We start from the raw sequence: 72,089 nt of genomic DNA, 5'->3' as shown, positions 1-72,089 counted from the left end.
AAGAGTTTAGATGAGTTAGGCGTTGGTTTTACTTAAAAATCATTTGTCAAACTCGTTTTATGAGTCTTTACGTTTTATGCGACGGTTTCTGTCAGTTTTTGGAAATCAGTCTGAAAACCCTTGATAAGTTTGGAATTTGAGAAAACCACGTTAGATATAAATTGTAGCTAAGACTCATGGGATTACAATTCAATTAGCCTTACATCAATTCGAATTTTCTGGAATTAGTTATTCATTTTATACCGAGTCTGCCATGTGCAGGAAAATCAGGAAAAGTCGTGTTTGTTCTTTAAGTTGATAATCCTATTAAATTATGATGAGTCTAGGTTATGTGAATGATTAATTGACTGAGTAGGTGGTAATTATACATAATTATGTTATATAGGTGATGGATATGTGAAGGATCATAATTGATTGCTTGTGTGTGCATGGATTGCGAAAAGGTAGGGAAATACACTTGACTTATTATCGTTGATGTTGAATTGTGTTGACTTGTTTGTGTTTCATATGACCAAACTGTGAATGTTGACTTGATTCGTGGTTGTTGATTTACGTTATGATTCATATGCTGGAAGGTGATTGACTGAATTGATCGTATTGAGTATGTTATCACAACATTTGGTAACCGGCATGATTTTATGATTGATCAGTTCAATGATATATATATTGTGTTGCATTAATTTCTTTTGAGCATTCATATGCATTGGAGATGGAGGATGTTGTGGTGATGTGGTGCGGTGAAGATAATGTTGTGATAAGGCCCAGGCGGGTTCTGCAGGACTTGCCCTGGTGTCCTCAGCTGCGAGCTGGCAGATCGGCTACGGTCGATATATAGTCTACCGGGGATCAGTATGGCTGGGTGTTCCGGGTTATGAGATATGAGTTGAGATGGAGATGGAGGTGACGGAGGAGCATGCATATCATATTTTGTTGTTTCATTGTATTCCCTACTCAACCTCGTGGTTGACCCTGTGTATTCGTGAACACCTGTGACGATCCAAATATTGGGGAGCAGTCTTGACAGGTTTATGAGACAGGATGGGAGCTTGATGGGCGTGAGACACTGGATCAGAAGACTTAGTAGCTAGATCATCATTTAGAAGACTTTCACTTTTATTTATGTTAGTTCTTGGTAATCTGATGTAAAAGAGGTTGTGTAATAATTAAGTTAAAGTAATTATATAATTTACCTTGGAGTTTAATTTGTTATTCACTACCTCGGGAAACCGAGATGGTAACAGTCCGGTTAATTAGGGAATGTCTTGCTAGAGGCTCCTTCATAAATCGGGGTGTTACAAAGTGGTATCAGAGAAAACGATCCTCAGGCCTAAACCAATGAACCCAATGAACGTAGGATGTGTCTAAATAAAATGAACCCCTGGGAATAAACTGTTAGGAGCTCACATTGCGGTTAAGAAGGCGCCCTTAATGCGTGCTCTTTTGCCCTCTCAGTTTTGAAGCAGGTAACCCGAGAGAAATCGAGTGAATGGGGTAGTTAGAAGGAAAACCTTGGATGTAATCGAGTGGGTGTACACCTTAAGAACCATATATTATAACCATGCTGCAGGACAACGTTACAGTAAGTATTCTGTATGAATGATCGCGTGGTCATATGATGTTGTGGAGATGAGAAATAAAATTTTCGTGTTCAGGTTGATAATCAATGAAGTGTTGGATTGTGGTAATCGCGAGCGTGAAAATAATTGCGAATTGATTGTAACACCCCGATTTATAAAGGAGCCTTTAGCAAGACATTCCCTAATAAACCGGACTGTTACCATCTCGGTTTCCCGAGATAGTGAATAACAAATTAAACTCCAAGGCAAAATATATAATTACTTTAACTTAATTATTACAAAACCTCTTTTACATCAAATTACAAGGAACTAACATAAATGAAAGTGAAAGTCTTCTAAATGATGATCTAGCTACTAAGTCTTCGATCCAGTGTCTCACGCCCATCAAACTCCCACCTATCTCATAAACCCGTCAAGCCCGCTCCCAATATTTGGATCGTCACAGGTGTTCATGAATACACAGGGTCAACCACGAGGTTGAGTAGGGAATACAATGAAACAACAAAATATGATATGCATGCTCCTCCGTCACCTCCATCTCCATCTCAACTCATATCTCATAACCCGGAACACCCAGCCATACCGATCCCCGGTAGACTATATATCGACCGTAGCCGATCTGCCAGCTCGCAGCTGAGGACACCAGGGCAAGTCCTGCAGAACCCGCCTAGGCCTTATCACAACATCATCTTCACCACACCACATCACCACAACATCCTCCATCTCCAATGCATATGAATGCTCAAAAGAAATTAATGCAACACAATATATATATCTTTGAACTGATCAATCATAAAATCATGCCGGTTACCAAATGTTGTGATAACATACTCAATACGATCAATTCAGTCAATCACCTTCCAAAGATATGAATCATAACGTAAATCAACAGCCACGAAGCAAGTCAACGTTCACGCTTTGGTCATACGAAACACAAACAAGTCAACACAATTCAACATCAACGATAATAAGTCATGTGTATTTCCCTACCTTTTCGCAATCCAAGCACACACAAGCAATCACTTATGATCCTTCACTTATCCATCACCTACATAACATAATTATGTATAATTACCATCTACTCAGTCAATTAATCATGCACATAACCTAGACTCATCATAACTTAATAGGAATATCAATTTAAAGAACAAACACGACTTTTCCTGATTTTCCTGCTCATGGCAGACTCGGTATAAAATGAATAACTAATTCCAGAAAATTAGAATTGATGCAAGGCCAATTGAATTGGAACCCCATGAGTCTTAGCTACAATTTATATCAACGTGTTTTTCTCAAATTCCAAACTTATCAAGGGTTTTCAGATTGATTTCCAAAAACTGACAGAAACCGTCGCATTAAAAGTATTGATTCATAAAACGAGTTTGACAAATGATTCTTAAGTAAAACCAACGCCTAACTCATCTAAACTCTTTAAATTAAATATATGAAAAAGACCCAGCATCAATTCAATATCTAAATTATGTTTTAGAAGTAATCTTTCAGCCTCAACTGATTTGCAGACATTTTAGATAGACGTTAACAAATAATTTCTTCAGGAAAAACTACACGGTGAAATGCTACCAATTTTCACAGGCATAAACTAGGCTTGGAATAAACATGAGTATCTTCTTTAACTTTTTGCATCCCACGGCTTTAAGACAGGTAAAACACTCAAATAACACAGACCAACGAATCTGTAAATTGCTGTAACTAATCCATTCATTTATCTCATACAATTTATAATCAAAAACCCCCAAACCAATTCTAAGGTTACGAAAATTATCCCAATACTACTATAATTATGCTAATAATTGAATAAAGAGGTAATAGGATAGTCTACTTACGAAATAGGATGAGAATAGGTTGAGAAATCGACTGCACCTCACGCGCTCCCTTCACACACGGCTCCCTCTTCTCTCTTTTCTCTCTTTTCTCATGGTTAAAATGAATATGGTGATAGGGAGATTAGGGTTTGGTTAGATGGGTTATACATATAGGATAGGTGCTATTAAGACGATACGGGCCTAGCCTAGTTAGATTAATTAAAACCCGAGTCACATAATTACCCGAGTCACAAATACACTACACGACCCAGCTGGTAACTCGGCCTAATATAATATCATATTAAAATACCGGGTATTACAGTCTACCCTCCTTAAAAGAAACTTCGTCCCGAAGTTTACCCTCTCTACCAACCAACGCAAACGAATTATGAAACGCATATACAAAAGTATGTAAGGCACCCACCAATTTGAATATTAAATGCAGTATTACATTCCACCCTCCTTAAAATAAACTTCGTCCCCGAAGTTTAACCATAACAGAAACACATCATGTAGCACTCCAACATAACCCACACAACGCATAACCAATATAGCCAAACTGAGAAATCACACATGAAAGTATAAAGATTATACAATCCTACCCTCCTTAAACATGGTTACGTCCCCGTAACCTTCATTATTATAACAAAAGTTCTCAAACTACTGGTAACAACTGAAAGAGGATAAAAGATTCACAACTCACGTTCAAGTTAACTAATCCCTACTAAAGACAATCAATATACAAGCTCTCTCAAGGAAGCTACAGTTCTGCTGCTACAAGGACATCGCCACGGATCGGAGCAAAAGCCACGTTGAATAACTTAAGACATTTCAGTATTAATCTAAACACTCTTCATATCAATCAATACATGCAATAACATTCACAGGATCTGCTTGTCAATCTAATTTATACATTACTACTCATGTTACAAAGATGAAGATGCTTAGGTGCTCACATATGGTTCATGTCAAATAGCATATTTTCCAAGAAATATTGGTCGAATGACGAATGACGAATGCACATGTGGGTTAATATCCGTATACTACCCCTTAAATTGCAGGACTATAACGTAAAATTTACATGCAATTTATAGTCATAAAACGATAAAACAATAGAAACGATAAGTGTATAGAAATCAACCTCGGGTCCTTTTAATTGCGGCGTAAAGATCAGAAATCTAAGCAGATTTCCTCCTAATCGTTGCACCCAAGACTTGGTCCGAGATATGCCCTTGTGCTAGAACAGTGTTCTCCGATTGCCTTGCAATATAGGGAGAACTGATGTGAGTTTTGTCGAGATGAGAGATCTCAGGTTTCAGAGAAAAGCTTGATCTCCAAAACCCTAGTTTTTCTGTAAATGAAAATCGCTAGGTCAAAAGGAGAGGGAGCCTCTCCTTTTGTTGCCTCGGTCCGCGGGTCAAGAGAGGAGGGAGTGGGCTTTCCACTTTCTCCTCATTTGACTAGTGATCCGATGATCCGACCCGTCTCGCTTAAAATGTATATGACGCGGTTTATATTATAAACTGTTATCGGTTATCGGAAATTAAGGCATCAGCTAATTATACGGGTTAGCTGAAATATTAATACGTGTCCGACAAAAAAGATATTGTATAATTATTTTTAATATACATTTAATTAAATATAAATCACGTATATTTAATTTTACGAATTAACCGGTTAATTCGCCTTAGCCCATGATATTTAATCCGTATTAAATATAATATCTCAACATCACATATTTGACTAATTACTTAGTCAAATTACTCGACTAACCGGTTAGTCAATATTTGGCATCTACATGAAAGTATTTTCATACCGTCACATCTCTCGAACGTATCCTATAGGTGTGACTTTTAGGGACCAGTTGATCACCGCCATCTGTATGACAATAACGTCAAACTTATCTAGCAAGCCAACCGTTATTGATAAACGTGGATCAACTGATAATAATACCAAAGTATGCCCTTTGATCCTTTTAGAGGTTTATAAGTCCTTGCACTAACTGTTAAGGACACCAACCCCAACAAGCTCCCACTTGTCCGTACAAGTGTATGTGCAATGACGTTATCCGCACTAACTGGAGGACACAAGCTCCAACAAACTCCCACTTGTCCGAACAAGTGTAGGTGCGATAACCGATTCTCATATTCATTTAAAATCTCTCCCACTCAATGTAAAACAATTTGCCGATCTGGATCCACAAAGGTCGTATTTTACAATCGATCTGTATCTAGAGTGGTTTCCCCGACTAGAGAGTAACTTAACCGATAAAACGAATCCGTATCCGAGCATGGCCATGCATTTCGATTCTGACTCCTCGAGTGGCCCTGAGAAATATCGAGTACCTGATAAAGGCTGAATATTTCCTTCAACTCGACTCCTTCCGATCTAAGCACAGCATGAAATGACCCAGAAAAAATCTACTTGGCCCCCTGTTACGGATGACCGTGAGAAAGAAACCAAAGTCACCCAAAATCTGCCGTAGTCTCAAGAGACAATCGATAGTCAAAGAATCGACTCTTAGGATCACCATGGAAGTCCTATCCACGACCGGGCAACGAATGTTATAAAACATTTAGGACTCCACGTCGATGTCACAATTGTGTCCTACGAAATATCCGTATAAATCGCCTCTCGTGATTGGTCACAACCTTGTTGACTTATGGCTCGTTGAACCCACCATCAACCAACGTCACGAGAATAATTGCCGAGTTATCACTCATGTGGGCAATTAAGGACTAACAAGATATGATGTTTGTTCAATTCACTTTGTGGTGTTCAAAATTGTCGTACAATTCCACATGAAAAACAAAATATTTATATAAAATATCAAAACGATGATGTCGTATAGAGTACAAAGGAGAATGAATCTGATCCATAAAAGAGTACTACAACTCAGGAACACGTTTGATTCCCATGGAATTTACGTGCCCTTCATGCTTATCTTGTCGTAATGCTTTAGTGAGAGGATCTGCTATGTTATCATCTGTAGCAATCTTTTCTATCACTACTATCTTTTGCTCCACGTAATCCCGGATTAGATGAGCTTTCCGTTGTACATGTCTAGACTTGTTGCTAGACTTAGGCTCCTTAGCTTGGAAGATGGCACCACTATTGTCGCAATAGATGGTGATCGGGTCATTCGAACTAGGCACTACAGATAGTCCATGTAAGAATTGACGCATCCATATCGCTTCCTTTGTTGCTTCAGACGCGGCATAGTACTCGGACTCGGTCGTAGAATCTGCTTTATGTGATTTGTTTCGAACTCTTCCACTGATCAGCAGCGCCATTAAGAGTAAAAACGAATCCTGACTGAGATTTCGAGTCATCACGATCCGTTTGGAAGCTAGCATCTGCGTAACCAGTTGCGCATAGCGTTTGAGAGCCTCCATAAGTCAATGCCCAATCTTTAGTCCTCCGTAGGTACTTAAGAATGTTCTTGACAGCCAACCAATGTGGTTCACCTGGTTCTTTGTTGGAATCGACTTGTCATACTCAATGCATATGCCACGTCCGGACGTGTGCATATCATGGCATACATGATTGATCCTATTGCCGAAGCATAAGGAATCCGTGTCATGCGCTCTTTCTCTTCCGGTGTCTCTGGTGCCTGAGACTTGCTCAAATGCACCCCTGGGGACATGGGAAGGAACCCCTTCTTGGAGTTAGTCATGCTGAATCTCTCTAGGACTTTGTCTATGTAAGACTCCCGATCGAGAGATAACATCCGTCGTGATCTATCTCGATAGATACGGATGCCTAGAATTCTTTGTGCCTCTCCCAGATCTTTCATCTGGAAATGGTTCTTCAACCATACTTTCACCGAAGTTAAGAGAGGTATGTCATTCCCAATCAGGAGTATGTCGTCAACATACAATATTAGGAAGACAATCTTGCTCCCACTCGACTTGATATATAGACATGGTTCCTCGACCGATCGTGTAAATCCATTGTCTTTTATCACTTGGTCGAAGCGATGATTCCAACTCCTTGATGCTTGCTTAAGTCCATAAATGGAACGCTCAAGCTTGCACACTTTCTTAGGATGTACTGGATCGATGAAACCTTCGGGTTGTACCATGTACAATTCTTCCTCCAAAAAACCGTTTAAGAAGGCGGTTTTCACATCCATTTGCCAAATTTCATAGTCATGAAAAGCGGCAATCGCTAAGATAATCCGAATGGAACGCAAAGATAACTACGGGTGCAAAAATCTCATCGTAGTGCAAACCTGGCACTTGGGTGAAACCTTTTGCAACTAGTCGTGCTTTGTAGATATCTTCTTGACCTTCCACAGAATGCTTTATCTTGTAAAGCCATTTGCATTGAAGGGGACGAACCTTAGCAGGTAAGTCAACAAGATCCCACACGTTGTTCTCATACATGGAGTCCATCTCGGATTGCATGGCCTCAAGCCATAGCTTTGAGTCAGAACTGGTCATGGCACCTTTATAGGTTGCGGGTTCACTACTCGTTAAGAGTAGAACGTCATCTATGTCATGTTCCTCGACCATACCGATGTATCTGTCCGGAGGAATAGAGACTCTTCCCGACCTCCTAGGTTCCTCGAATATTCACATGCAGCCGGGATTGAAGGAATAGGTTCCTCCAATAGTTGCTCGGTATTTGGTTCTGGAATCTCCGACAAGTCGAAGGTTCTATCACTCTTTGCATTCTCGAGAAATTCCTTCTCTAAGAATGTCGCACTAGCCGCAACAAAAACGCGTTGTTCGGTTGGCGAATAGAAGTAATGACCACGTGTTCCTTTAGGATAACCTATAAAGTATGTCTTGACCGATCGCGGGCCGAGCTTATCTTCGTGTCTCCACTTGACATAAGCCTCGCAGCCCCAAACCCGTATAAAGGACAAGTTAGGGACCGTTCCCTTCCATAGTTCATATGGAGTCTTGTCAACACTTTAGACGGACTTCGGTTAAGTATTAGAGCGGTGACAAAGAGCATAACCCCATAATGAATCGGGTAAAACCGTGTGACTCATCATGGATCGAACCATATCAAGTAGTGTTCGATTTCTCCGTTCGGACACACCATTCAACTGAGGTGTTCCAGGTGGAGTTAACTGTAGGGCAATCCCACAGTCCTTCAGGTGTTGATCAAACTCGTGAGAAAGATACTCGCCACCACGATCCGAACGCAGCGTTATTATCTTTCTACCTAATAGGTTCTGCACCCTATTCTGGTATTCCTTAAATTTCTCAAAGGATTCACTTTTGTGCTTCATTAAGTAGACATAGCCATATCTACTCAAATCGTCCGTGAAAGTGATGAAATATCTATAGCCTTCTCGTGCGGTGATTGACATAGGACCACATACATCCGTGTGTATGAGCCCTAATAGGTCAGCAGCGCGCATTCCAACACCTTTGAAGGAAATCCGAGTCATCTTACCGATGAGACATGATTCACACGTGCCAAATGATTGAAAATCAAAGGCCGAGATAGCTCCATGTTTGATGAGCTGTTTTACGCGTTTCTCATTAATGTGTCCCATACGGCAGTGCCATAGATACGTTTGATCTTTGTCACCAACCTTTAACTTTTTATTCATTACGTGTAATATTTCATTGGTCTGATCTAAAACATAAATTCCATTCATGGAAACTGCCTTGCCGTAAATCATATCGTGTAATGAGAAAATGCAAGCATTGTTTTCTATTACAAATGAAAAACCAAGTTTATCAAGCGCAGAAACAGAAATAATGTTTTTAGAAAGACTGGGTACATAATAGCAATCATATAATGATAACTCAAATCCGCTAGGAAGCTGGATCACATATGTCCCTTTGGAGATGGCAAATACTCTTGCTCCATTCCCAACACGCAGTCCACCTCACCCTTTACGAGGGGTTCGATGTTTCGGAGCCCCCGCACATGATTACACAGATGAGAACCACAACCAGGATCAAGTACCCAAGTTCCGTAACTTGCGTGGTTAATCTCAATCATATGAATAAAAGTAGAAGAGAGAGAAGACATACCAACAGGTTTAACACGACCCGCCTTTAAGTCCTCATGATAAACAGGACATGTGCGTCTCCAATGCCCAGTCTTGTGGCAATGATGGCATTCCATGTTATCACTCTTGCTCTTTGTCATGCCTGATGAGTTACTCGACTCACCAGGACCACTCTTCCCTGAACCCGACTTCTTGAACTTCGCCTTACCTACTGTTAGGTTTGCCGGAGCTTTGCCCTTACCTTTCCCTTTGTTTGACACAACGAGAACATCCTGTTTCGAGCTCCCACCGCACTTCATGTCCTTCTCGGTGCATGTACGAGGAGGGAGTGCCATTCATGGGGAGTTTTCTTCAAATCATTCATATAGTAATTCGCTCTGAATTGCGAATAACCATCGTGGAGTGAATGAAGAATACGGTCGATAACAATATTCTCGCTGATGTTACGATTAAAGGTCTCCGGTTTCTCGACATTCTCAATCATGCTGAGAATGTGTGGGCTAACCGGTTGGCCCTTCTGGAGTCTCGCATCAAAGAAGCGAGTGGTATGCTCATAGGTCACGATTCTCGGTGCTTTCGAGAATTCCTTAGTGAGCGTGGTGAAAATCTTGTTTGCACCTTGGGCTATGAAGCGTTTCTGCAAATTGGGTTCCATTGCAAAAATGAGCACGTTTTTAATCGCACCCGCTTCCATGACGAAATCGTTATAAGTAGCGATCTCGTTAGCTCTAGCCGTGGGAACTGGGTGTGGCGGCATGGGCTCAAGTAGATATTTGAGCTTTCCGTCGCGGCGGCAAGATTCCGTAATGCCGCCTCCCGATCCCGCGGTTGGATCCATCATTCTTCGATCGAGTAGACGATTCATCCGATTCATGAAGATCCTAAGCCAGGACTCACGGTCCAATGTGGCACTTGGCATTGGGTTATCACTTGAACCAGCCATTTGATGTTAAGCGATTTAAAACGTGATCTACACTTTGAAAAAGAAAGAAAAACAAAACGAAATAAGCAACTCATCGAGGTGATTTAAGTCTATTTTAAAATTCATTTTAAACATGTAGACTCTCGCACTTGCATAATTGATCTCCCTCAAGAATGATACAAGTGATCCCAAGACTCAATTTCAAAAATTGATAAGCCAACTGTTTAGCTAATTCTTCCGGAAGAACTCTTGGTCGATAGATTTCCGTAAATCCTATCTATAGTCCACTATGATCACAGGATCGTACGAGTGACCATAGTGTTGAGATAAAATAGGTCAATCGGTTCCAACTTACCCGACGTAGAAGGGGTCATAGTATGCCTACCGACGAAGAAGGGACTCATTGGAGTTTGACCTATAAAGACCGTTCTCAATTTTGGTTTATACGAGGAAGATCCCATCAACAAAATTATAATTCATTTTAAGTGAACGAATAACTAGCGTCTGTCGTGAATGAATTTATTTGGATGATGGCTTAAAACGTGTGACATGAGAATGTCAATGAAAACTAACTCGTGACCTCTATATGTGTCAGTTTTCATGCAATAAATTAGGTGGTTTGGTTTTTAGGCGGAATATGATGCATATTATCGTTGCGAAAAATAAATAAATGAATGCAAAAACGTAAATAAAAAGTCCTAGTGTGGCCTATCCTAGTAAAAGAACATAATACAACTTTGGAATCCACCGTTGGACCCGAAAAGCTTGTCTTGATGTTCCATCTTGATCCAAGTAGCGGGAGTGAGCATCCGGTCTCCATCTTTGGTCTTCTCAAAAATTACAATTAAAATTACAAATATAAACCTATTTACATTCTAATTAAAACTGTAATTACAAGTGAAAAATCCAAAACGGAGATACAAGATCTCAAAATACAACCAAGACCGTGTTCCATCATTACGGTAACACGTTCTACTAAGGCCACACTAAGTTACAATCGCTTGTAAAATTAAATACGTAATAAAAAGGCATTCACGGCATTCAACAAAACGATAAATAAAAATGCATCAACTAAAACAAATTCATTCGTGACATAATTCTGTAATTATGTTAAATTTATCCAAACCACCTTTTAATGATTAAAATTCGTGTGATAAAACCGCTTCTATCATTTAATTTTAATCTATTATAATCCGTCATTTTAAAGACACTTTAAAACAACTATATGGTACGTGAGTGAACCGATTCACTATTAAGCGAGTGTACTATATCCGGATAAAGTACATATTAAAGCCAAAGGAAAATTTAAATCAAAAGAAACAAATTTTCAAAGTCATTAAAGACGAAATCCCTCGATCCAGGGACATAAGTGCTCGATCGAGGGACAGGGGAGCTCGATCGACTGAACTGCAAGTTGATCGAGAGGAATGCTAATCAGGAGGTGCTCGATCGACTAAACTGGTGGTCGATCGAGTACCTATATCAGCAACACTACTCGATCGAGTACGAGGACAACTCGATCGAGCAGCAGGGTTTAGAAAGGGGGTCGATCGAGTCAAAGCAGGGGGACTCGATCGAGAAAAGGTTTTTGACACGGTCGTCGATCGAGTACATCGGGGATTCGATCGAACAAAAACAAGCAGAAAAAACACTCGATCGATTGAAACTTTATTCGATCAAGTACAAAAATTTCTGAAAAATCCCAAACCCTCGTGAAAACTGATTTCGAGACAAAATCAATTAAAATTTTTTGATCAAAACGCATCAAAACAAATTTGATAATTGACAAAACTTGACATGTTGCTATAATCTCCGTATAAAATAACAACATGTAAAAACAACATGAAATTTGAAGCAAAACAGCCGTGTAAAACATGACACGGTTTGGTTTTCGAGACAAAACAACAACAAGAGCAACCGTGTAAACAAGACACGGTTCCCAAAGCAACCAAAAACGCAGCAAATTAAAAAAATTTCTGCCGAGTTAAAAGGATGGCTGCCGAGACAAAATTTTTAACCAAAATACATCGTTTCAACAACGTTTTATGAAAAACACATGAAAAATTCACGTGGCCTCGCTCTGATACCACTTGTGGGTTAATATCCGTATACTACCCCTTAAATTGCAGGACTATAACGTAAAATTTACATGCAATTTATAGTCATAAAACGATAAAACAATAGAAACGATAAGTGTATAGAAATCAACCTCGGGTCCTTTTAATTGCGGCGTAAAGATCGAAATCTAAGCGATTTCCTCCTAATCGTTGCACCCAAGACTTGGTCCGAGATATGCCCTTGTGCTAGAACAGTGTTCTCCGATTGCCTTGCAATATAGGGAGAACTGATGTGAGTTTTGTCGAGATGAGAGATCTCGGGTTTCGAGAGAAAAGCTTGATCTCCAAACCCTAGTTTTTCCAAATGAAAATCGCTCGGTCAAAAGGAGAGGGAGCCTCTCCTTTTGTTGCCTCGATCCGCGGTCAAGAGAGGAGGGAGTGGGCTTTCCACTTTCTCCTCATTTGACTAGTGATCCGATGATCCGACCCGTCTCGCTTAAAATGTATATGACGCGGTTTATATTATAAACTCGTTATCGGTTATCGGAAATTAAGGCATCGACTAATTATACGGGTTAGCTGAAATATTAATACGTGTCCGACAAAACAGTATTGTATAATTATTTTTAATATACATTTAATTAAATATAAATCACGTATATTTAATTTTACGAATTAACTGGTTAATTCGCCTTAGCCCATGATATTTAATCCGTATTAAATATAATATCTCAACATCACATATTTGACTAATTACTTAGTCAAATTACTCGGACTAACTGGTTAGTCAATATTTGGCATCTACATGACAGTATTTTCATACCGTCACATCTCTCGAACGTATCCTATAGGTGTGACTTTTAGGGACCAGTTGATCACCGCCATCTGTATGACAATAACGTCAAACTTATCTAGCAAGCCAACCGTTATTGATAAACGTGGATCAACTGATAATAATACCAAAGTATGCCCTTTGATCCTTTTAGAGGTTTATAAGTCCTTGCACTAACTGTTAAGGACACCAACCCCAACAGCACATTGATTGGCAAATTTTACAAGCTTATTGGTCGAGTCAGTCAAGCGAGTAAACAACGATATTGGAAAGTTAACATACAATACTATCATACATAAAATTTCATTCTTGGTGGTAAATATATTAAAACTGCACCCAATACCATGACATAAAAGATTAAATGTATTTAACTACACCAATTTTACAAATATTCCTTACATATCATGCTAATATCAACATACCATGTTAACACACAACTCACTTAAATCACCACATTACATTTCCCGTTTTGACATTCGTAACTAACCACAACCCACTAATTCACTACATGAACGAACAACATGACTAAATTAACCCACTATTTGTGACTCCGTTCTAGCTTCATTCCCCCAGACTAGCAATATCATGAAACCATACAACCAGACACTGGCTGGAAATCTCATTCCAAATTTATACTCACACGACAAAATTTAACTTCATTTTCAAAACTTTTACTTTCATACTGGACGGTGAATAACTTTCTTAACATAAATCTTATAACAGAGCCGTCCATAGAATCCATTTAACTCAAAATCAGATAAACTTAACTCAATTCCTTCAAACAATACAAGCTTAGGTGTCGACTCATATTTCGTAATTTACAGGTTCATCTTATTCATTTCAGTCCTATCTTTACTAATGAACGACTATTACCTCAACATCAGGATTTTAGTTGCACTTCTTTACTCAGTTATATTCACGGCTAACACGACTACAACATTTAATCGGAGACCTTTTAGATAGTACACATTCCCTGGTGACGTCTCATCAAAGCATACGATTCGTACCATGATGTAAAGCAAGTAACTACAAATTAACTGTGTTCAATCAAAATTTTACCTCTTTATTATAGATCTATTTATCACGGGTTGCATGGTCACACAAAAGTATAAGTACCAACTCAATCACATGTTAAATTTTAAAACGATTTATCACGTCATAAGAACTAGACAAGAGTCTAACCATATAGTCAATATAAGAAGATTATTAGTTTAGATCGGAGGCACATTATAAAATTCCCTGTTAAACTCCTTACGGAACCATCGATCATGCGTCATGAGTAATTAACTTAATAATGTAGAAGTCAAACAACTGAAATTACAATTGAGTATTAATGGTTATATGATTCACAATAACAACAAAATTACTTCCATATCACACATATGTTTAACATTTTAGCAACCATACCATTCAATTGTATCCATCAACTCAGTATAATTCATTTTCAGCAAAATAAAAGATATCGCATAAACAACTTAAACATGTACATATACCATCATATAACTTGTAAAACATTATCTATGACAAAAGATTAGCAAGGTGAACAAGTTCTCTGGTTTGCACGGTTTGAACAAATAGGCAACTCGCGGCTCAATTAAACGTAACTATAACGACTATCATTTAAACATACACATAACATGTGAATCATCAAAGGGTTATCTCATTATAATTCATAGCGACGGTTCGAGAATATATTTCAAATATCGTAACTATATCAAACTATATTTCAAATATCGTGACAATTGCAACAATCACCTTAGCATTTCATGACAATACAACTATGAACATATCCAATAAGGAGCAACAACACTATTTTATTATCATATCATAAGTTAAGGTTCAAGTGAAATAAATTAATGCAATGAAAGTAATAAATATAACTATAGGCACACAGACTCACATAAAAGACATTAGAACTCAGATGACATCCTACATGTGTGAACATTTAGACATACTCATTACTACCATCCATGTGTAAACATTTGAACATAATTATTATAAATATTCATGCGAGTATATTAGAACAATCAAGTTAACATTTAACACCACCAACTTTACCAAGATATGACAATATAGTTTTATATTTATATATATCCGACCACTATACAAATATGATGAACACACCAGAGATATTATAACATGCCAAGCATAAAATATGCAAACAACTGGACTCGTATAAAATATTTCACCCTCGATTAAGAATCAAATTAAGCTATTCAATTTCACTCATACTATCATGCCAACAATGTTATAAACTAAACTTTAATTTTTTTTATCACTAGTTAAGATACATAACCAATGAATATGTGTGATACTATCATCATATAAGGACACTATAATTTCACATTAATAAGGCTCATGAAATAATCGAACAACTGCATGAAAACTCAACATAGCATTCACATTTTAAAAGTTATGATTCACGTTGTAACTTCCAAAAAAATCACGAATAAATAACCGTTGAACGAAAAGTTGAGTTATATTACTTTTTATAACATACAGAGAGTTAATAATTCGTGAGAAAAAGAATGAGGTCCAAAGCTCAAGAATTCAATTTTTAAAGCATTTTACAACTCAGTTGGTCCAAACAAGTATGTGACAGCAATTGGTCCGAAACTTGGGTCAGTTTGCAAAACTTACCATTTAATATAGAGACATCAAGAATTTTTGTGGCTTATCAATTTGAAAACATATGCGAATCTTCTGATCGATGGAGTTGGAATTATGCAAAAATTATTAATACAATTTAAATGAGGATTTTTACAAAATCGTTATTTATTGCTCCTAATCCGTATATCCTATGAGCATGAAACCAAGGCCAAATGAACTCTAACTCACGAGGCTATCTCTCATAAAATTTTCATCGACAGGCAATAAACAGAAAAGAAATGGCAGTAAGGTCAATTAAAGAGTAAAATCAAACAAAACGAGTTTCAGCACTAGGTCATTCTTTACTATGTTACAAGCTCTTATGAACATACTATGTATACTAACCCATCCCAACATAAATCTCACACTTTGTACTTACGTAAACACCTATCCCATAGAATCCCTTCGCATCTCGATCTACTCCTTACATCTAAATCACGATTGTTATGACTAGAAACAAGCAATTCAATAGTGTTTCTGATTACTATCACAATACTATACTAGCATGGCTTCGGGATCACATAACCGCATATCACTAGACATAATAGCACTATCAACACGTCATTCACATCCATCCAGATAAATATCATCAATTCGCAATTATTTTCACGCTCACGATTACCACAATCCAACACTTCATTGATTATCAATCTGAACACGAAAATTTATTTCTCATCTCCACAACATCATATGATCACGTCATCATTCATACAAAATACTTACCGTGACGTTATCCTGCAGAATGGTTAGAATATATGGGTCTCAAGGTATACATCAACTCGATTATATCCAAGGTTTTCCTTCTAACTACCCCATTCACTCAATTTTCTCTCGGGTTACCTGGTTCAAAACTGAGAGGGCAAAAGAGCACGTATTAAGGGCGCCTTCTTAACCGCACTGTGAGCTCCTAACAGTTTATTCCCAGGGGTTCATTTTATTTAGACACATCCTACGTTCATTGGGTTCATTGGTTTAGGCCTGAGGATCGTTCGCTCTGATACCACTTTGTAACACCCCGATTTATGAAGGAGCCTTTAGCAAGACATTCCCTAATAAACCGGACTGTTACCATCTCGGTTTCCCGAGATAGTGAATAACAAATTAAACTCCAAGGCAAAATATATAATTACTTTAACTTAATTATTACAAAACCTCTTTTACATCAAATTACAAGGAACTAACATAAATGAAAGTGAAAGTCTTCTAAATGATTATCTAGCTACTAAGTCTTCTGATCCAGTGTCTCACGCCCATCAAACTCCCAGCCTATCTCATAAACCTGTCAAGCCTGCTCCCCAATGTTTGGATCGTCACAGGTGTTCATGAATACACAGGGTCAACCACGAGGTTGAGTAGGGAATACAATGAAACAACAAAATATGATATGCATGCTCCTCCGTCACCTCCATCTCCATCTCAACTCATATCTCATAACCCGAACACCCACCATACCGATCCCCGGTAGACTATATATCGACCGTAGCCGATCCGCCCACTCGTTGAGGACACCAGGGCAAGTCCTGCAGAACCCGCCTGGGCCTTATCACAACATCATCTTCACCACACCACATCACCACAACATCCTCCATCTCCAATGCATATGAATGCTCAAAAGAAATTAATGCTACACAATATATATATCTTTGAACTGGTCAATCATAAAATCATGCCGGTTACAAAATGTTGTGATAACATACTCAATACGTTCAATTCAGTCAATCACCTTCCAGTATATGAATCATAACGTAAATCAACAGCCACGAAGCAAGTCAACGTTCACAGTTTGGTCATACGAAACACAAACAAGTCAACACAATTCAACATCAACGATAATAAGTCATGTGTATTTCCCTACCTTTTCGCAATCCAAGCACACACAAGCAATCACTTATGATCCTTCACTTATCCATCACCTACATAACATAATTATGTATAATTACCATCTACTCAGTCAATTAATCATGCACATAACCTAGACTCATCATAACTTAATAGGAATATCAATTTAAAGAACAAACACGACTTTTCCTGATTTTCCTGCTCATGGCAGACTCGGTATAAAATGAATAACTAATTCCAGAAAATTCGAATTGATGCAAGGCCAATTGAATTGGAACCCCATGAGTCTTAGCTACAATTTATATCAACGTGTTTTTCTCAAATTCCAAACTTATCAAGGGTTTTCAGACTGATTTCCAAAAACTGACAGAAACCGTCGCATAAAAAGTATTGATTCATAAAACGAGTTTGACAAATGATTCTTAAGTAAAACCAACGCCTAACTCATCTAAACTCTTTAAATTAAATATATGAAAAAGACCCAGCACCAATTCAATATCTAAATTATGTTTTAGAAATAATCTTTCAGCCTCTACTGATTTGCGGACATTTTAGATAGACGTTCACAAATAATTTCTTCAGGAAAAACTACACGGTGAAATGCTACCAATTTTCACAGGCATAAACTAGGCTTGGAATAAACATGAGTCTCTTCTTTAACTTTTTGCATCCCACGGCTTTAAGACAGGTAAAACACTCAAATAACACAGACCAACGAATCTGTAAATTGCTGTAACTATTCCATTCATTTATCTCATACAATTTATAATCAAAAACCCCCAAACCAATTCTAGGGTTACGAAAATTATCCCAATACTACTATAATTATGCTAATAATTGAATAAAGAGGTAATAGGATAGTCTACTTACGAAATAGGATGAGAATAGGCTGAGAAATCGCCTCGCAATTCCTCACGCGGCTCCCTTCACACACGGCTCCCTCTTCTCTCTTTTCTCTCTTTTCTCATGGTTAAAATGAATATGGTGATAGGGAGATTAGGGTTTGGTTAGATGGGTTATACATATAGGATAGGTGCTATTAAGACGATACGGGCCTAGCCTAGTTAGATTAATTAAAACCCGAGTCACATAATTACCCGAGTCACAAATACACTACACGACCCAGCTGGTAACTCGGCCTAATATAATATCATATTAAAATACCGGGTATTACATTGATGATATTTATCTGGATGTCTGTTGAATGATGTGTTGATATTACTATTATGTCTAGTGATATGCGGTTATGTGATCCCGAAGCCATGCTAGTATAGTATTGTGATAGTAATGAGAAACACTATTGAATTGCACGTTTCTAGTCATAGCAATCGTGATTTAGATGTAAGGAGTAGATCGAGATGCGAAGGGATTCTATGGGGTAGATGTTACGAAGGTACACAGTGTGAGATTTAAGTTAGGATAGGTTAGTATCGATAGTGTGGTGTAAGAGCTTGGAACATAGTAAATGAATGACCTAGTGCTGAAACACGTTTTGTTTGATCTTACTCTCTAATTGATCTTACTGCCATTCGTTTTCTGTTTATCGCCTATGGATGAAAATTTTATGAGAGATAGCCTCGTGAGTTAGTGTTCATTTGGCGTTGGTTTCATACTTATAGGATATACGAATTAGGAGTAATAAATATTTTAGTGGGCTGTGGTCAGGAAGTTCCTGTGCAGTGATGTTTTGACCAACGATTTTGTAAAACTCCTCATTTAAATTGTATTAATAATTTTTGCATAATTACAACTCCATCGATTAGACGATTCGCATATGTTTTCAAATTGATAAGCCACGAAAATTCTTGAAGTCCCTATATTAAATGGTAAGTTTTGCAAACTGGCCCAAGTTTCGGACCAATTGCTGTCACATACTTGTTTGGACCAACTGAGTTGTAAAATTCTTTAAAAATGGAATTCTTGTGCTTTAGACCTAATTCTTTTTCCCCTGTGTTTTTAACTCTCCGTATTTTATAAAAGTAATATGAATCAAGTTTTAATCGAACGGTTATTTGTTCGTGGTCTTTGGAAGTTACAACGTGAATCATAAATTGTAAAATGTGCGTTCTATGTTGAGTTTTCATACAATTGTTTGGTTATTTCATAAGCCTTATTAATGTGACCTTATAATGTTTTTATATGATGATAGTAGCACGCATGTTCAGTAGTTATGTATCTTAACAAGTGATAAAATTAAAGTTTAGTTGAGAACATTGTTGGCATGATAGTATGAGTGAAATTGAATAGCTTAATTTGATTCTTAATCGAGGGTGAAATATTTTATACCGGTCCAGTTGTTTGCATATTTTATATATGTTTGGTATGTTGTAATATCTCTGGTGTGTTCATCAAATTTGTATAGTGGTCGGATATATATAAATATAAAACTATATTGTCATATCTTGGTAAAGTTGGTGGCGTTAAATGTTAACTTGATTGTTCTAATATACTCGCATGAATATTTATAATAATTATGTTTAAGTGTTTACACATGGATGGTAGTAATGAGTATGTCTAAATGTTCACACATGTAGGATGTCATCTGAGTTCTAATGTCATTTATGTGAGTCTGTGTGCCTATAGTTATACTTATTACTTTCATTGCATTAATTTATTTCAGTTGAACCTAAACTTATGATATGATAATAAAATAGTGTTGTTGTTCCTTATTGGATATGTTCATAGTTGTATTGTCATGAAATGCTAAGGTGATGGTTGCAATTGTCATGATATTTGTAATATAGTTTGATATAGTTACGATATAGTTACGATCTCGAACCGTCGCTATGAATTATATTTTGACGACCCTTTGATGATTCACATGTTATGCGTATGTTTAAATGATAGTCGTTATAGTTACGTTTAATTGAGCCGCGAGTTGCCTATTTGTTCAAACCGTGCAAACCAGAGAACTTGTTCACCTTGCCAATCTTTTGTCATAGATAATGTTTTACAAGTTATATGATGGTATATGTACATGTTTAAGTTGTTTATGCGATATCTTTTATTTTGCTGAAAATGAATTATATTGAGTTGATGGATACAATTGAATGGTATGGTTACTAAAATGTTAAACATATGTGTGATATGGAAGTAATTTTGTTGTTATTGTGAATCATATAACTATTAATACTCAATTGTAATTTCAGTTGTTTGACTTCCACATTATTAAGTTAATTACTCATGACGCACAGTCGATGGTTCCGTAAGGAGTTTAACTGGGAATTTTATAATGTGCCTCCGATCTAAACTAATAATCTTCTTATATTGACTATATGGTTAGACTCTTGTCTAGTTCTTCTGACGTGATAAATCGTTTTAAAATTTAACATGTAATTGAGTTGGTACTTATACTTTTGTGTGACCATGCAACCTGTGATAAAATAGATCTGTAATAAAGAGGTAAAATTTTGATTGAACACAGTTAATTTGTAGTTACTTGCTTTACATTATGGTACGAATCGTATGCTTTGATGAGACGTCACCAGGGAATGTGTACTATCTAAAAGGTCTCCGATTAAATGCTGTAGTCGTGTTAGCCGTGAATATAACTGAGTAAAGAAGTGCGACTAAAATCCTGATGTTGAGGTAATAGTCGTTCATTAGTAAAGATAGGACTGAAATGAATGAAATTTCCAGCCAGTGTCTGGTTGTATGGTTTCATGATATTTGCTAGTCTGGAGGAATGAAGCTAGAACGGAGTCACAAATAGTGGGTTAATTTAGTCATGTTGTTCATTCATGTAGTGAATTGATGGGTTGTGGTTAGTTACGAATGTCAAAACGGGAAATGTAATGTGGTGATTTAAGTGAGTTATGTGTTAACATGGTATGTTGATAATAGCATGATATGTAATGAATATTTGTAAAATTGGTGTAGTTAAATACATTTAATCTTTTATGTCATTGTGTTGGGTGCAGTTTGAATATATTTAACACCAAGAACGAAATTTTATGTATGATAGTCTTTTATGTTAACTTTCCAATATCGCTGTTTACTCGCTTGATTGACTCGACCAATAAGTTTGTAAAATTTGCCAATCAATGTGCATTCGTCATTCGTGAATAAATCCCAAACCCTTTGTTATGAGGATTAAAAATATTTCTAGGATGATAAGTACTGCGAAACTGGTTGTCTTCATTTTATTGGTGATTCTGTGTCTTGACCTAAATCAGACAGTTATGTACAGAAAGTCGAACGACCTATTAGGTTACAAATTTTCATAAATCGATTTATTAAGTTTTGACCCTAATTCTTTTCTTATGTTGATTGATTCCCTATGTTTCTAAGGTATGAGATTACAATGATTAGTGAAATGAATAATTACTAATGATTTTTACTGGTAACCTTATAAAGCATTGTTCCATTCATAATTTGATTATTCACATGAATAAATGTTACCAATATTTCTTGGAAAATATGCTATTTGACATGGACCATATGTGAGCACCTAAGCATCTTCATCTTTGTAACATGAGTAGTAATGTATAAATTAGATTTCAGATCCTGTGAATGTTATTACATGTATTGATTGATATGAAGAGTGTCTAGATTAATACTGAAATGTCTTAAGTTATTCAACGTGGCTTTTGCTCCGATCCGTGGCGATGTGCTGTAACAGCAGTAACTGTAGCTTCCTTGAGAGAGCTTGTATATTGATTGTCTTTAGTAGGTATTAGTTAACTTGAGCGTGAATTGTGAATCTTTTATCCTCTTTCAGTTGTTAGCAGTAGTTTGAGAACTTTTGTTATAATAATGAAGGTTACGGGGACGTAACCATGTTTAAGGAGGGTAGGATTGTAAAATCTTTATACCTTCATGGGTGATTTCTCAGTTTGGTTATATTGGTTATGCGTTGTGTGGGTTATGTTGGAGTGTTACATGATGTGTTTCTGTTATGGTTAAACTTCGGGGACGAAGTTTATTTCAAGGAGGGTGGAATGTAATACTGCGTTTAATATTCAATTTGGTGGGTGCAATGTAATACTGCGTTTAATATTCAATTTGGTGGGTGCCTTACATACTTTTGTATATGCGTTTCATAATTCGTTTGCGTTGGTTGGTAGAGAGGGTAAACTTCGGGATGAAGTTTCTTTTAAGGAGGGTAGACTGTAATACCCGGTATTTTAATATGATATTATATTAGGCCGAGTTACCAGCTGGGTCGTGTAGTGTATTTGTGACTCGGGTAACTATGTGACTCGGGTTTTAATTAATGTAACTAGGCTAGGCCCGTATCCTATACATATAACTCATATAACCAAACCCTAATCTCCCTATCACCATATTCACTTTAACCATGAGAAAAGAGAGAAAAGAGAGAAGAGGGAGCCGTGTGTGAAGGGAGCCGCGTAAGGCATTGCGAGGCTATTTCTCAGCCTATTCTCATCCTATCTCGTAAGTAGACTATCCTATTACCTCTTTATTCAATTATTAGCATAATTATAATAGTAGTGGAATGATTTTCGTAACCCTAGAAATTGGGTTGGGGGTTTTGATTATAAATTGTATGAGATAAATGAATAGAATAGTTACAGCAATTTACAGATTCGTTGGTCTATGTTATTTGAGTGTTTTACCTGTCTTAAATTCGTGGGATGCAAAAAGTTAAAGAAGAGACTCATGTTTATTCCAAGCCTAGTTTATGCCTGTGAAAATTGGTAGCATTTCACCGTGTAGTTTTTCCTGAAGAAATTATTTGTGAACGTCTATCTAAAAAGTCCGCGAATCAGTAGAGGCTAAAAGATTACTTCTAAAACGTAATTTAGATATTGAATTGGTGCTGGGTCTTTTTCATATATTTAATTTAAAGAGTTTAGATGAGTTAGGCGTTGGTTTTACTTAAAAATCATTTGTCAAACTCGTTTTATGAGTCTTTACTTTTTATGCGACGGTTTCTGTCAGTTTTTGGAAATCAGTCTGAAAACCCTTGATAAGTTTGGAATTTGAGAAAAACACGTTAGATATAAATTGTAGCTAAGATTCATGGGATTCCAATTCAATTGGCCTTACATCAATTCGAATTTTCTGGAATTTGTTATTCATTTTATACCGAGTCTGCCATGTGCACGAAAATCAGGAAAAGTCGTGTTTGTTCTTTAAGTTGATATTCCTATTAAATTATGATGAGTCTAGGTTATGTGAATGATTAATTGACTGAGTAGGTGGTAATTATACATAATTATGTTATGTAGGTGATGGATATGTGAAGGATCATAATTGATTGCTTGTGTGTGCATGGATTGCGAAAAGGTAGGGAAATACACTTGACTTATTATCGTTGATGTTGAATTGTGTTGACTTGTTTGTGTTTCATATGACCAAACTGTGAATGTTGACTTGATTCGTGGTTGTTGATTTACGTTATGATTCATATGCTGGAAGGTGATTGACTGAATTGATCGTATTGAGTATGTTATCACAACATTTGGTAACCGGCATGATTTTATGATTGATCAGTTCAATGATATATATATTGTGTTGCATTAATTTCTTTTGAGCATTCATATGGATTAGAGATGGAAGATGTTGTGGTGATGTGGTGTGGTGAAGATGATGTTATGATAAGGCCCAGGCGGGTTCTGCAGGACTTGCCCTGGTGTCCTCAACAAGGAAATGCGCGGATCGGCTACGGTCGATATATAGTCTACCGGGGATCGGTATGGCTGGGTGTTCCGGGTTATGAGATATGATTTGAGATGGAGATGGAGGTGACGGAGGAGCATGCATATCATATTTTGTTGTTTCATTGTATTCCCTACTCAACCTCGTGGTTGACCCTGTGTATTCGTGAACACCTGTGACGATCCAAATATTGGGGAGCAGTCTTGACAGGTTTATGAGACAGGATGGGAGCTTGATGGGCGTGAGACACTGGATCAGAAGACTTAGTAGCTAGATCATCATTTAGAAGACTTTCACTTTTATTTATGTTAGTTCTTGGTAATCTGATGTAAAAGAGGTTTTGTAATAATTAAGTTAAAGTAATTATATAATTTGCCTTGGAGTTTAATTTGTTATTCACTACCTCGGGAAACCGAGATGGTAACAGTCCGGTTTATTAGGGAATGTCTTGCTAGAGGCTCCTTCATAAATCGGGGTGTTACAGATGGCCACTTAGATAAGTATCTTATGTTGATAAGATTCTTTATCTGTTTAGTATCAACATTTGTTGAGGAGGTTATTCATTTTGATGAAAGTGGAATTACTATGATAGAGTCATAGTCATTCACTGAACCCAATGAGTTGTTGATCACCTGAAATCGATTGCTAATGTTTCCGCAATTAGAACGATCATGTATGCCAATATATGCACATGCCCTGATGAATCATATGCTTGGAGCATAATGAGTCAATGACACCTTATTTTATATCAAGGTCATTTGAAAGCCTTCAAAAACATCCATTATAATTCCCGAGAAGAACTGAGGATCCGTTCTTGTGTTTGGATGTCATACTAAGTTGTGTATTGAAGGGTTACACAAACTCTAGTTTCCACACCTATAAGGATTTATCAAAATCCTAGGCTAGTTTTATTGACTCAGGAATTAATGACTAGAAAAATGTTTTAGTATCAATCATTGCAAGTTCTATAAATGGAGTATGAGTACATTGTTTTAGTATCCTTCCACCAAGCATTTTATAACAAGTTATATGATGACAGTAGGAGCATCTTTTAAGTTAAAGAGCTCAAGTCTATGAAGAAGTCTAGACACGTACTTAGAAAAGTTCATGACATTGAATAGAAGGAAAAAGCAATTCATAAAGTTGGACTGAATGGATACATGGTATGTCCACTAACCAAGCTTTTATTGCACTTTGACAAGTGTAAAATGTACACTTTAGATTATAAGATATGAAGTAGTAATATGGTATTGACTATTCATGTGTGATAATCGCATTTATCGTTTGAGTTTCTTAAACTCATCTATTGCTTAGTTATATCCAAATAGGTTGTTAAGACAATATTGAACTCTATCAAAGTGAACTGGATTAACATAGTGATTACCCTTAGTTATTTATATGAGGGGACGTCTCTAAGTGACTAGAGTGTGAGTCGATTCATGGCAAGTTCAAATGCCATATGGTCATCAGATATGACTAGTCGATCAAATAGGCAGACTATTAGGGACACTCTGTCGGGCAGTGACAGCTTATATAGTTCTAGTAATTCGTATACCCTGGTCGTGGCGAGAGCTACTATTGTATTCTTTTGAGTTAATTCTTTGACTAGAGACTGTTCGCCCAAGTTGGCACAGTTTTTGAGTGACATTAAATTATGCTCTACGACTTTTGTAAATGAGGTCAAATGGGCATATTTTGGGTCATGATAAGCTGTGGCTAGACAAAGGGAATAGTGCGATAGGAATTGTCCACTCCCTTGTCAGGGTTATTCAAAATTTTTAGGGCTACTCGAGGAGTAGTGAACTGAAAACGCGTGGCCACGCTCGGAAGGTATGTACGGTAGATAATTCCGGTCAAACAGTTAATCTCTAAATCGAGGAAACCACTCTTGATATGATCACTTGCAAGAACAACCTGCAAGACACCTTGCATTAAGTGGGAGATTGTAATAGGACAAGAGAATTGGTGATGCACACTTGTCTCGGACAAGTGGAAGATTGTTGGAGTATGTGTCCTCAACAATAGTGCGATCACATTATTGAAACTCATGATAAGAATACGTAAAGGGGTGATTAATTTATATAAGTCAACTAATTAACATTAATCGGTAATGATTGACTGACTAGGGTTTGACATTACTGTCGTTTTATTGTGGTGATCAGTTGATCCCTTAAGGTCACACCTAAAGGACGATTCCCTTAATAGATAAATTAATTAATTGTATATTGATACAGATTAATTAATTCCTTAAAATTGAACAATTTATATATGTGAGTAAGAATATATATATATATATATATATATATATATATATATATATATATATATATATATATATATATATATATATATATATATATAGGAATGGGATCATGTGAGGATACACTATCTTTTTGAGGATTGAGGATTTCGTTACAATATCACAGGTTGTTCGAAACAATATCACACGAAAAAAATAGCTGCGCAAAAAAAAAAAAATATTATTTTTTTTTATAAATTATTTTTTTTTTTTGGACAAGTCTGATTTTTTTCGTGATATTCAATACAATATCACTGGTTGTTCGAAACAATATCACACGAAAAAAATAGCTGCGCAAAAAAAAAAGTTTTTCTTTTTTTTATAAAAAAAATTTTTTTTTGGACAAGTCTGATTTTTTTCGTGATATTCAATACAATATCACAGGTTGTTCGAAACAATATCACACGAAAAAAATAGTTGCGCAAAAAAAAAAAAAAAAAAAAATTATAAAAAAATTCTTTTTTTTGGACAAGTCTGATTTTTTTTCGTGATATTAAATACAATATCACAGGTTGTTCGAAACAATATCACACGAAAAAAATAGTTGCGCAAAAAAAAAAAAAAAAATTTTAAATTTTTTTTTTTTTTTCGACAAGTCTGATTTTTTTCGTGATATTGTATTGAAGAACCCGTGATATTGTATTGCAATCCTCAATCCTCAAATATTTAGCCGTCCTTACTGGATCCCGCCTCTATATATATATATATTATTGTAATTCGATTAAATAAGATTCGTTTTAGTAATTAAAATGTTATATTAATAAAACTTTGTCTATGAAACAATGAAATTAAGAATGATCGGTTAATTATAATTACAATATGTTGTAGATTATATTAACATGACCCATTTTATATACTTGTGATTATGAATTACTAGTCAATTGTTATATATAATTAAACTAATATATGCAATGATATTTAATTATTAAATATGCAATAATATTACTAAGAACATGTTACATGTTACACATTATATGACAAAATGACAATTAACAAAAATAAAAAGGATTCCATATTATATAAAGGCACTGGATTTTAGAGGGGTTTAGGGTTTAAATGGTTAATTGTTTTTAATTGTTAAAAACACAATGATTAACATCTAAGCCTAGACTATACCCTAGTTCATTTTGATAAGAACAATTCTAAAAGGTTTAAGGGCATGCATTGGGTCCTTAGACCACTCCCTCCCACCGGTTTTCCACTCCCCCCAATAAGAATAAGAATTGTTCTTATTCTTATTCATTCTTACATTTTTAGTTTTTAGACAACTTCTCTCACATTCTCTCCTCTCTCTAAAATAAATTTTAGAATATAGACTTGTTCAAAAATCAAATATTGTTTAGATTACTAAAGTAGTAATAAGAAATAATATTAGATTAAATTTTATGGTTTCTAATAATTATATCTAGTTAATATATTATTAGAATTAAGGGATAGTCTTGGTGCAATCAAGAGGAGAATCTCTACTTTGGTATTTTGGAGGATCATCCATAAACTTGTAGCTCAAGAACAAGTGTAGGAAGGTGTCCTCACTTGTGCCCTAAAATCGATTTCTACAATGTAAGGAACATTGTTCTTACTTTCTCTTTATATTATGTTATGCATGCACTAGATCATCATCTAAATCAATGAGTAATTTATACCTATAATTAAATAAGTTTAATTAGAGGATTAAGAATCTCTTTCAATATAACCAACTATTTCATACTTGTATAACATGGCTAAACATTTTATTTCATATTTACAAGTTACTTGAGCTTAAAATAGAACAAGTGATAACAAATGAATTAAGTGATACGAAATACGAGGCGCAAAACGTAAATAAACAAATGAGAACTCAAATATGAAGTATATAGCATCATTTCATACTTTTCTAACATGAATAAACATTCTACTTCATATTTACATGTTAATTAAACATATTATAAACAAACGATAACAAATGAATTAAGTAATGAGAATCGCTATGTAAAATGTAAATAAATCCAAACCGATCCGCATTTAAGCTTAACAACTAAAATCGATGTTTAACATGTGAATGAGACATAAGCAAGGGGCTACAATGACAAAAAGGTGTCAACACACCATACAAAAGTATTAGAACCAAGGTTAAGATGCATACCCAACAAGAAACATAAAACCCAATTTATAACAACAAGTTTAATGGTCGGGTTAAACCTTGAAGCTTGCAGAAATGCTGGAGTTGAGAGGTCCCGGGTTCGACTACCGCCTGGGGCGATGATCACTTGGCCACTGCAACCCCCGAAAGGAGTGTTTTACATGGTCCATGTGGTGGTGCGGGAATGCATGGGCCCGGGGGGGGATTCAACCCCCTCGTCATAAAAAAAAAAAACAAGTTTAGTACTCAACTACAATAAGGGTCAACTTCAAACATTCATAACTTGCTTTATAAACATGAGAATGATATGAAACCAATTTCAGGTGATATCTTATCCTCTTACGGTTCTAACGGTAGGTCATAAGCCCAAAACAAAAAAGTAACGAAGGAGTTATGGCCATTTTACGAAAATTGGTCAGGCTGAAAGCCGCACTGCGGACTGCTTTCCACGACACAAACAAGGCATGAACTTCATTCCCAATTCAATTTTATGATAGATCCACAACCTCAAATTAATCATATAACCAAAGACCGTCGCAACTACAACATACCTACCATATCTCAACCATAAACACCCACAACATGTTGTAATACTCCGTATTTATATGTCTTGGGGGTACTCGATCGAGTAGCCTTTACTCTGTCGAGTAAGGGCAAGTTGCGGAATAAAACAGTTTCTGACCTGATGGGTACTCGATCGAGTAGCTGGGGCACTCGATCGAGTAGGGGGGTACTCGATCGAGTGTCCGGTTTTGCGGGGGTTTTTCTCGGGTTTTGTTAATTACGCGATTTAGGTATTTAAACATATTCGTCTTTATTCTAAATCACTTTTTACAAAACCTAAAACATGTTTAAGAGAGAAAGCAACTAGTCTTCTTCCTAATCGCGTTCTTGGCAATTCCCGGAGTTCAGACGGTCAGTTTGTATCGTAGTTCGCGTCGTGGGATTCCTTGCGTCGAGGGTAAGCTTTTAATATAATTTATATAATGTTTTGTTAAGATTGATGAAACCCTAATTTAGGAATTGGGGGTTTTTATGAGTAGTATTTGAATGGTAGCATCTATGTGTTGTATGGTAGGAGGAGAATTCGTAGAGAGAGCCGTTTTGATTCAAATTGTAGATACCGTCTGCGTGTTGTGCTTTCCAGGTAGGATTTCCTACTCAGTATTAGTCCCATAATGGGATATTGGTGATGTGCTGTAGATAGTTGTTTAATATGATGATTGTGATTGTGATTGTGATTGTGATTGTGATTGGTTTCTATGGCTCTCGAGATGCGTTCTCGGCTGAGTGGGGTCACTTGCGGGAGTGATCTCACGCCCTAGTTTTGCCCTTCGTGGAACCCGCCACGAAAGGGGATGTGCACATTAATGGACGGGGTTATCGCTCGTACGATGAGCGGGGCTTAGGTGGAACGGCTGCGGTCCCCCATCGGCGGGTGGTCCAGGTGGACGGTCGAAGATTGAGATGATGGGAGTTGGTGGTGTGTGTGTGTGTGTGTGTGTGACAGGTTCAAATTGTGTCTGTTTGTCTTATTATTGTTATTTATATTGATTGTGTGATTAGTACCGACCCGGTGTTGTTTTGTAAAACCTGCGGTGATCCATTCGGGGATGGTGAGCGATATTGAGCGGTATAGAGATGAGTACGGGGATAGGCCGGGATGGCCACGACATGACGATAGAGTCTTCCTTTGTAGTTTAGCATTTATTTACGTTTCGATTGAGAAACAGATAGTTTGGAATAATGTATTGTACTTTCAGTTTGGTTTCGAGGATTGTATTGATTCATTAAACTATTTACAATAAATGTTGTTTCTGTTTTGTCTATTTGATTATCATACCTCGGGCGACCGAGATGGTGATGTCTTCATACCTGAGTGGTCCTGGTAAGGCACTCGGAGTATGGGGGTGTTACAAATGGTATCAGAGCGACGATCCTGAAACCTGTAACCAATGAACTTAATGAACATAGGGAGTCAATTAAAATGAACCCGGGGTAAAAGTTGTAGGAGCTAGTGCAAAGGCTTGGGAGACGTCCTAAAGTCGCAAGGGGTCGCCCTACAACTTTGAACCGGTCACATGGGGGGAATGTGTGTGTTGAGTCATGTGTGTGCTTGGTAAACTTGTTAACAATGTGAAGAAGTGAGTTGATTGTTTGGTGTTGAAATAGGAAGTTGAGCATGTGAAAGAAAATGATATGTGGAACATGTTAATGAGATGATAACATGTTGAATGATTTACAAATGTGGCTTTAATAGCATGATGAATTGATCTTGTTGATAGTAGAATAGACACTAGCATATTTATTACGATATCATGTAACTTTATGGAAGTTTAGCATGTTAGTGTATGACGTAATATGCGGGTAGCTTTTACGTATTGGTGGTACTTGATCGAGTAAGGTGACTCGATCGGATAGGTTTTTGACGATTTTGAGTCCGAATCGCGTTTTGGGGCACTCGATCGAGTAACTAGGGGTACTCGATCGAGTAAAATCACTCGATCGAGTAGCCTAGATACTCGATCGAGTGGGTTAGAGATCAGAAGGTCTGTTTGGTTCTTGAGTTTGGGTACTCGATCGAGTACATGGGGGCACTCGATCGAGTAGCCCGTTACTCGATCGAGTGGGTTTGGATACTCGATCGAGTAGGTTCTCCGGCAGCGCGTTTCGTGTTTTGGGGTTTAGTACGTGTGTTTATGTTTACCCTTTCTTGTATAGCTTCAAGATGCCGCCCAAGAGAAATGCTTTGTATCGAGAGCCGAGCTTATGACTACGGACGACATCGTCAAGATGTTAGAGCACCAGGATGCTCTTACCGAGACCCTAAAGAAAGTGAATGAGGACAAAGATAAGAGTAAGGAGAAGGAGGTTGACCATGCTAAAGTCAGCCTTTATATAGCGAGGTTTAACCCGAAGGAGTACAAGGGAGTTGAGGAGCCTAACCTTCTTGATAGTTGGGTGAGGGAGATGGAGAACATACTAGATTTAGTCCACTTTGTCCCGATGAGATGAGAGTGGATCAGGTTTTCTATCCGAGGGAGGCAAATGGCAAGTGGTGGGATTCGGTGAAAGTGAGTGCCAAGGAGATATATACCAACCAGGGGATTACCCGCTATACCTTGGGAGGAGTTTCGTAGGGTCATGTGAGGAAGGAGTTCGTGCGAAACATGTGAGGAGTAAGTTGAGAGAGGAGTTCGACAAGTTTAAGATGACTCCTTGAGATGTCTCGTGGCTGAGTACTACAGGCGATTCAATGAGAAATCTAGATATCTTTGAGGATATGGGTTTGAGTGAGGAGAATCTGGCTTTGAGGTTTGAGAGAGGGCTAACCACGAAAATTATGGATAAGTTACCCGTGGGAGTCCTTACGATGTAAAGGAAGCGTATGAGAGGGGGGGGAGAGCTGAGAGACTAGTGGAGATGGCTCAGGAGAGGTCGGGTGGAGAGAAGAGGAAGTCTGAGAGCGAAGGTGGGGGCCAATCTAATTTCAAGAAAGGCAACCACAATCAATCTAAGGGGTTTTCTTACGGTCCGGGTTTAGTCTTTGGAACTTCCTTTGGGAGAGGCCGTGGGAGTGTGAGCAACAACCGGGAGTGACTGCTTTGGTTGTGGTGGCGTAGGCCACAAGAGACATGAGTGCACAAGTGCACCAGGATCTTTCCGAGACTGCGCAGAGCTTCGCGAGCAACATGACCGGCGGAATCATGGCCAAACCGGGAGGTCGAGCTACGTGGGGAGGCAACCGCAGCGGCGGTAATTCTTATCAGAAGACGCCGACGAACAACAACAACAACAATCAAGGGTCGGGTGCTAAGCCGACCGCATCAGCCAGTACTGTCCAGGGAGGTGGGCAGAAGACCGGTGGCAAGTTGTTCATGATGGACAAGAAGGCAAAATGAGGAGGATGCGCACGTTATCACCGGTACATTCCTTGTTAATGGTATTCCTACGTTTGTTTTGTTTGATTCGGGGGCTTCTCGGTCGTTTGTGTCTTCGAGTCATGTAAAACAGATTGGGTTTGAGTATATGAGTCCATTAGGGAGCAAGTTTTCATACCTTCGGGAGAGTCTGTATCGTGTGGGAGGTTGTTTAGAGATGTATCTTTGATAGTTGGGCAAGTCGATTTCCCTGTAGACTTGCTAGAGTTTCCTTTTAATGGTTTTGAGATGATAGTTGGGATGGATTGGTTAGGAAAGTATAAAGCTAAGATAGACTGTCATCAAAAGAAAGTGTCCCTAAGAGGCCCTAAGGGTGTTAGTGTGTCTTACCGTGGGTTTCTAGTCAAACCCAAAGTTAAGTTGATTGCAAATTTGTCACCTTGAAGTCGTATCGGAGGAAGGGATGTCCTCTGATTTTGTGCCATGTGAGAGATGACCGGATAGAGAGCCCTGATTGACGAGATACCAAAGGTGGGGGAGAGTTTGCGAGATGTTTTTCCGGAGGAGATTCCGGGTTGCCACCGAAGAGGAGATAGATTTCACCGTTGAGTTGAAGCCGAGGGGCGGGGCTAATCTCTAAGGCACCGTACCGTATGGGTCCTAAGGAGATGGAGGAGCTTAGGAGGCAGTTGGATGATTTGATAGAGAAGGGATACATTAGACCAAGTGTATCGCCTTGGGGAGCACCAGTTCTTTTCGTGAAGAAGAAAGATGGGAGTTTGAGGTGTGCATAGATTACCGGAGAGCCGAACCGTGTGACGATAAAGAACAAGTACCCTTTGCCAAGGATAGATGACCTGTTTGATCAGTTGAGTGGTGCAACAGTCTTTTCTAAGATTGATTTGAGGTTGGGGTACCATCAGGTGAAGATTAGAGATGTGGACATACCGAAGACAGCTTTCACGTCGAGGTATGGCCATTATGAGTATGTGGTGATGCCGTTTGGGTTGTCTAATGCGCCGGCAGTGTTTATGGATTTGATGAATAGGATCTTCAGACAGTTCTTGGACCAGTTCGTAGTGGTGTTTATCGATGATATCTTAGTCTACTCTAAGACTAAGGAGGAGCATGAGGAGCATCTGAGGATCGTGTTGCAGACTTTGAGGGATCATGAGCTGTATGCTAAGCTGTCCAAGTGTGAGTTCTGGTTGGAGAAAGTTGCTTTTCTGGGGCATGTAATCTCTAAAGATGGGGTAGCTGTGGATCCGGCGAAGATTGAGGCAGTGACAAAGTGGGAAGCACCAAAGAATGTTGCTGAGGTTAGGAGTTTCTTGGGTTTAGCTGGATACTACAGACGGTTCGTGAAAGATTTCTCCAAGATAGCTAGACCGATGACAGCGTTGATGAGGAAAGAGAACAGGTTTCGTTGGGATGAGAGTTGTGAGACGGCGTTCCAAACATTAAAGGAGCGTTTGACCACGCTCTCCCGTCCTCGCATTGCTGAAGGGGAGCGAGAATTTCGAGGTTTATACAGATGCCTCGAAGAATGGGTTGGGATGTGTGTTGATGCAGAATGGTAAAGTGATTGCCTATGCTTCTAGGCAGTTGAAGCCTTATGAGGAGAACTACCCTACTCATGATCTGGAGTTGGGTGCAGTGGTGTTTACTCTCAAGATTTGGAGACATTACCTTTATGGAGCAATCTTTAAGGTATTTTCTGATCACAAAAGTCTCAAGTACATCTTCACGCAGAAGGAGTTGAATATGAGACAGAGGAGGTGGATGGAGTTGATTGGCGATTACGACATGGAAATCATCTACCATGAAGGGAAAGCCAATGTTGTTGCTGATGCTTTGAGTAGAAAGAGTGTACATTCTCTGTGTACAGCTCTATCTTTGATGAGGCTGAGAGAGGAGGTAGTGAGCTTTGGGATACATATGATGCAGAAAGGAGATGCCATGGGTGATATGACAGTACATATGGAGTTTTATGATGACATTCGGGATAAGCAGGCTTTGGATCCTAAGATAGTGGAGTGGAGAGCTGGGGTAGAGAAAGGGACAGTGTCCCGGTTTTCCATTCATACAGATGGTAGCTTGAGGTTTGATGGTAGATGGTGTGTTCCTAACGATGAGGAGTTGAAAAAGACAATCATGACAGAAGCGCATTGCACACCATATTCGTTCATCCGGTGGAGACAAGCTTTACAAAGATTTGAAGAAAACGTTTTGGTGGCACAGGATGAAGAAAGAGACAGTTTGAGTTTGTGTCCCGTTGTTTGACATGCCAGAGAGTTAAAGGGGAACAGAGAAGACCACAAGGTAAGGTTCAGTCTTTGGAGGTGCCTGAGTGGAAGTGGGAATCCATTTCCATGGATTTCATTGTGGGTTTGCCGAAGAGTCAACAAGGTAACAACATGATTTGGGTAATAGTGGATCGCTTGACCAAGTCAGCTCACTTTGTTCCAATGAAAGATACATGGACTAAGGCACAATTGGCTATGGCCTATCGAAAGAACGTGCAGAAGTTACATGGAGTCCCTAAGGACATAGTGTCTGACAGAGATGCGAGGTTTATATCGAGGTTTTGGAAGGAGTTGCAGGAATCGTTGGGAACACTTTGAAGATGAGTACAACATTTCATCCTGCGACGATGATGGCAGACCGAGAGAACAATCAAGACCCTTGAGGATATGTTGCGAGCTTGTGTGATGGATTTTGGTGGTAGGCGGGAGCGGAGGTTGGACTTGATAGAGTTTTCTTACAACAACAATGACTATCACACCAAAGTATAGGTATGGCACCGTTTGAGGCTTTGTATTGGAGGAGGTGTAGGAGTCCAATTTGTTGGGACGATAGTCTTTGAGGCGGTGGTTTTAGGACCGAGAGATGGTGCATGAGATGGTTGAACAGATTAAGATGATCGGGAACGGATGAGAGCGACCCGGGATCGACAAAAGAGTTATGCAGATCTACATCGTCGGGACATAGAGTTTCAGGTTGGGGACAAGGTTCTTCTGAAAGTGTCTCCTATGCGCGGAGTTATGAGATTTGGGAAGAAAGGCAAGCTAAGTCAGAAGTTTATAGGGCCTTATGCGATCTTAGAGCGAGTTGGGGAGGTTGCGTATCGTCTGGCTTTACCAGCTGCGTTGGAGAGAGTACATAATGTGTTTCATGTATCGCAGCTGCGGAAGTATGTGAGTGACCCGTCACATGTGTTGGAGGCAGAGAGCTTAGAGCTGGATGAGTCTTTATCATATCTGGAGGTGCCTAAGCAGATCCTAGACCGAAAGGTTAGACAGACCAGGAGTGGTGAGACAGTTTTGCTTAAGATCCTTTGGTCTAACCACGAGACCGAGGAAGCTACATGGGAGGCAGAGGATATCATGAAAGAGCGTTACCCCTTCCTTTTTGATCAGGTATGTATGGTTACGGGGACGTAACCTTGTTTCTTTTAGGGGGGTAGGAGATGATCGCGAGCAGTTTTAAAGAGTTTTACACACCTTTTTATATGTTCCGTCGGTAGGTTGTCGGGATGAGTTGGGTAAGTAGCGTGTTTTATGTTGAGTTTTGTTTTGGGTGTTGAGTCGGGAATGTTTTGGAGTACCTTTGTTTTAGTAGTGGTTTGAACTTCGGGGACGAAGTTCCTTTTAAGGAGGGAAGACTGTAATACTCCGTATTTATAAGTCTTGGGGGTACTCTATCGAGTAGCCTTTACTCTGTCGAGTAAGGGCAAGTTGCGGAATAAAACAGTTTCTGACCTGATGGGTACTCGATCGAGTAGCTGGGGCACTCGATCGAGTAGGGGGGTACTCGATCGAGTACCTTGGGTACTCGATCGAGTGTCCGGTTTTGCGGGGGTTTTTCTCGGGTTTTGTTAATTACGCGATTTAGGTATTTAAACATATTCGTCTTTATTCTAAATCACTTTTTACAAAACCTAAAACCTGTTTAAGAGAGAAAGCAACTAGTCTTCTTCCTAATCGCGTTCTTGGCAATTCCCGGAGTTCAGACGGTCAGTTTGTATCGTAGTTCGCGTCGTGGGATTCCTTGCGTCGAGGGTAAGCTTTTAATATAATTTATATAATGTTTTGTTAAGATTGATGAAACCCTAATTTAGGAATTGGGGGTTTTTATGAGTAGTATTTGAATGGTAGCATCTATGTGTTGTATGGTAGGAGGAGAATTCGTAGAGGAGCCGTTTTGATACAGCTGTAGATACCGTCTGCGTGTTGTGCTTTCCAGGTAGGATTTCCTACTCGCATTAGTCCCATAATGGGATATTGGTGATGTGCTGTAGATAGTTGTTTAATATGATGATTGTGATTGTGATTGTGATTGTGATTGTGATTGGTTTCTATGGCTCTCGAGATGCGTTCTCGGCTGAGTGGGGTCACTTGCGGGAGTGATCTCACGCCCTAGTTTCGCCCTTCGTGGAACCCGCCACGAAAGGGGATGTGCACATTAATGGACAGGGTTATCGCTCGTACGATGAGCGGGGCTTAGGTGGGAACGGCTGCGGTCCCCCACTGGCAGGGCTGGTCCAGTGGACAGTCAGTATTGAGATGATGGGAGTTGGTGTGTGTGTGTGTGTGTGTGTGTGTGTGACAGTTCAGCTGTCTGTTTGTCTTATTATTGTTATCTATATTGATTGTGTGATTAGTACGACCCGGTGTTGTTTTGTAAAACTGCGGTGATCCATTCGGGGATGGTGAGCAGATATTGAGCAGGTATAGAGATGAGTACGGGGATAGCTGGGATGGCCACGACATGACGATAGAGTCTTCCGCTGTAGTTTAGCATTTATTTACGTTTCAGTTGAGAACAGATAGTTTGGAATAATGTATTGTACTTTCAGTTTGGTTTCGAGGATTGTATTGATTCATTAAACTATTTACAATAAATGTTGTTTCTGTTTTGTCTATTTGATTATCATACCTCGGGCGACCGAGATGGTGATGTCTTCATACCTGAGTGGTCCTGGTAAGGCACTCGGAGTATGGGGGTGTTACACATGTAGCAAAGATCATCGCAAACTACAAGATACATACAATAGCTAAACAACACCTCATTCCTCACAAACCAACATTACCCAATTGATATTATTTGCAATAAGCCATCTCAATAACATAAAAATACAATTAAAATATCAAGTAACATTAATAATCCAACAAAATTCATCAATAACATTAAAGGTAGTAACTTTACTAGCTAAAGACTAAACTTTAGCAATTAAAGTACATAATTTGATATAATACCGAATAACCCATCACCGTTACCTTTTAGCTCTTCAAGAACATGATTCCGACTCAATAGCACTCCGGAATACTAAAGCTTTCACCTAGCAACAAGATTAAGACAAAAAGGGTTAGAACACTCATCTCGCAAAAAGATGGATTTTCTAAAAGGTTCAAAAGGTAAGATTTTTCTTACATTGAAAGAAGGAGGAGAAGGAGAGGGGGAGATTTGTGCAAAAATTATAGGATTTCGTTGAGAAACGAAGAAATGACATCCGTCTTAAAGTTTTTGAGTTTGAAGATTTTATGGTGGAAATCTCATCTTCCCTAATGAAGAAGATGAAGAAAAGTTGCTGAAAAATTAGAAGAGGAACCCTAAAAGAACGAGGTTTTGTTGTCTTAAAGATGGTCCATAGGTTTGTTTTGGCCCAATAACAAAGGCACTTGGTTTGTGACTCGATTTTGCACTAAAAATACTCACACTACGACTTTTAAGGGATTCCGGGTGAAAATAAAACCTAATTATTTTTTTATGAAACTGAAACACAATTTTGAAAACAAAAATCCAAATAAATAATATACCAATTAAATCGAGTATTATTAAATTAGCGATTTTAAACGGTTACCCATGAAGATAAAATCTGCGGGTGTTACATAAGGAGTTCTATGCAATCATAAGAGCCCTTACACACTGGAGTCACTACCTAAAACCTAAGCCATTTTTGTTGCATTAAGATCATGAGGCCCTGAAATACATCAATGGCCAACACAAGCTAAGCCATATGCATGCTAAATGGGTGGAGTTCCTGCAAGTATTCACCTTTTCAAGCAAATACAAGGAGGGAAAACAAAATGTAGAAGCTGATACCCTATCTAGAAGGCTCTCTTTGTTAACTGTCATGAGTAACAAGGTCCTTGGGTTTGAGTTCATGAAGGAGATATATAAGGAGGATCCTGATTTCTCTGAGGAATGGATCACTCACACAGAGGAAGAACCAACTCAGGGAAAGAGATATCTACTGCAGGAAGGTTTTATGTTTCATGGTAACAAGTTGTATGTACCAAGTGGATCCTACAGGGATTTGCTGATGAGGGAAGTCCATTCGGGAGGACTAGGCGGGGGACATTTTGGGGTCCAGAAGACTCTAGAGATTTTACAGGATCAATTCTAATGGCCAATAATGGTAGGTGATGTTCGGGCAGTCCTTAGAGGTGCTCAACATGCCAGAAAGCCAAGAGCTCCTTCCAAGCAGGACCATACACTCCACTGCCTGTCCCTGATAAGACTTGGGAAGATGTGAGGCTTGATTTCATTGTGGCCCTGCTTAGAACACAGATCAGAGAGGCAAGGACTTAATCATGGTAGTTGTGGATAGGTTGAGTAAGATAGCTCACTTTATAGCCTGCAAGAAAATTGAGGATGCTGCCAGTGTTGCTGAACTATATCTCAGGGAAGTTGTGAGTCTTCAAGGGGTTCCTAAGACAATTGTCTCAGACAGGGACACCAAGTTCATGAGCTACTTCTAGAAAACCCTATGGAAGCTTCTAAAGACAAAGCTATTGTTCAGTACCTCCCACCATCCACAAACAGATGGCCAAACTGAGGTCACCAACAAAACTTTGGGGAGGATACTAAGGTTTCTAGTCAGCAAGACTTTAAAGGATTACGATCCAAAGATAGCTGCAGCTGAATTTGCATTCAACAGAGCAACCTCTACTGCCACTGGTCACAGTCCTTATGAGGTAGTTAATAGGGTTAATCCACTTATGCCCTTGGACTTGTCTTCTGTCCCAAGGGAAGAACTGAATTCAGATGCTAAGAAGACAGCTGAACTGTTAGGTTCATATACCCATGTTAGACTCATCTAATCATTTTATAAATTACTTATAATTTATATTTATGTGGATCTAGTTGCATGCATAACAAAATAAGGAGAAAAATGATTTTCTTACATCATGTGGACGAATTAAGAGCACTAGTTTTGGACTCCTTCCAAAACTAGATCTTGAGCTATTACCATTATGGATGATCCTCCAAGATCTTCAAGTCTCAAGCATAGAGACACTCCTCTTAGTTGCACCCAAGACTCTTACCCAAACACCAATACTATTATAAACTAGATAATAGGATTAGTAACCTTAAATATTATTTCTAATATTCATATTATTACTACACTAGTAATCTTGAATTTTTATTAGATTTTTAGAACAAATTTCCTTCATAAAACTAATTTTATGTGAGATGGAAGAGAGATAAGCATAAGATTCTCTCTAAAAGAAAAATGAGAACCAATATTCTCTAATGGGGAGGGGAAACCGGTTTTTGGTGGCTTGGGAAGGCAACGTTTTTGCTATTTATCTTACCCAAATGTTTTTTGTCTTACCCATAATTCTAGGGTAGGTTTAGCTAAATGTAGGGTAATTATGGTGTTTATTTGCAAAAATAAGAACACCCATTATCACCCTTAACCACTCAATTTCGGTCCACCCTTGATAAAATGGACATCCATTTTACAACTTATATTTTGTCATTTGTAATGTGTGACATGTGACACATAACATGCCACAAATAATTTTAATGCATATTTAACAAATTAAATATCATTATATTATCAAATAAAATACAAATAACAGTTTAAATGGGTCATTTTGAATTTAGTTAATATAATCGACAATATTTTGTAATTATAACTAACTAACAATTCTTATCTCAAATGTTTCATAAACATTAATCAATTTTAGTAATATAACAAATTAATTATTAAATCGAATCTTATTTAATCACATTACAATAAGATATATAACTCTCTCTTATAAAATAAATTTGTTCAATTTAAGGATTTAATTAATCCGTATCAATATACGATTAATTAACTTTTCAGTTTGGGAATGGTCCTATATGTGTGACCTTAAGGGATCAACTGATCACCACCGTCAAACGACAGTAATGTCAAACTCTAGTTAGCCAATCATTACCGATTAATGTTGATCAGTTGACTATATAATTGAATCATCCCTTATATATTCTTATTATGAGATTTAATAATGTGATCGTACTATTGTTGAGGACACATACTCCAACAATCTCCCACTTGTCCGAGACAAGTGTGCGTCACCAATTCTCTTGCCCTATTACAATCTCCCACTCAATGCAAGGTGTCTTGCAGGTCGTACTTGCATTTGATCATATCTTGAGTGGTTTCTTCGATCTGGAGAGTAACTGTTTGACCGGAATTATCTACCGTAGATACCTTCCGAGCATGGCCACGCATTTTCAGTTCACTACCCCTCGAGTGGCCCTGAGATTTTAGATAACCCTGACAAGGGGATGGACAATTCCTCTCGCACTATTCCTTTCGAATAGCCACAGTTCATCATGACCCAAAATATGCCCATTTGACCTCAGTTACGAAAGTCGTAGAGCATAAATTAAAGTCACTCAGAAACTGTGCCACCTTGGGCGAACAGTCTCTAGTCAAAGAATCGACTCATAGGAATAATATAGTAGCTCTCGCCACGACAAGGCTTTATAAAAATTACCAGAACTCTATAAGCGGTCACTACCCGACTGTCCCATACAATCTGCCTATGCGATCGACTAGTCATCCCTTATGACTCTATGGCACTTGAACTTGCCGTCAATCGCATCACACTCTAGTCACTTCGAGACGTCACCTCATATAAGCAACTAGGGGCCAATACTATGTTAATCTAGTTCACATAAATAGGGTTCAATATTGTCTCGACAACCTATTTGGAAAAACAAAGTGTTAAAGAAAAGAGTTTTGTATAAAACTCAAACGATGAATGCATTATCACATATGTAAAATTGATACAATATTAATTACTACATAATATATAATTCATTATTAATACTGTATAACTATACATCTCAACTCAATTGAAATGACATGACTTATCATGCTTAGCCTATGAAAAAGCCTTGGTTAACAAGTTTTAGCAATACTTTGCACTTTTCCTAACCTTATTATATACTATTTCCCATTCTTGTGAATAATCTTGTATTACAAGAATTTTTTGAGTATGTGTCTAGATCCAATCTGGACATAGGCTCTCTTGCCTTTGAATAACTCCCACTGTTCTCACAGTGTGAAGGGATAGGACCTTCGGTTATTGGAATGAACTACCATAGTTCCTCCAATTCATAAAACCTAATCCTAATATCATCCCTTCCTTCTTGAATATCTCATTATTGCAAGTGTACTTAATTTCCGTTGTGTATATCTCATTGTTTAACTGCCTAGGATGTTTCTAGCAGATATGCTCCTTAAATAATATAGCCAAGATGGTTCTCTAACCATCCTTATGTGTTTAGAATATGGTTTTTGTGTAACTCCTTGCACATAAAACATCTCAATTCTAAATACTTAGCTTCATATCTTTAGTACTTCTTGAGTACTACTAATGAACTATAGGGCTATATAGAGACTTCTCTCAAAGATTCAATTTGTAACTTCTCGTCATACTCCAAGTATACGAAGTTTAAGAATGGAGATGCATCTTAGCGTAATAAATTAACCCTGCAGCGGAAGCATGTGGATTCAATTTCTATATGTTCAATACTTTTGAAGTTGTCAAGATTCTTATTAACATAAGAATATTTATTCAACGCTAATATCCTCTTAGAACTATCTTTATATGTCTGGATATCGTAAAGATGTATTATTCTTCTCCTAAGTCTTCCATCATTCAAAATGATTAATATGTCCCTTACACATAAGACTAGTAACATCACCTTACTCCCACTAAACTCCATGTATAAACTACTCGACAAATCGAGAAAATTTTATCACATGATCAAAACATACAATTCAACTCCTTGACTTCTACTTAAGACCTCTTCTTAAGTTTTCATCCTACCTTAGGATAGTTGCGATTTTCAAAACTCATGCAAGATGATTTAAAATCCAACTATATCAAATTATATCCAAATTCAATGAAGTGTTGTTGTTGCGTGCAAAATCCTTTGCCACCAAACAACCAAGCTAAATAAACACTTTCATGTTTATGCTTATTTTGGACTTTTGCGGAGTTGAAACTAGATAAAGCGTCTTAATAAGTTGCAGGTTTGTTACTTTCAAAAATAACATGACTCCTGTCCACTTTAGATTTCGAAGAAATAATTACTGATTTTGACCAAGAAGGAACATCTTGCTACGTCTTATCCTCAGTTTGGGGCTCTTAAACATCTTCTTACGTCTTATCCTGAGTTTGTGGCTCTTGAACATTTTCTCTCACTCTGTCTTTAAGAAATAATCCTCATTTCTTAACAGACAGCATCACGAGCCACAAACCCTTCGTTCTCGTTATCTTGTAGGAAAAATGAGCACATGTTTAATATCAAAACAAGCTAAAATTTAGGTACCATGCCTAACCATATCTCATATGAATTGTACTTGATTGCTTTAACTATATTATGTTTTAGTGGAAATTTAAATGCCAAACAACTTTTATAACAGAAATTACCTACAACTATATTGTAAAGATTCAATCATATCGTAATGAAAGTGAACTTGTGATACCATATCACTCTGTATTTGGTGTAAAATAAAGTCATTACTTCATGGTAATGAAAGTGAGCTTGGTCTTAATGCTCTTGAAAAATAAATGATAAAACGCGAAAAATGAAAGAAAAAAGTGAAAAAGAAAAATGATGAAAAAATAAGAAAAGAAAGAAGAAAGAAGGAAAAAAAAGAAAAAGCATGAAAAGGAAAATAGAGAAGAAGAAAAGATGTGAGAAATTCTCAAGCATTATTCATACATTTTGGAGAGTTTTCTTATGACTTGAATTGCAAAATTGGGTTAGAATTGGGATTTGGCACCTTTACATTTGGTTGTTACTAGCTTGACATTAGCTCCACAATCCATAATTCATTTGTTCCCCCTTCTTACCCATTACATATTGCCTTTTTTCTACCCATTTGGCTTCTTTATCATGCTTGCATTTGATTGTTTTGGCTTACTAGTTTTGATTGATTACCATATTAGATTGCGGGCACATTATTATAAATCGAGGATAGTTGAGTGTTTATTCACAAAATTGTCCTTTCACATAAAAGGAGTTGAGTGCCCCGTGAGAGTCCATAAGTCAAAAGATCATGAAAGAGCTTAAAGGTTCATTCAAAGTTTTCTATGCTACGCCGTCATGTAAATCTCATCCATGTTTTGCTTTATCCCTTGCCCATGTTGTTTCGGGTTTTTAAATCATTATGTTTAGCTTGTTTGGGATATTGCATTTGATGGGATATGGTTTCTTGCTTGAGGACAAACAAGGGTTTAGCTTAGGGTAGTTTGATAAGTGCATAATTTACATACTTTTACCCCTCATTTTAGCTCGGTTTCTATTGTTCGTCGTACTTTAATTAGTATATATTTGAGCTAATCTTGTGTTCTAGGCGTATTGTTGCGTTTGTTACGGTTTTGTAGAAATATAAGCATTTAGAGGCTTTTTCCTATCATTTTATACACCAAGTTCACTAAGCTAATCAAGACCTAATATTAGACAAGCATGGAAGTGTTTGAATGGGTGTTTGCATGAAGATTTGTTGGATTGAAGTGAGAATTGCAAATGTTGCCAACAATCAAAGTCAAGCCCAACTTCAAAGTCCAAAACAATGGGAAAGCATGGGATTCTAAAAGTTCCTAAGATGCCAAATGCTAGCATTAACCGGATGATTAATCGCACAATTAATCACCAACATTGGATACCCTTTGCAATTAAGAGGAGAATTAAGGGAATTAACCGAGAAACACACGACCCCGATCGGGGCCAAGCAGCCCCGATCGGGGCCGCAGTCGTCTTGATTGTTTACGTTTCTTCTTCCTCTCCTATAAATAGGAGAGGTGTTCCGAGGTCTTAGGCATCCAATTTTTACGTCTCATTTTAGTTCTTCATTGCCTTAAGCAATATAATCTCTCAATAGTTTTCATATTAGTTTACAAATTAGTTAATCTTGTAGTTCTTAAACATTTGGTTATTATTACATTTCAAGCATTTGGTTCTATTTGATTCTTCCATACAAGTTATTTCTATTAAGGTATTTCTATTTCTAGTTTACATTTTTCATTGCTATTTAGTTTATTATTAATCTCATTTCATTAGCATAATTTCCTTTACATGTTATATCACCTAATTTATTTAGATCATACAATCATGTTATTCACTTCTCTTAATATAGTTTACAATTTACATCATAAAATGAGTAGCTAAATCTCTTAGTCTAAGGGCTAGGGGAGCCATGCATAAATTTAATATATAAACAAGATAAAATAAGTTAATAATAATATTGTTCATATTGCTTCTATCACATGTTTGTATCGTCACGTTTAATCGTTGTTTAAGGCCTTATTCAAATGATTAAGTTTGTTCATTCATTCTATAAGCCAAGAGGCACGGAATTGAATTAGACAAAGCATGTATAGTAGGACGACCTAGTCATGGACGAGAGTTTCTCTAGGACCCGGTCTATGGTTGATGCTAATGCCGCAAGGTGGGTATCTTTAAACCTAAGCAATTGACAATGTTATTAGTACCGAATTTATCATAATCATATGTTTACTTTTGCATGTGTGACCCGAACCCCTTAGACTCTCTTTTATTATATAATTTACATCATTTTTGTTATTAATCATCAAACAACCAAACCAAACCAAATCGTAATCGACCTTGATAAAAATCTACCCATAGCAATTCACGACGTAATTCCCGTTTCCTTGTGTTCGACCCCTATTGCTACATTAACTTGTTGTCTAGGGTAATTATCTTTGCATAGGTACGCGATAAGCCTATCAAATTTTGGCGCCGTTGCCGGGGAAACGGTTTTATTGCTTTTTGAATTGTCGATATTTATCTTCTTTTCCTTTGTCTTAAGGAACACTTGTTCCTTGAGACCGTTACTTATAATTTTCCTAGAAATTGTTGTCTTATGCCCAGGTCCTCTCGTAGTGGAGAATTGCTTTCACCGGATTCCGAGCCCGAGAAAACCTTTAGGAGAAGACGAGGATTTTGGAAGGAAGTGAAAGAAGCCACTTCTCCTATACAAGTTGAAAGTGCTAGAAAGTCTTACTTAGACGATCTAGAGGTTCTTGAAGAGGCGGAGGTTTCTTGTTCATCACCTCCACCACCACCACCATCTACTACCAAAAATATGGTGAAACTTTCCGATCAATCAAAGCCCACCGCGGCCATGCTTCCGGCCGGAATCACCACCATTCAAATCACCGCACCGGAATTCGAGATCAAGCCGGCTTTCATTAGCCTCGTGTAGAGGAATCAATTTGGGGGGAGTCCTTTGGAGGATCCCAATTTGCCTGTGCAAAACTTTTGTTACTATTGCTCCATGATCCGTCAAACGGGCGTCACCCAAGCCCAAATAAGGGAAATACTTTTCCCATTCTCTTTGAAGGACAAGGCCATGCTTTGGATCAATAGCTTTCACCGCACCACCTTGGGAATCACCAATTGGGAGACATTGGCTCTTGCTTTTTATCAAAAGTTTTTTCCACCGGAGAAAACTCAAACCTTGAGGAGCCAAATCACCGGATTCCGTCAAGAAGCTCTTGAGAGCTTATATGAGGCTTGGGAGAGGTACAAAGAGCTTCAAAGGCAATGCCCACATCATGGGCTAGATGATTGGTTTCTAGCAATAACATTCTACAATGGATGTTGTGCCGAGTCCCGAAGGATTCTTGATTCCGCCAACAATGGGCGGTTTGATCAAATTGACACCGATCTTGCTCATTCCACGATCGAATCTATGGCGATCCATGATGCCTAATATGTCAATTCCCGAGTTGTGCCATCCAAAGGTAAGGAAGAATCCTCTAACAACTCCGTTTTGCTAGCTCAAATTGCTTTGCTCCAACAACAATTGGCAGAGAGAGATGCTAAAGATTTCACTCAACAACTCAATGTTGTGTCTTCAACGAGCCAAATCATCGTCTGTGATGGATGTGGAGGTGCGGGTCATTATGCCGCACATTGCCGAGCTCCTATGGAAGAGGTAAATGCTTTTCAAGCTTTTAGACAATGTTCATATCCACCGGGTACATTTTCCAACACTTATAACCCGAATTCAAAATTCCATCCGAACTTGTCTTACACAAGCAACAATGTGCTTAACCCTCAACCTCCACCGCAACAAAATGCCTATGTCCCTCAACAACAAAAGTATATCCCTCCACCGGGTTATCAAAATCAACAAAGGCCTCCACAAAACAATTACCAACAAAATCCACCACAAAATACCCAACAAAACAATCAAGGAGTTGGTAAGCTCGAGGGCATGATAATCCAAAAGCAAAGGGAATTGTTGGCCCAAATTCAAAAGATTGATCAAGCTCATAGTGTCGCGGTCAAGATGTTGGAACAACAAGTGGCTCAACTAGCCGCTTCTAGCTCTCAAAGGAAGAACGGTCAACTACCTCCCCAAGGTGAGCAACCACATGAAACTGTTAATTCTATTTCCTTCAGAAGTGGTTCAAGCTATGATGGGCCATCCATAACTTTGGATGAAGAGGTGGTTGTTAAAAAAGCCAAGCTTGGGGGAGATGACAAAAATAAGGCTAGTGAAGAGCCTATTGTTAAAGATCGTGTGCCATTTCCTCATCGATTGTTGATGCTAAAGAGGAAGAGCAAGCTTGATGCCAAAGATGTTGGGTCTCCTATGCCAAAGGAAAGTGATGAGGTGATTGTTGAAGAAATCTCTCCTAATGCTAAGGAGAGTGATGCCGTTTCAAAGGAAGTGGATGCTCCTAAGGATAATGAGAAAGAGATAGTGAAAGATATGGAGGATGCTCCTCCCAAGGAAGTTGTTCAAGTACCATTTCCTCATCGTCTAGCAAAGCACAAGGAGGAAGGTAAGTTTGCTAAATTTTTGGAAGTTTGTAAGAATTTACAAGTCACCATCCCATTTATGGAATTGATTACCCAAGTCCCTTCTTACGCAAAGTTTATGAAGGAAATCCTCTCAAAGAAGCGATCCTTCAATGAGGTTGAGACCATTGCTTTCACCGAAGAGTGTAGTGCACTCTTACAAAACAAGTCTCCCCCGAAACTTAAGGACCCCGGTAGCTATTCTATTCCTTGCACTATAGGCAAATATACCATTGATAAGGCCCTTTGTGACCTAGGTGCTAGTGTAAGTGTCATGCCTTATTCCCTTTGTGAAAAACTTAACATGGGTGCTTTAAAATGCACACGTATTACATTGCAAATGGCGGACCGTTCTTTAAAGCGACCTCTAGGTGTCTTAGAAGATGTTTCCGTCAAAGTTGGCAAGTTTTTCATACCCGTTGACTTCCTCATACTTGATATGGCCGAGGACTCACAAACCCCAATTATATTGGGTAGGCCATTTTTATGCACCGCGGGTGCGTTAATTGATGTGAAAAATGGGAGGTTGACATTGGAAGTGGGTGATGACCGGGTTTCCTTTAGCAAAAACAACACCATTAGAAGCCCAATGTTACAAGAGTCTTGTTATTTATTTAGCACTATGGACTCTTCTTATGCCTCTACTATGCTTGGGTCCTCACTAACGGATCCGTTAGAGGACAATATGGGTGTTGTTTGCTTTGTAGGTGACGATGCTAAGGGCACTAATGCTAGGAGTGCCAAGAGGAAAAAGAAATTTTATTTGAACAATTTCAAATGGTTGCGGAATGCTAAAAGAGCTATGACATGGGGCTTGGTTGGTGGCAAGATCAAGAACACAACTTGAATCAAATAGCTTCTTACGTCGTGCGGGACGTTAAACCAGCGCTTCTTGGGAGGCAACCCAAGCTTTTTATTGCTTTTATTTCTTTTTGTTTTTAATTTTCTGCAAGTTATTGTTTTTTGTAGATTAGTAATAAAATGTTTGACTTGATGATGTTTCTTTTTGTGTTTTCTAGGTGAAAATGAAGGAAGAAGAATTAGAAGAAAATATGGCACGCTTCCCCATGCCACAACCCCGTTCGGGGACGTGGTTTTCGAGAAACGAGAAGGAATTAAAACAAACGCGGAAAAAGTCAAAAAGCCGAAGAGGAGGTCAACCCCGATCGGGGTTGGTGGCCCCGATCGGGGTCGTGGTTCTGTGACTTTCTGGCCTTCTCTTTATACGGGAAAAAAAAGGGGATCGAATTCTTTCGATCATTTTCACACCCGATGGTATTTTCTCTTCCTTTCTCTTCCATTTTTCTATAATTCTTCACCTTAATCATAAAGAAACATCTACATTCCCCCGAATTCATGCTAGCTTGGGGGAGATTGGCATATCGAGTAAGTTTTAATTGCTTTGCATTTTAGTTTAGATCTTGCATCCCATTAAACATAACCTCTAGTCCTTCTTGTTTTGTGCTTTGAGCCATTTTTGATAGTTTGATTGGGTGATTTGGATAGTTGGCACATTGAGGACAATGTGATGTTTAGCTTGGGGGGAGATATTGCATTTGCATATAGCGTAGTTTGCATGTAGTGTAGAAAATTTAAAAATTTTTGAGAGAAATTTTTGCTTTGTGCTTGCTTGTAGCCTACTTTCCTCTTTGCTTATCCTAATAATGGCTTATTGCTAATGATTTATTCTTTCATGTTGGGATATTAGCTACATGGGAATGTCTTGACATAGTAGGTGGGAGATGAAGAATGAACCGAATGGGCTTGATCTTGACTTGTGGCAAGCTACAAAATGGTAAGGTAGAACCTCTTTTTGACCGATGCATCCATATCCGGTCTCTCTTAGGTGAGTGTAGGTGTCTCCTTATAATGTGTGTTTCATCAAAACGCACAAGTATGGTTCTCTTGTCATCTCTTGGTAAGCATGCATTCACTTGTTATAGCATTTTGGAGCCATTCACTTGAATATAATTGCCTTCTTGACCCCTTCACAAACAATTTTCCCTAGCTACATTATAACTTGCCTACCTTGTTGAGCTAGTAGCTTGTTTGGTCTTGTTTGGGTTCTCAATTGGGATTTGTTTCAAAGTTTGAATATCATGTGAGCTTGGTCTTAATGCTCTTGAAAAATAAATGAGAAAACGAGAAAAATGAAAGAAAAAAGTGAAAAAGAAAAATGATGAAAACATGAGAAAAGAAAGAAGAAAGAAGAAAAAAAAAAGAAAAAGAAAAAGCATGAAAAGGAAAAAGGAGAAGAAGAAAAGATGTGAGAAATTCTCAAGCATTATTCATACATTTTAGAGAGTTTTCTTATGATTTGAATTGCAAAATTGGGTTAGAATTGGGATTTGGCACCTTTACATTTGGTTGTTACTAGCTTGACATTAGCTCCACAATCCATAATTCATTTGTTCCCCCTTCTTACCCATTACATATTGCCTTTTTTCTACCCATTTGGCTTCTTTATCATGCTTGCATTTGATTGTTTTGGCTTACTAGTTTTGATTGATTACCATATTAGATTGCGGGCACATTATTATAAGTCGAGGATAGTTGAGTGTTTATTCACAAAATTGTCCTTTCACATAAAAGGAGTTGAGTGCCCCGTGAGAGTCCATAAGTCAAAAGATCATGCAAGAGCTTAAAGGTTCATTCAAAGTTTTCTATGCTACGCCGTCATGTAAATCTCATCCATGTTTTGCTTTATCCCTTGCCCATGTTGTTTCAGGTTTTTAAATCATTATGTTTAGCTTGTTTGGGATATTGCATTTGATGGGATATGGTTTCTTGCTTGAGGACAAGCAAGGGTTTTGCTTGGGGGAGTTTGATAAGTGCATAATTTACATACTTTTACCCTCATTTTAGCTCGGTTTCTATTGTTCGTCGTACTTTAATTAGTATATATTTGAGCTAATCTTGTGTTCTAGGCGTATTGTTGCGTTTGTTACGGTTTTGTAGGAATCTAAGCATTTAGAGGCTTTTTCCTATCATTTTATACACCAAGTTCACTAAGCTAATCAAGACCTAATATTGGACTAGCATGGAAGTGTTTGAATGGGTGTTTGCATGAAGATTTGTTGGATTGAAGTGAGAATTGCAAATGTTGCCAACAATCAAAGTCAAGCCCAACTTCAAAGTCCAAAACAATGGGAAAGCATGGGATTCTAAAAGTTCCTTAGATGTCAAATGCTAGCATTAACCGGGTGATTAATCGCACAATTAATCACCAACATTGGATACCCTTTGCAATTAAGAGGAGAATTAAGGGAATTAACTGAGAAACACACGACCCCGATCGGGGCCATGCAACCCCGATCGGGGCCGCAGTCGTCTTGATTGTTTACGTTTCTTCTTCCTCTCCTATAAATAGGGGAGGTGTTCCGAGGTCTTAGGCATCCAATTTTTACGTCTCATTTTAGTTCTTCATAGCCTTAAGCAATATAATCTCTCAATAGTTTTCATATTAGTTTACAAATTAGTGAATCTTGTAGTTCTTAAACATTTGGTTATTATTACATTTCAAGCATTTGGTTCTATTTGATTCTTCCATACAAGTTATTTCTATTAAGGTATTTCTATTTCTAGTTTACATTTTTCATTGCTATTTAGTTTATTATTAATCTCATTTCATTAGCATAATTTCCTTTACATGTTATATCACCTAATTTATTTAGATCATATAATCATGTTATTCACTTCTCTTAATATAGTTTACAATTTACATCTTAAAATGAGTAGCTAAATCTCTTAGTCTAAGGGCTAGGGGAGCCATGCATAAATTTAATATATAAACATGATAAAATAAGTTAATAATAATATTGTTCATATTGCTTCTATCACATGTTTGTATCGTCACGTTTAATCGTTGTTTAAGGCCTTATTCAAATGATTAAGTTTGTTCATTCATTCTATAAGTCGAGAGGCACGGAATTGAATTAGACAAAGCATGTATAGTAGGACGACCTAGTCATGGACGAGAGTTTCTCTAGGACCCGGTCTATGGTTGATGCTAATGCCGCAAGGTGGGTATCTTTAAACCTAAGCAATTGACAATGTTATTAGTACCGAATTTATCATAATCATATGTTTACTTTTGCATGTGTGACCCGAACCCCTTAGACTCTCTTTTATTATATAATTTACATCATTTTTGTTATTAATCATCAAACAACCAAACCAAACCAAATCGTAATCGACCTTGATAAAAATCTACCCATAGCAATTCACGACGTAATTCCCGTTTCCTTGTGTTCGACCCCTATTGTTACATTAACTTGTTGTCTAGGGTAATTATCTTTGCATAGGTACGCGATAAGCCTATCACTTGTTTTAATTGCATAATGGTAAAACCTTTTACCTTTTGTGCAAAACTTCAAATTATATTCTTATTTAGACATATTGTACATCATAACAATTATTGAGGTACATTTCTAAATACAAAACTAAAATGAGTACACTATAACACTTATATGTCCATGGATGAAATGGCGACTACCCTAGTTCCATTCATGTAAATTTATGAATTTATTCTTGCTAGTCATCAAATGATAATGCCAAATATTATGAAATTCATAAATTTGCATCAAATAGTCATGATGTGGTAATTGATAATAATGCAATGTCAATGTCATAGATATTAAGGAAGGAATATGTTCGAGTCACACGACCAACTTCCTTGATCTTTACTTATTCGAGTTTGTCTCTATTTTAGTGTCTAACACCTTCTCTTTCGATCCTAGTCCTATCCTTAAAAATGAAGATAAGAACTTTACTTCTTATTGCTCCCACTGACTTCAAGAATTTCTACTCGATGAAGACTTATCTTCATATCAATTCCTAGTTAATCCTTCACAAGGATGAACTCTATTGTGGTATTTGGTCAATCAAAATTTCTAACAAATTAATTTACCAATTTAACATTGTCATGTTCTTAACAACTTAAGTGCTTGATGACAAGTGTTTTGGTTGAGCAATAAGACTTTTGAACCAAGAAAGTATAGAAAAATTATCAAAACATATTTTGACTAATCATTACCTCTAGTCATATTTCTTCACAAGAAATCATACAAAGGTATGTTTAGGAATTTTAAGATGCTAATCTTATATGACATAGGACAACTCCTATGGAGTTCTATGGAATAGAACTATTCCTATGGAGCTAGTCCACAACCTATGACACGGTTCAATTTTTAGAAACAGATTCTTTGTCGTTAGCAATAGTGGTTTAGCGGAGACTCGTGTTACAATGGAATAATAACGCATATGAGTAGGAGTAATGAAATAGAACAACATTAAAAATAACGAAATAGTGGGAAAATACAACATTCATTGTTATAATACTTGTAAATATTAATACAAGTATAGCATTCATATAGTGACCTCTACCCAATTATAATAAATGATTCCGAGATCCAAATCCATACTAGCTCGATTGTGGGACAACGGTCCATCTACAACCTTTACTAATACAACTTGGTGGGTTAACCCTCTTAACCGATTCTACAATTAGAACTCTCGGTCGATGAATTTATGTTAAGTTCATCTTTAGCCCGAAGCTATTGCGGCTATGGTCGCAAAATACCTTCGTTGAGATCAACCAAATTTTCAAAGTGTAATAACTATTTCACTACTACAAATCCAGGCAACTACAACGCCCCTTTAACAACGATTATTCACGAAAATAACAATAGACGTTGTAGAATGTATGGCGCGAATTTTACTAAAATCAATTACAACGGGTATGGTTATAAAAACCGTTGTTATCAGTTTTAACAACGGGTCACACATGCACAACCGTTGTTAATAATTTGGCTTAAAATTGGCGCAAAGTTAGTGAAAAGTAATCACAACGGTTATTTTTGAAACCCGTTGTTAAAACTTATTTAACAACGGGTGTTTTTTACAACCGTTGTTAAAACATATTTCACAACGGTTGTTGTTTGATAACCGTTGTCAATACCTTCCATACTATAAACCACACAAACAGAAGTCTGCTGCAGCCACAAAACACAACCCTTAATACACAAATACAAACACAGCAGACAAACAAACACAAAACACACACTCTCTTTCTCTCTTTCTCTCTTTCTCTCTTTCTCATCGTCGCTTTTATCTTCTCGCCGTCACTGTTGATTTCATCGTCTATTACATTCTGTATTTATCAGGTAAATCTCGCCGTCACTGTTAGTTTCATCGTCATTATTTTCTTTTTCTATTTATTTCTTTTGCATGTATGTGTTTTTATCGACCATTATGTTATTTGTTTAAGTATTGTTCGCATAATTAGTTAGTAAAACAATGAAGAAGCAAGATAAAGAAGCAAGATAAACATAATTAATATATATATATATATATATATATATATATATATATATATATATATATTTATAAATACATAAATTAAAAAAAAAAATTACATATATAAAAATGCAATTCTTATATTTTCATAGAGGATCTTATTCCGCTCTATCGTATCCGTCCTCTCCTCCTTGGCTATTTGGAGGTTCCGTTCGCGATTTTGCTATATCGTCATATAGCCGCAATCTAGCTGCTTTGCTCCGTCAAGCCATCTTCTTTGGCGTGCTTGATGCGGATCGAGCATCCGCAAGGTAGCTCCTGAAACTTTCCTCAATATGGAGGAACCGGCGGATGAAGCTTTGTTGTTCTCGATCATGGTAAGAGTCTTAAGGATGAAATCATTCATTTTGTTGGAGTTTTTGGAGTTTGTTTTGAAAGATTAAGTAGAGTTTGTTTTAGCAGTTAGGGTTTGGAGATGAATATATTGAGATAATGGAAATGTTAGTTGAGATAATGCAATGTATTTATACTAAGCAATGTGTGGGTTGAGTTGTTTTTTAATTAATATATATGTTAGGAAGTTGTGCCATAATCATCATCATATCTCTCAATCTTTGCTTCAAATCTTATTACTAACCCTTCTCATTCCATATTATCCGTTCATATGTACAAAGAATAATGTCGGTAATAATGCATGCATCGGAATTCTAACGGGCCGTAATTATGCATGCATCTAGTAATATTTAATTTAATTTTTTTTTATTTTTTAAGAACAAACAACAACGGTTATTTACAAACAACCCGTTGTCTTTAGTTATAACAACGGTTCTGTATATTAAAACCCGTTGTTATAACTTTCCCCCCAAAATTGAGTCACACTTTCCACAACGGGTTTTTATACTTAAAACCGTTGTTAATATTTTTAACAACAGTTTCCTTAAGAAAATCAACCGTTGTTAAAACCTTTTACAACGGACGCTTTAACAACGTCCGCTTTTTTATACAACAACGGTTTTTGACCGTTGTTATAGCCTGTATTTGTAGTAGTGTTTATTACCCCACTTATCCAACGTCAAAGCAAGCACCCCGGTATAATATTTAAATACCGTATTGTACCTATTTTAAATTGAGATTCATGGGCTTCTACTATTTGGTAAGGCTAAGTCTCAATGTTTTTAAAAGTAAAGGTCTTGTCAATTTACTATCTATCAATTTAAAGGAGCTAAATGTTGAATTATCGATAATTATAACTGACACGGTCGAAGACTCGATATGATATGCATGTGTTGTTATGGCGATTTGGCAATGCATGCCACATATTAAAAGAAATGCAAAGCAAATAATAATTTCTTAGTATGGCCTTCCTAAAATAGAAAATCAAATAATCTATTACATATTCGGAAACCAACTCCATTGGTCCCTTGAACTTCATGTGACACGCCTCCCAAGGAAAACACCGTCTTGACCGGAACTCCTTTTCGAATGGCTCCATCTTTAGGAAACTCCGGAATTACAAAATAATAATAAAAATACATGGCTATTCCTATTATACATTTGTAATAACAATTTTAATCTATTAAATTATAAAACGGTGATGCGAAATCACATTAAAATTACAACCAAATCGATAGTCCCTTTCATTACGGGTAATACCGATTAAAACTAAAGCCATACTAAGATAAAATTACATAATTCAAAATTATATAAAAAAACTATGTCATTCAACAATGAAATATGCAGCATTATTATATGAACTAACATACCAAATTAATGTGCCAAATCGCCCTATTTAAACCTTATATCGTATATAATCCAGTTTTATGGAAACGCGTGATAATAACTTATTAAAATCACAAATCAATACTTAAATAAAATTTAAGCCCAAGTTGATTATCTTGGCCTTCCTAGGACTCAAAAAGTAGTCTTCACTAAACATTTGACAATAATTCAACTTGGTTTTGTATTATTGTTTATTTAAACTTCTTATAATCCTAATAATTATGAAATAATTCTCAATAAATCATAAAAATTTGGAAAAATTCGAAATCACATTTTTGTAAATACTGGAATATTATCAAGATTCCAAAACTCAATAAAATTTGCCCACAAAGTATTTAAAATTTATTTCATTAATAAATCGTATAAAACATAACTTTAACCATTTAATTCCAAATTAAACATAAAAATTATGAAAAATCAAAAAAAAAAAAATTTGAACATTCTAAAAAAGTTTCTAGAACCTGGAAATGGCAAAATTTCAACCAAAAATTTCGAATTTATTTTTATGACTAATAAATTGCTCTTTTATAGATTTTATCACATAAAAATCAATAAACATACCAAATCAATCAAAATTAATCATACAACTTTAGATCTGATATTCATATCACATATAAAACATTATGGAAAAATTTCATGCCATAAAATTCATTTTAGCTATTTTTGCTAAAAATAGTCACTATTTATATCATTTTAACCATTAAAATTATAAATCATGCATAATAAATCACATTTATCAATAATTTTACATACGATCTATATATATGCATGTGACATCATATTAAAATCGGTATTGCTCTTTCACATACGCATTTTACTCTTTCACATACGCATTTTACTATTTTAGCCCTTACATTTTTCAACTTCCTCTCATCACGCATCTCTCATCTCTCATAGTCTCATACTACATGTTAATACGGGCTTACGGAGTAATAATTAATAAAGCCAACCTCATTGCCATCACCTCTATTTCCATACCTGACCACCATTAACAACCCACCGGTGAGTCGGCGACGCTTTCCCCAACCGACAACTGGCCAGAGACACAAGTCATTTTCCCCAACTACTCCACTCCCGTGGCACATCGCCCACCTTTCCTACTCTCCCATGTACGGAGTATGTTACAATTCATTAATTGAAAAAAAATAAAAGACAAATCAAGTATTAAAGGTATAATAATTTGATTGAGATATCAAATTGATAACAACGTAATTTCCTACTCTGACCAATTATTTGTCGCACAAAGTTTGTGGGAGAAACTTCCGTTTTTGATTTTATAAATGAATACACGAGACAATCAAGTTGCAGAATGTAATTTTGTGTAAAATAAAGCAAATTAATGTAATTTGTAGTTGTTTGATATGAGAATTAAGATCCATAATTGAAGTATATGAGGGAAATGTAATTAGGTTTTAGGAAGAAGAGAGAGGATAAAATTAAGGTTTTTTTGGGTAGAAGGAAGGGTAATGATTGGAAACATTATGATAAAATGTATGTGAAAGAGTAAAAGTCGTATGTGAAAGAGCAACACCCATTAAAATTTCATGGCTTATTTTGAAGTTTAACTATTTTTAGTCATTTTACTTCCATTTCATTCATTTTTATCTCCTAAAAATCATAAATCATGCAATATTAATCAAATTAATACGAAATTTTATATACAATACATAAAATATGCATATGAGGTCATACTAAAAAATTACAGCTAGTAGTGAAGTTTAACTATTTTTAGTAAATAAAAGTTCATTTTACTCAATAAAATATAATTATTTCACTAAAAATAATTAAAATAAGCAATAATCATCCATAAATCATCAATATGACCTAAAAACATTTTAGAACCAGAATGTATAACATGCAAAGAGATTTCGTGATTTATCCTTATAAATCACAAATTATCTAATTTTAATTAAGTTATATTTAACTCGGAAAAACCAAACCGATTATGCATGCAACACCAAAGCTCTTTATGCCAATTGTTAGGTTCATATACCCATGTTAGACTCATCTAATCATTTTATAAATTACTTATAATTTATATTTATGTGGATCTAGTTGCATGCATGACAAAATAAGGAGAAAAATGATTTTCTTACATCATGTGGACGAATTAAGGGCACTAGTTTTGGACTCCTTCCAAAACTAGATCTTGAGCTATTACCATTATGGATGATCCTCCAAGATCTTCAAGTCTCAAGCATAGAAACACTCCTCTTAGTTGCACCCAAGACTCTTACCCAAACACCAATACTATTATAAACTAGATAATAGGATTAGTAACCTTAAATATTATTTCTAATATTCATATTATTACTACACTAGTAATTTTGAATTTTTATTAGATTTTTAGAACAAATTTACTTCATAAAACTAATTTTATGTGAGATAGAAGAGAGAATATAAGAGTCATAAGCATAAGATTCTCTCTAAAAGAAAAATGAGAACCAATATTCTCTAATGGGGAGGGGAAACCGGTTTTTGGTGGCTTGGGAAGGCAAGGCTTTTGCTTTTTATCTTACCCAAATGCTTTTTGTCTTACCCATAATTCTAGGGTAGGTTTAGCTAAAAGTAGGGTAATTATGGTGTTTATTTTCATAAATAAGAACACCAATTATCAGCCTTAACCACCCAATTTCGGTCCACCCTTGATAAAATGAACATCCATTTTACAACTTATATTTTGTCATTTGTAATGTGTGATATGTGACACATAACATGCCACAAATAATTTTAATGCATATTTAACAAATTAAATATCATTATATTATCAAATAAATTACAAATAACAATTTAAATGGTAATTCACAATTACATATATGTAAAATGGGTCATTTTGAATTTAGTTAATATAATCTACAACATTTTATAATTATAACTAACTAACAATTCTTATCTCAAATGTTTCATAAACATTAATCAATTTAATTAATATAACAAATTAATTAGTAAATCGAATCTTTTTTAAACACATTAAAATAAGATATATAACTCTCTCTTATAAAATAAATTTGTTCAATTTAAGGATTTAATTAATCCGTAACAATATACGATTAATTAACTTTTCAGTTTGGGAATCGTCCTATAGGTGTGACCTTAAGGGATCAACTGATCACCACCGTCAAACGACAGTAATGTCAAACTCTAGTTAGCCAATCATTACCGATTAATGTTGATCGGTTGACTATATAATTGAATCATCCATTATGTATTCTTATTATGAGATTTAATAATGTGATCGCACTATTGTTGAGGACTCATACTCCAACATGAACAACTTCTGAAGTTGCAGGAGTCTGTGAGAAAGCAAATTGAGAGGTCCAATGAACTGTACAAGAAGCAATCCAAGAGGCCTAGAAAGAAGAAAGAGTTTAAGGCAGGAGATCTGGTCTGGCTACACCTCAGGAAAGAAAGATTTCCATAAAAAATGAAGAACAAGCTCATGCCTAGAGCAGATGGACCATTTGAGGTCTTGGAAAGAATTGGACCAACTACTTACAATATTGACTTGCCAGGGGATTATGGGGTTCATGGAATGTTCAATGTGGGGGATCTCAGTCCATTTTATGAATATTCTGAGGAGGAGGATCCAGGCTTGAGGACAAGCCCTGTTCAACCGGGGGGGTTGCAGCAGGAGCTGTTAACCAGGCTAATGACCTTTTGAAGGAAGGTCAGGGACTACCTAGTTATGCCCTTACCTTGCCAAGACATGGACTAGGAATACCAAGCACAATCCAGGCCACATGAGCCCCAACAAACCACACCCAGGCCAACAACAATCACAACAACAATACTCAGGCAACCTCAACTGCAGTCCAAATTCATCAGGCCACAACTACACGATTCAGGCTAACCACCAGCTGCCACCTTGGCCAGCTGAATCTTTATTCAACTAAATTTAAATTAACCCTAAGGAGTCCGGCTCAATTCACAAGGCATTTCACAGAAAATCAAACTGAAAAGCAAGTTGTAGGAGGGGTAATTCAGATAAAGTAGAATTGTCATTTTTGGCCAAACAAGAGAAAAAACTCTCAACATAGGACTCTTGACCTATTTTAGCATTCACCAGATAACACCTAGAGTAACAATTGATGCATAAGCCAAAGACATTTGACCTTCAATAATCAGCCAAAGAAATGCAGCAGTCAATGAGCAGCATGTCACTATCATACATGCAGCTCTTTTGTTTTTGTTTAGTTTGCTTTAATTACTTTTGTATCCGTTGTAATATATTTCCAATGTTCTTGTTTGCTTCCTAAGACTAATCCTAGCCCATAGATTGAGGTATCTAGGGTTTATTTGTGCTGAGACTTCACAGGAAAGACCTATATAAGGACCATTTCTCAGTCTGTTTTACTCAGACTTTGATTAATGAAAAACCTTGAGATTTCTCTCAAAATTTGCAAATCTTATTAACTTTGCTGAATCTTAGTTTTATGTGAGACTTAATATCTTCTTGTGCTTGCTTAGAAGGTGATTAAGGATCTGTGGTGTTACTTAGAACAGGTATGTGCTTGCTTGAGCTGTTTTAAGAGCATTGTCTGCCTGTCTTGTGTTTGCTCTGTGCATGCTTGAGTAAATTCATTTCAGGCACCCGAAATTATTACGTTTAACCTCTGTGCTTGCTTGAGGGTGAATTTGATAATTATATCCCCTTTTTACATCAAAAAATATCACAAGAACAGTCACAATAGTCATACTGAGAAAATTGTCTGAGAATCACAACATTTCAATCTGGCTTTCTAATTATTAAAAATACTTAGATTGTTTGTAAAATTCTGAATTCCGGCTCAGTTTTAGTTTACCATATTAAATAAATTGTCACCAATTTTCATAATTTTCTAAGGACATTTACTATTTTTAAAAAAATCTTAAAGTTTTTTGCATTCCCTGAAATTGTCCTTGTTCTATTGTCAGGGCTTGTTCAATTTGTGTCTGTCCCTGTGGCTTACACTGCAGGATATGTATCATACTACCTTTCTTCAAAATAATCGTCATGATTCTTAGAACCCTAGATTCCTCCGGGATCGAATACAATCCTAGCAAATTCAGATACATAATTGATGACAAAGAACAGGAAGTTAATATGTGTGTAGACCATTAATCCATTCTTCAACTCATCATCTTCAATCTTCATTAATTCGCAATCATTATAATCATTTATAACCCTCTTCTACCATCTCAACTCGTGCCTTCCACCCCACCACCTTCCTTGTACGAGAAGAACTTCATCATTGACCTCAACAGTTTTCTCATCATTATAATTATCAAAAATAGGAGGCGATGTTGGATAAAACTTAACCTTCTCCTCATAGCTGATTTCAAACGAGAAAGCTCCAGACATTTTTTTTTCCAGATGAACAGTAAACATAAATAGTAATATTTTGTTGTTTTCACGCCTCGGATAACAAGTTACTAGAACCTGCTCATGAGATGAGTAATCAAAACCGATTAACCCTCGAACTATCTGCTCAAGTTTAACCCTTGAACTGCAATCGCAATCAAAAACTCAAATAACAACTTTGTTTGACACACCTTGTACCGTCAAAATTTAGGGAAATCAAGAACCGAAACTTTAATACCATATGATACAAATGCGGAAGCGATATAAAAAAAGAACGATGTTTGTGCTAGGACACTACAAGAAAAATTATTTTGGGCGACAAAACTGCTTAGCATGGGCAACAAAATATTTTCTTGTCGCACAATTATGTTAATATGGGCAACGACCTAATTTTCGTCACTAAAAGATGTATTTTGTGCAACAAAAGACATTGTCGTCGCCCAAATACTATATTGGGCAACAAATATCATTTTTGGACGCCTATACATTACAAATTTGGGCAACGACAATAAAAATTGTTGCCTTTGACGTTTTCATGGACTACAAAATACACCCTATTGTTGCCCTTACCCAAAATTAAAAGGCGCTAAAAATTCCCTCCAAATATTTCCCCCAAAATGCAAACAAAATTAAAACCCTCCATTACTTCCCTCCTAATATTTACCCAAAAAAAAAAAATTAAAACCAAACAAAATTAAAACCCTCTCCTAATTCACTCCCAATATTTCCCTCACAAAAACAAACAAAATTAAAACCCAAAATTTGGTCGACAAAGCAGTTACCTAGAATCCTAATTTCTTTCTTCTATCTTACTTATTGGATCACTGACGGTGAATTTTAACTTTGTCAATCTAGGCATCAACTAAGCAGGTAATTAGTTCTTCATATTTGTTAATTTTATTCCCAAATTGAATATGACTGGTTTGAATTATGGGTTAGAGTAGTTATTAGTGCATTGTGAGTTTGAATAAGGTTTGTTTTTATTGGGAACTTTGTGTTTGTTGATAGTAAAGATGAGTTAATTAAGATTAATTGCTTTCCTTGTGAGATTATGTATGGTCGTATGGGTGTGTATTGACGCCATGTTTTTATTGTTACTTCATTTTTTTATTGTTCATTATTATCCATTAATTTTGTCCCTTTATTTTATTGTTCGGTAATTTGTAATCTATTGTGAATTTTGATTTCTGAGTCAACATTGTGTAGTGATGTTCTGGATTTGTCAGTTTTCAATTTTTTGATAATTGTAAAAGAAAAGTTGAGGAAGACTTGATTTAGTTGTTTAGATATCTGCTATGGATTTTTCCTTATCATAATTATCGTCTTCCTATTCATTAGAGAGCTTCTAAATTGGGTTTCTTTGGTAAAGTTCGTGCCTTTCTGTTGTCCTTAGTTAATTTTCTACATAATTTGATTGAACTCAGTCTAGACTAAATTAACTAGTTTGATAGAGTTTCCTTTTGTATTGGTTCTTATGTGTAGAATTCTCAATAGTATAATCAAGTAAGTTTTACTGAAGACCATCTTTATTTAAGATGTCTCACAACTTGTTTTCATTTCCAACTTTATATCTTTTGTATTGACCGTTACTTAAGAAGAGGACGAGGAGTTCTCAGACAAGGATTCAGGTTCCAGCTTTAGCTTACTAGAGCTTGATTGGACAGTGGCATTTTAATATCATTGTGATTATGTAATATTATGTTATATACTTGTGATATACTTTCTCTATGTAGCCAAAAGCAAAAATGTCATCTCAACAACACACTTTAAAAGCAAGCGAGATTCCTAAGTTCAAATATCGTGAGTAACGAAGGGCTGATCAGGCGGAGTTTTGAAGCTTATTTCCTGGCCGCAAAAGACGTGGGCCAACTAGAGGTTTAAAATATGCTTCGAGAAGGGTACGAAATCCCGAAGAGAAGATTACAGTAACTTTCATGGATTCTGTCACGCGCGTTGTTGGTGAAAAGGCAGCTGAATTCATATGTGATTGTAGCAGTTGGGTTGAAGAGTTTTGTCCCTTAAATACTTTGTAAGTTCAAATAATTTAATTGTTTAGCGTACTAGTAATACATGTTGGAAATCAATATCTCATTATTTAAAATATTCTTATATGTTTCAAATTTATTTAGTCATAAAATAAATAACAAATCTTATGCATGCAAACTAAAATAGATAAGTGAAGAAATCATTTTCTCACCATATGAAATTCGGTCAAATGGGCACCAACAAGATCCCCTTCTTCTTAGTTCTTGAGCTTTCCAATATTGGATGAACATACATGACCTCAAAATAGAAGCCCTCCAATTAGTAGCACCCAAGACTATCCCTTAAACCCACAAACTAATATGTACTAGATATTTATATTGTGGTTTACCTTAAAATTGATTACTAACACTCATATACTACATTAATAATTTTAGTAATCCTTTTGAACAAATTTGAATCAAAAACTCATCTTTTTGATGAAGATTAAAGAGAGAGAAGAGAGGAAAAATACATGAAATTTTTGCATGTAATATTAGAATGAATGATGAGTAAAAATTAAGAGAATAATATTCACTCTAATCTTTACAAAACCGGTTGGCATATCACAATATAGACCATAATTATTTTTCTTTTTGTCTTCACAAGACAAATAGGTGTAAGGCTTTGTCATGGTCAAGTCACTATCAAGTGTCATAGACAAATGAATAAGACAAATGAACAAGACAAAAAATCTAAAGCCTTGTCCACCAATTTCGGTTTATGTAGTGTAATATGGAGTCCATTTTATTTTTGTCAATTGTACAATTGTATGTCATGAGACATGTGACATGTCTTATGTCATGTTTTAATTTAAAATGCATATTTAAAAAATTAAATATCATTTACAAATTAAATAAATCACATTTAACAATTGACTAGTAGTATAAAATTATTTTCTCATAAAATGGTCATTTAATTACTAGTTAGTATAATTCACAATATCTTGTAATTATAACTAACTTATCATTCTCATCTCGCGTGTTTCGCAAACACCGATTAATTTTAGTAATATAACTTCTTAATTTACTAAATAAAATCTCATTTAATCACATTAGAATAAGATGTCATTTTCTCTCTTATGATAATTTGTTCAATTTTAAGGAATTAATTAATCTGTATCGGTATACAATTAATTAACCTTTTCAATTAAGGGAATCGTCCTTTAGGTGTGACCTCAAGGGATCAACTGGTCACCACCGTCGCACGACAGTAATGTCAAACTCTAGCCAGCCAATCATTACCGATATGTGTGGACCAGTTGACTATATATATTATGTATCATCCCTTCTGTATTCTTGTAATGAGATTTAATAATGATATTTAAATCATGTGATCGCACTGTTGTTGAGGACACATTTCCCAACAATCTCCCACTTGTCCTCGACAAGTGAACGTCACCAATTCTCTTGTCCTATTACTATCTCCCAGTCAATGCAAGGTGTCTTTCGGGTCGTACTTGCAAGTGATCATATCGAGAGTGGTTTCCTCGATCTGGAGAATAACTGATTGACCGGATTTATCTATCATAGATACCTTCCGAGCGTGGCCACACATTTCCATTTCATTACTCCTCGAGTGGCCCTGAGATATTGTTTTAACCCTGACAAGGGGGTGGACAATTCTTATCTCACTTATTCCCTTCGACTAGCCACAACCATCATAACCCAAAATATGCCCATTTGACCCCATTTACGAAGGTCGTAGTAACACAAATCAAAGTTAATCTGAAACTGTGCCATCTTAGGCGAACAGTCTTTAGTCAAAAGAATCGACTCATTAGAATACTATAGTAGCTCTCGCCACGACCAGGCTATATAAATTTGCCAGAACTCTATAAGCGGTCACTGCCCGACAAAGTGTTCCTAACAGTCTTCCTATGTGATCGACTAGTCATCTCACATGACTCTATGGCACTTGAACTTGCCATCAATCACATCACACTCTAGTCACTTCGAAACGTCACCTCATACAAGTGACTATGGGCGAATACCATGTTAATCCGGGTTCACTTTAACGGGGTTCAATGTTGTCTCTACAACCTGTTTGGATGTAACAAAGTATAATAAAAGAGTTTTATAGTAAAACTCAAACGACAAATGCGATTATCACATATGAATAGTCAATGCTTGATTACTACTTCATATTCTATAATCTAATTTGATCTTTTATGTAGTTATTCATCTCAATTTAATTGAAATGACATGACTCATCATGTTAAGCCTATGAGAAGGCTTTGGTTAGTAGGTTTTATCAACTTCTTGTACCTTACTCAACCTTACTACATACTCGTTTTCCTTTGTAATGTATACATTTGCATTACAAAACTTTCTGAGTACGTGTCGAGATCCAATGAAGACATAGGCCCTCTAGCCTTCGAATAGCTCCCACTGTTTTCACAGTGTGCGGGACTCATCCTTCTTGCACCTCTCATGATTGCAAGTGTACTGAATTTCCGTTGTAAACATTTCTCATTGTTCTTTATTGCCTAGAACGATTCTAGAAAACCTACTTCTTAATTAACATAGCCACAATGGTATCTTAACCATCCTAATGTGTTTTGATTATGGTTTTGTCAGAAACCATGTGCAATCTCAATTGTCAATTGTCACTTGTGTAACACCCTTACACAAAATTGCATCATAAACACTTTGCTTTACTTCCTTAATGCTTCTGCAAGCACTTAAGGGTAATATTTATGACTTACTTGGTAAAGATTACTTAAATTCGATTTTGAAAACAACTCATCATACTCAAAGTATATGAAGTGTTATACATCATTACTCATTTAATTGATCCGGCAGCGGAAGCAAATGAGATCAATCAAATATGTTCAATTTAATTGAACTAGTCATGAATCTTATCAACATAAGACTTCTTATTGACGCTAATATCATGTGGATTTATCTTCATAAAACCGGATATTCGAGATGTATTATAATACTCCAAAAGTCTTAAATCATTCGCAATGATCAATATGTCATCCACATATAAGACTAATAAAAATTTCCGTAACTTCCACTAAACTCCATGTATAAACACAACTTCTCGACTTATCGAGAAAAGTTTTATAACATGATCAAAACATTGATTCTAACTCATTGATGTCCTACTTAAGACCATCTCTTAAGTTGCACATTATCTTAGGATTGCAAGAATCTATAAAACTCATGACATGTATTGAATACATTCCTTCTTTTGAAGAAGTGGGTTTTAGATTCACATGCTGTATGCGTATCCTCATAATGAAACACAATCCCTAAGAAGATCCAAATAGACTTAAGCATTTCAATTAGTGCAAAACCCTTTGCAACCAATCTTGCTTTGAAATCTCTCCTTATTAGTGCAAAACCCTTTGTCACTAATCAAGCCCTTTTGTTTCGCATTTTCATGTCTCTAAGCCTTGTATTGAGTTGTGACTTAAACACTCTTATGTAAGTCATATGTTCATTACTTTCTAGAAGTAATCAACTTGAATAAAACAATTTCTTTTGTAAGTTATAAGCTCTTTACTTTCTTAAAAGTAGCATGAATTCATCATTTTTAACAAGTGACGAATTTAACCTCCTAGGTTTTGAAGAAACAATGTCTTACACAAAACGTCTCATGTAGCCAAGAAAGACCAGTTTCTTGCGACATAACATTCTCTGTGGCATTCTTTGTGGCTCTTGAATAATTTCTCTCACTCTGTCTTCTAGAAATAAACTTGTATTTTAGAAAGACAGCTTCACGAGCCGCAAACCCGTCGTACTCTTGATAATTGAAAAGGGAAAAATGAGCATTTGTTTCTTGTGAAAACTTATAAACATGGTACCCTTACCATTTCATATCTCATATGATTCGATTTAGTGGAAAAATAATTTAGACAAAAATGATAAAATCCCCAAAAGGATCAAGTAACTCAAAGTAACTTGATTGAAGTCTAAACCATATCGAATAGCGTTTGATTTCTTATCCAACCACACATTATTCCATAATGCGTGCTAAGAGAGATTAACTTGTGATACTATATCACATTTCCTTTGGCTTATATCAAAGTCTTCACTTTGATAATCCCATCACGACTAAATCGTGATTCCTTGAACTCTTTAAACTTCTTCAAAGATTTTTCTATTTACTTTATTAAGTGAACACATTAGCGTCAACTTAAATCGTTGGTAAAAAAAATGATCAACCTATTTTGGATCGATGATTTACAACCTCTATCTCCTTTTCAACAAAAAAGGCACGAGACATCTTGCTTTGAATACAAGATACGCATATACCATTAACAATCTAATGGTTTCAAGAGTACTCGATAACTCTTTGCGTTCATCATTCCAAAATTTAAGGTTTAATCTTGTGTTACCAATTTGAATCTTACATCATCTACATGATATATCATTCTAGTTTGGTATAGAATATAATCACCTTGATAATGGGCTAGCCATACATCAAATCGTGGTGTATAGGGTCACAAAAGTGAAAACTTCTTTTGTATCTTAACAAGTTTATATTCTTATTTAGAGTTTATGTACTTAATAGTCACAATTAAGTACAACTTTAAATCCAAATACTAGATTGAGTACACAATTACTCTATCTCTCGACATTATTGTTGCTAGTCGTCATATTCTAATCATCTTATGTGTCGAATACAATGATGAAAATCTCCACTAGTTTCTAATATTGACGAAGTGGTACTAGCAAAATTTATGTTTAATCAAATAAACATTTAAAGAAGAAGGTCCCATTAGATGTCCCACAACTAACTTGTTGATTCTTCAATAATTTGGGGTAGTTTTCTTTCTCGTGTCCAACATTTAAGACAATGGAAACTTTATTGGTCGGGATTGATAGGTTTAGTATCGTCATTTCTCAATAACTTTACTTTTAACATTACCTTGTATCAATTCCATTATTATCTTTACTTCTTGAACCTCGTCCTCATCTTAACGGTTTAAGAGAATGCTCCCACTCATTTCAATGAGTCTTTGCTTTGAGAAGCAAAATTGAATTCATGAAGATTACTCTTCATTTGTTCGTTTTAGTCTTAAAACTTTCATTGAAGTGGTTGCGTTATTTTGGTCAATTTTGATTTCCAACAAATCTAGTTACCAAAATTAGAAACAATTCATTGTAAGTAGATGTGTTAGTCAAGAATCAAAAACCTGTTTGATAATGAATAACTTTAATCTATACTCTTTACAAGAGATCCTTAGCAATGGATCATTTGAGGTTTTAGAAGCAAATTCATATTTGTCTTTAGTTACGATGTTTTAATGGAGATTTTGAAAAATCGAAATGATATCGTATATGAATTGTGGTAAAGAAATAGAACAATATAATAACGGAATAGTGGAAAACTTAACATTTATCGTTTTATTAATACTTGTAAATAACAAGTAAAGCATTTACATAGTGACCTCTACCCAACTATGATAAATGATTCCGAGATCCAAATTCATATTAACTTGGGCACGGGGTAGCCGATGAAACCCTTATCAATATAACTCGGTGGATTAACTCTTTAATCGATTCTACTTTTAGAACTCTCGGTCGATAAAATTACATTAACATTTATCTTTAGCCCAAAACACATCCGACAAAGGCACGGGGTAGCCGATGAAACCCTTATCAATTACTTTTGTTGAGTTCAACCCAAATTTCGAATAAATGTGTCCATGATCCAAATTCAGATTAACTTGGGCACGGGGTAGCCGATGAAACCCTCATCAACATGAATTCGGTGGATTAGACATTTATCACCCACTTCCCCTACGTAAAAAGGTTTGTACCCCGGGGTGGCCGAGTGCACTCCCTCGCGAAATAGGTTTTCATGGTTTCTACTTTTTGGTAAGGCTAAGTCTCAATTGTTTATTTTAGCGAGAGGTCATGTCAATTTATTATCTATCACGTTTTAAGTGAACTAAAGCGGTGAACTACGATAATTGTAATTGACACGGTCGATAAACTCGATAAAAAGATAATGCATGATTTAGTTATGGCGATTTAGCGATGCATGCGACATATAAATAAAATGCAAAGCATAAATAAAATAATCCTAGTATGACCTTCCTAAAATAGAAAAACTATTTAACTATTACATATTCGGAAACCAACTCCATTGGTCCCTTGAACTTCGGTTGAGGCACGCATCTCGAGGTAACACCATCTTTATGTATCACCTTCTTGAGTGACACCGTCTTTATGGAACTCCGGAATAAATAAATTACATAACAAATTACATAATTTCCTATTATACATTTGTAATTAAAATAAAAATAAATCTTTTAAATTACAAAACGGTGATACGAGATCACAAAAAATTACAACCGAATCGATATTCCCATACATTTCGGGTAATACCAATTAAAAACTAAGGCCATACTAAGTAAAAATTACATAATTCAAAATTACATAAAATAAAATTATGACAATCATAAATAAAATGCAGCATTATAATATGTATGAACATGCCCAATTTTATGCTAAATCGCCTTTAAGGAGCCAATATCGTATATTACACGGTTTTTACGGATTTGCGTGATTCAACGTTTTATAATCACTAAAATTACATAAATACATATTTATGCACAAGTTAATTAGCCTAACTTCTTAGAACTCAAAAATTAGTCTCCACTAACCATTTGACCATAATTAACTCATATTTCTTAATATTGTTCCTAAAAGAACTTAAAATTACAATAAAAAGCTATAAACTTCAAATAAATCACAAAATTTCAAATAAATTTGAAATTTGAAATTTAAAACTTGTGAACATTCTGGAAAAATACCATGACACTCAGAATGTTCAAAAACTTAGGTTAAAATTTCGTAATATTATCGGAAAAAACTATGTTGCGGTTTAACGGATTTATCAATAAAAATCATAAAAACATGAGAAAAATTATATTCATCAACTTTTCAATTTTAGATCTGAAAAAGATAATAAAATGCAACATGTGACGTTTTTCCTTAGTCATGAAGTATGTTTTAGCAATTTTCACTAATTAAGTCACTATTTATGCTATTTTTCATCAAAAATCCATTAATCATGCATGAAGACTTCATTATAGCCTATTATTTTGTACACATCTCGTAAAATTGCATGTGACAACATACTAAATTTCTATGACCAGATTCGCAATACTTCTCATATTAACCTATTTTTCATTTAAATTCGATTTTTATCATGAAAAATCTATATTTTGAGCATAAGAACTCATAAAATTAAGAAAATTTACAGATCATCTAAAAATAATATATGTGAAAACATATCCAAAAACCACTGGAAAATTCGAAGTTTAGCTAATTTTCGTCCAAAAATGACATTTTTATCATAAAAATCACATTTTAATGCCAATATTATATAAAATGAACAATAAAAATCCATAAATTAACCAAAATATCCTAAATACATTTTAGGATCAGAAACTTTAACATGAAAAATAAATTTCGTGATATTTCATAATAAACACAAATTTATATGTTTTGTTTGTTAATCATATAACTCGGAAAAATAATATCCGATTTGCATGCAAACAACCTTGTGCTCATGATACCACTTGTTGGATATCTATATCTCATTATTTAACATATTCTTATATGTTTCAAATTTATTTAGTCATAAAATAAATTGCAAATCTTATGCATGCAAACTAAAATAGATAAGTGAAGAAATCATTTTCTCACCATATGAAATTCGGTCAAATGGGCACCAACAAGATCTCCTTCTTTTTAGTTCTTGAGCTTTCCAATATTGGATGAACATACATGACCTCAAAATAGAAGCCCTCCAATTAGTAGCACCCAAGACAATCCCTTAAACCCACAAACTAATATGTACTAGATATTTATATTGTGGTTTACCTTAAAATTGATTACTAATACTCATATACTACATTAATAATTTTTGTAATCCTTTTGAACAAATTTGAATCAAAAACTCATCTTTTTGATGAAGATTAAAGAGAGAGAAGAGAGGAAAAATACATGAACTTTTTGCATGTAATATTAGAATGAATGATGAGTAAAAATTAAGAGAATAATATTCACTCTAATCTCTACAAAACCAGTTGGCATATCACAATATAGACCATAATTATTTTTCTTTTTGTCTTCACAAGACAAATAGGTGTAAGGCTTTGTCATGGTCAAGTCACTATCAAGTGTCATAGACAAATGAATAAGACAAACGAACAAGACAAAAAATCTAAAGCCTTGTCCACCAATTTCGGTTTATGTAGTGTAATATGGAGTCCATTTTATTTTTGTCAATTGTACAATTGTATGTCATGAGACATGTGACATGTCTTATGTCATTTTTTAATTTAAAATGCATATTTAACAAATTAAATATCATTTACAAATTAAATAAATCACATTTAACAATTGACTAGTAGTATAAAATTACTTTATCATAAAATGGTCATTTAATTACTAGTTAGTATAATTCACAATATCTTGTAATTATAACTAACTTATCATTCTCATCTCGCGTGTTTCGCAAACACCGATTAATTTTAGTAATATAACTTCTTAAATTACAAAATAAAATCTCATTTAATCACATTAGAATAAGATGTCATTTTCTCTCTTATGATAATTTGTTCAATTTTAAGGAATTAATTAATCTGTATCGGTATACAATTAATTAACCTTTTCAATTAAGGGAATCGTCCTTTAGGTGTGACCTTAAGGGATCAACTGGTCACCACCGTCGCACGACAGTAATGTCAAACTCTAGCCAGCCAATCATTACCGATATGTGTGGACCAGTTGACTATATATATTATGTATCATCCCTTCCGTATTCTTGTAGTGAGATTTAATAATGATAATTAAATTATGTGATCGCACTGTTGTTGAGGACACATTTCCCAACAATACATAATACAGACAAGAAAGACCAACTGTATTTCATAAATCTAATTTC

The 72,089-nt window shown here is 36.2% G+C and overlaps 1 protein-coding gene and 1 non-coding gene across 2 annotated transcripts; one reads left to right on the top strand and one right to left on the bottom strand.

Annotated features, from left to right (window-relative positions):
- The first annotated feature begins 39,198 nt into the window (after positions 1–39,198).
- Positions 39,199–59,231, top strand: LOC141601342 (uncharacterized). The gene is made up of 4 exons (XM_074421616.1): positions 39,199–39,297; positions 39,367–39,693; positions 47,487–47,669; positions 59,094–59,231. Exons 1-4 carry the CDS (start codon positions 39,199–39,201, stop codon positions 59,229–59,231), a joined length of 747 nt encoding a protein of 248 aa, XP_074277717.1.
- LOC141603249 (small nucleolar RNA R71) lies at positions 46,379–46,486 on the bottom strand. Its single transcript, XR_012525139.1, has one exon. It is a non-coding gene; the product is annotated as a small nucleolar RNA R71 (small nucleolar RNA).
- Positions 59,232–72,089: the final 12,858 nt, after the last annotated feature.

This window comes from Silene latifolia, chromosome 9 (assembly GCF_048544455.1).
Source record: "Silene latifolia isolate original U9 population chromosome 9, ASM4854445v1, whole genome shotgun sequence".
Taxonomy (NCBI): Eukaryota; Viridiplantae; Streptophyta; class Magnoliopsida; order Caryophyllales; family Caryophyllaceae; genus Silene; species Silene latifolia.
The sequence above is the reverse complement of the archived record's forward strand: the minus strand, read 5'-3'. Positions and strand labels throughout refer to the sequence as shown.

Bases quoted from the DNA above. Each gene is read 5' to 3' on its own strand.
- LOC141601342 (XM_074421616.1), top strand. From the start codon at position 39,199: ATGGTAGTTGTGGATAGGTTGAGTAAGATAGCTCACTTTATAGCCTGC. The intron at 39,298-39,366 runs GTGAGTCTTCAA...AGCTACTTCTAG, and splicing joins AACTATATCTCAGGGAAGTT to AAAACCCTATGGAAGCTTCT. The intron at 47,670-59,093 runs GTTGTTCAAGTA...CAACTTCTGAAG, and splicing joins AGGATGCTCCTCCCAAGGAA to TTGCAGGAGTCTGTGAGAAA.